Raw genomic sequence first — 72,089 nt, 5'->3', positions numbered from 1 at the left:
TCTCAAGCTACCCCCTCCCCCCCAACATGCACGTCCACTCCCACTGGCCCAATATATTAACCTCACACAAACTGTCGTATAATTTCCTGAAAATAAATAATACCATGACGCTCCAGACTGAAATATATCATCAAAACAAAAACATTACACTCTCATGAATACTTGATGGTTGCTACGTAAATGAATGAATTAATTTCTTCATAAATGTGTCCAACGACAGCGGTATGTAGGCCGAGGATGCACTTATTCATTTGCTTGTTGATAGCAAACGAGTCGCAGATTGGATGTGTTAAACATTCCTTGCCACATTTTACAGTCGTGGCGTTTTGGTAAGTTGATAAGCTGTACTCCTTCATCATGGTTCGGTTTGTGTACTGAAGTGTGAACATTGAAGTCCTAATCGAATACAAAGGTGTACTGGTAAACGGTGTATCATCTGTTGAATTGAATATTACATAAATGTATGAATTACATCTTCAATACTCTCAGATTCTTCAATCTTAACAGTATTTCTAGAATTATACTACTTATAGTTATGTTTAATTGAACGTACATTTTACACTATTTTAGTATGTTAATATTTATACATAATATTTATCAATCTGGTTTTCGTTACGTACGTTATAAACTTTCCTTGTCCCTTTCCTTTTTTTATTATTTCTGATTCAGCACTCACTTGTACCCACGTTCACACAAACAACCTTTAAAGGCAGCATACGCAACGAAATTTCAAGTTGGTAAACAATCACATTAGCCATGTTGGCCACATCAGTTAATACCGTCGTTACTCGTAGGGCCCTGATTTTAACTCGGGAATAAATAAATCCAAGGTATACAACTGTGTTAAATCATGTTGAAACATTTTATTTTTCTTATTACTGTACTACTTTTTAGTATTGTTTTGGTGAGGAAATGTATTTTGATTTCCAGATGAACTGAAGGCATAACCATGGTAATAGCTTGAGTGCCAAACGATACGCTGAAAAATCGATCTACTTTTAGAAATGTTGAGTCCCATTTTGAATACTGTAGTAAAACCGCTGATTAAGTTGAATCAGAATTCACATTCTGATGATACGGGTCATGTAGTCTCCATTGATAAGAATTGGGCAGATGAATTGTTTCAAAATATTCTCCGTTGCAGAAGGGATTGTTTCTGAAACCGTTGGTGGCGTCATTAAAAATGAGAGTGATCCTGCGAATCAAGTGAACACTTTACTCGATTTCTGTTGGTATTCTTCTCTACGCAGTACACATACACCTCTTTAATTTGCATGCCTTCACAAATTTGAAATGAATGTGACATGTATATGTACTGCCCTGATGTAATTAGATATATTTCATGTAGCTTTAAATATCATTATTTTGCAGTAAATGCAGTAAGGTAAATTGGAAATCATTTTGTTCGTTTCGAAAGGTGGATACGGTGTCAGTAGAATCGATGACAGGTATCGAAAGAGAATTCGGGGACGACATTTAAACAATATTTTCTAAGATGTACAACATATCAATATCAGATATAGACGTAAATGTGCCATGCAAACTCATTATCCTAATGAATATATTTAAACACTAACCGTATAGAGCAGAATCTGTATTCAATGTTGGTGGTCTAGTAGGGACTCTCGAGCTCAAATAGGTTACTTCTCCCAGATTTGGTATACCAGTTGTCTTAGATGTCAATGGTGTACTTCCGGTTGCATATTCTGAGTTAACTAATAGGCCTAATAGTGATTCAGAACTTGTGTAAGCGACCTTCGAGGTTGACTCAATCGAAACTTCGGGATTCCCTGCAGATGTCGATTGCAATAAGATGGATGAAGTTACAGTGCTAACGAACTCTTGACTCTCTGGATTAACTGTCTCAGATCGTTCGGTGATGATATTCGAGGATGACCCGGTCCCATCTTCGGAGTCAGCAGTAGTCCCTATGTTTGGTGTCGTTTGAGATGCGATAGATGATGATTCCGTGGAAACGTACTCTTGACTCACTGGATTAACTGTCTCAGACCGTTCGGTGATGATATTCGAGGATGACCCGGTCCCATCTTCGGAGTCAGCAGTAGTCCCTGCGTTTGGTGTCGTTTGAGATGAGATAGATGATAATTCCGTAGAAACGTACTCTTGACTCACTGGATTAACTGTCTCAGACCGTTCGGTGATGATATTCGAGGATGACCCGGTCCCATCTTCGGAGTCAGCAGTAGTGCCTGCGTTTGGTGTCGTTTGAGATGAGATACTAGTAGATGATAATTCCGTGGAAACGTACTCTTGACTCACTGGATTAACTGTCTCAGATCGTTCGGTGATGATATTCGAGGATGACCCGGTCCCATATTCGGAGTCAGCAGTAGTCCCTGCGTTTGGTGTCGTTTGAGATAAGATATATGATAATTCCGTGGAAACGTACTCTTGACTCACCAGCGCAACTGTCTCAGATCGTTCGGTGATGATATTCGAGGTTGACCCGGTCCCATCTTCGGAGTCAGCAGTAGTGCCTGCGTTTGGTGTCGTTTGAGATGAGATAGATGATAATTCCGTGGAAACGTACTCTTGACTCACTTGATTAACTGTCTCAGATCGTTCGGTGATGATATTCGAGGATGACCCGGCCCCATCTTCGGAGTCAGCAGTAGTCCCTGCGTTTGGTGTCGCTTGAGATGAGATACATGATAATTCCGTGGAAACGTACTCTTGACTCACTGGATTAACTGTCTCAGATCGTTCGGTGATGATATTCGAGGATGACCCGGTCCCATATTCGGAGTCAGCAGTAGTGCCTGCGTTTGGTGTCGTTTGAGATGCGATAGATGATAATTCCGTGGAAACGTACTCTTGACTCACCGGCGCAACTGTCTCAGATCGTTCGGTGATGATATTCGAGACCAAAGCTCCATCAGTCTGTAAAACAGATGTCTGAAAATTAATGGGTATCGTTGTCATTATTGAAAAAGATGAATATATAGAGCTGGGTGGTTCAGATGTTAATCCTGCAGCTGCAGCCTCTAACATGTCAGAAGTTGTCGGAGTCAAAGAAGTCAAAATTTCTTCTATTGTTTGTTGAGTATCCGAGGTTTGTTCTGTAAATGTTGACATAGGCCTTGTAGGAGAATGTGATTGAGATGTCAGTGACGTGGTAGCGGTGTTTGGTGTTATCATTCGCGAAACAAGAGGAGTCGTCTGTACATCGACAGCCGGTGACGAGGTGGTTGTAGGTTCCGTCGTACTAAGAAACTCTGAGATTACTGACATGAATGAATGTGATGAACCAAAATGTTTTGTTGTTTCGGTCGACTCTTCGCTCAAAACGTCTTTTTGCTGAGTTGTGCCAGACGTAATTTCCTTTGCCATGTTTGCTGTGAAGGATGTTGAGGTAGTGGCAACAGCTAAATCATCAGATTTAGTGACATCTGGTCTCGACTCAGTAAAATTCTCAGTTAAATTAAAGTCTTCAGGACTGGTCGTTCTTTCCATGTCTGCAGAACTACCAGAGTTAAGCGATTCCATTGTATCGGATGACGTTGTAGAATGTACAGGTGTTGACATAGTCATCACTTTAGAACTTAATGCACCATCAGTAGAGGTAGAAATATATGAGGTATCTTCGACGGGCGATGCGTTTACAATGGATGTGAGAGAAGCTGTCTGTGATGTTGATGTAGCACCAGTTGATAATAACATACCAGTCGTTGATATTGCGGTGACTCCAATCGAAAACCCTGTTTTGGTGATGCTATAGTCTGTGATAAAGTGTATCCTTAAATTATTTGAAGGAGATTCCAAAGACGACGGATAAGAAGTTCCAGTAAGATTTGCTAGTGTGATATGGCTACTAGAACCAGGGAAGGGTTCATACTCGAACACAAGAAAGTCATAGCTGAAAGAACAAAATACAGAGATAAGAGATTGATACTAAAAGTGAGGAACTAATTCACCCTGCTGGAAATACTACAGTGTCACACAGTGTGATCACAGTGTGTTCACAGTGTGGACATGTGAAAATAATTTTCACACTGTTAAAATGCTCAAATTAAACAGTATGAAGATATTTCCACACTGTGGACAACTCGACAGTGTGACTGTTCACAGTGTGTTCACATGGTAGACAATGTGAATATGTGATTCACACTGTTGAAGTGCTCAAATTCTAAAAGAGTGAAGGTAATTTCACACTGTGTTCCACACTGTGAACACACTGTGGAACACTGTGTTATTTCCCTTAAGGCAAGCTATACATGTACTGTGTTCTGACTCTAAATCAACTAATTTTATACTTTATGTCATGTATATATTATCTTACTTTATTAACTATGGTATATCCAACGTATTAATTCGGAATAGCAATAGGCATCGTAGGAATGGTAGAGAGGTTTTGAAAAATCGACATGAAGTTTATGAATGTATTAACAATCTAGTGAATTTCATTCGTTCAAAAACTAAACAGTATCTTAATTATCCAATGTGGCATGAGAGAAATGTCTTAATGATGTCAGACTTATTTAATCCTCCTCTTTTAGGTCACAAACTCTTTGAAGAGCTTGTGTTAGATTTTGGAATCCCCCAAACAGACAGAAGGAAATATATTTTTTTAATTAAGTGCATCCCGGAAGAATGGTTGGTGAGTTTTGACCCTGATATTATTGGTGTTCATGAAACAATTGTACATAAATTGTTGAGTTATAAAAAAGTCCCTAGATATTCATACATTTTATTTAGGGGATCACACACACCTGACAAAAGATACTCTTATTGGGATGAACGTTTACCAATACCAGTATATATCGATTGGGAAAAGGTACACTACACAATTTTTTCTTGTACCATTGATACTAAATTAAGATCATTCTATTTTAAGATTTTTCATAAAGCCGTAGCATTAAATGATTTTATATATAAGATTAAATCTAAGGATTCACCCAATTGTGTTTTCTGTGATAAAAGTGAGGAAACAATAGTCCACCTGTTTTGCGAATGTGAAAGGGTAATTATTATTTGGCAATCCCTTTTAACAAAAATTTCCCAAAATCATAAATGTTCAAATAAATGGTTCTAATTTTGAAAAAAAATGTTCGGATTCCCAGCTGATAAGTTCATTTCATACCTTTTCTTACTTTTGAAGTATTATATTCATACATGTAAATTTAAAAATAATCCTCCAAGTTCTGCTCTTTTTAAAACATTTGTTATAAAACAACAGGACTTGGAATATTTGATAGCTAAGAAAAAAAATAAGTTGCCCGCTCACTTTAAGAAGTGGCGATTCACCTTATAATTTGGTTTCTCAAAAATGGCAACAGGTTACATGATAACTAACAATGTATATTTTGTATAACAGGCTTAGTGCCCCATTTTTTAAAATAATACTGCACTGTATTGGTTATATGGTTGTAGACATCAGATCCCATTTTTTCATGCAACTTGTATCTCAGTTTCCTTGATATACTTGTTCGTTTAAAAACCTCCATAATTATGTCGTCTTGGATAACCAGTTGCGTTTATAAATCCTATCAATAGTTGTTGGGTCACCATTTTATAATCATAGCTTGTATATTTTGTTTTGTCTACTTTATTTACCAAATCACCTATCTTTGTTTAGATAACACTGATATTAAGTCATCACTTTGCCACATTCCTTTTTTGGGGGTGGGGGAGGATAAGTGGGTAGGTTTTTTTTTATTATTATGGTTGTTATTTTGTCTTTTTTGTGTAACTAACTTGTGTTTATGTGATTTGCAATCACCTAATAATCGTTTGTAAATTTTGTGATTTATTTCAATTTGTTATAATAAAAACAGAAATAAAAAAAATAAAATAAATAAAATAAAACAATCTAGTGAATTTCATTTATCTTCATTACGTCCAAGTAAGTCTTTACGCAATTGATATTCAAAAGCTATATTATCTTTTGTCTGTTTGACTATAAGACAAGAATCGTGACACCAACACTGATGGTCTGTTTATAGACGGGTCAATATACGACCAAAAATAGCCTTACCCGGAACAAATTGCAACAAATGATTTTGCAACGGTATTTTGTACTATTTGACCTCAGGAATAACATACTAAAAATCTACCAAAATCCGCATCCGGGAAAGTGGTTATTTTCAAGATGGCGTCCAAAATGGCCGCCATTCACTGAAAATGGATACAACTGACACATTATCCACCCTAGAATACTATTTCGGTTCATATTCCATGGTCTGGGGTACAAACATTGATTTAGGCTAGGATGCATTATGAGCCCTCCAGTGTACCAGGCAAATCCAAGATGGCGCCCAAAATGGCTGCCGTAGGCTGAAAATCCACAATTAATCTAAATTAGTTTTTTATTTAATGGTTTTAAAGGTGAAATAGTACATTGAAACAAGTTACAAGGACAGCCAGTGGTCGAGTGTGTCCAAAAATCCAAGAAGGCTTCCAAAAAATGAGTTTAAAATGGCTGTTGATAATTAAAATGGACATAGTTCATTTTATATCCGCCTGGGACATAATGATTTTGGTGTCTAGACCATGATTTCAATGGTCAAATAAGACATTGGGATAAGTTACAAGGACAGTCAGTGGAGTAGTATGTTAAAAAATCAAAGATGGCTTCCAAAAATGGAGTCGAAAATTGCTGTTGCTACTTAGAAAAACCCGACATAGTTTGCTCAATGTCCAGAAATATGATTTTTGTGTCTATACCATGGTTAAATGGGTCAAATAATACATTGGGGCAAGTTACAAGGAAAGTCAGTGGTCTGGTATGTGCAAAAATCCTAGATGGATTCTAAAAATTGATTCTGAAACGGCTGCTAATACTTAAAGCGGACAAAGCTCATTTCATTTTGGCCTGGATATGTGATTTTGATGTATAAACCACTGGTTTCAAGGGTCAAATAATATATTAGGATAAGTTACAAGGACAGTCAATGCTATGGTATGTCCAAAAATCGAAGATGGCGTCCAAAAAATGGTATTAGAAATATGCTGCTGATACTTAAAGCGGATCAAGCTCCTTTCATATCGGCCTGGAAATGTGATTTTGGTGTCTAAACCACTAGTTTCAAGGATCAATTAATACGTTAGGGCAAGTTACAAGGAAAGTCAGTGGCCTGGTCGGTCAAAAAATCTAAGTTGGCTTCCAAAAATTGATTCTAAATTGACTGCTGCTACTTAAAGCGGACATAGCTTATTTCATATCGGCATGGGAGATGCAATTTTGGTATCTAAACCACTGGTTTAAGGGCCAAAATAATACATTAAGACAGGTTTTAAGGCCAGTCAGTGGTCTGGTATGACCAAAAATCCAATATGGCTTCCAAAACTTGATTCTTAAATGGCTGTTGATACTTTAAAGTGGCATAGCTCATTTTCAATCCGCTGTGAGATATGATTTCGGTGTCTAAACTATGGTTTCAAGGGTCAAATTATATAAATGGACAAGACAATGGCAGTCAGTGGTCTAGTATGTCAAAAATTACAAGATGGCTTCCAAAAATGGAGTAAAAATATGTCTGATGTTACTTATAAAAGGACATAGTTTGTTTAATATCTGTCTGGGGAATATGAGTTTGGTGTTAAAAGCATTGTTTAGAAGGGTCAAGTAATACACTAGGGTAAGTTACAAGACCAGTCAGTTGTCTGTTTAAAAAAAAAATCCAAGATTACTTCAAAAAAATGGGGTGTAAATTGACTGTTGCTACTTAAAAGTATGCATAGTTTATTATAAATACACCTTGGAGGTATGATTTTGCTGTCTATACTAGAGTTTACAGGGTCAAGCAATACCTTGGGTTAAGTTGAAAGGACAGTCAGGTGTCAGGTATGTCCAAAAATCAAAGATGGATTTAAAAATAGGGGTCTTAAATGACTGCTGTTACTTAAAAGTGGATGTAGAACATTATAAATACACCATGGGGATATTATTTTGGTGTCTACACTAGGGTTTCAAGGGCCAAACAATACTTTGGGACTGGTTACCATGATATGCAGCTATCCATTTTGCCTTAAAATCCAAGTTGGCTTAAAAATGGGTTCTAAAGTGACTACTGTTACATAAAATATCTACCTGTTAGAAATAATCTTGGTGCCTACACTTAAATGCATGGGGACAAGTTATCATATTGTTTAATGAGTTGGTAACAGCACCCATTTTGATGAAATTTTAGAATCCATCATGGATTATTTGACAAAATGGAGTACTAACCATCCTGTTTACTTGTCTGAATGTATCATTTGACCCTTCATACCACAATTTGGACACCAACATTATTTCTTGCAGATGAATATTGTAGAACTCTGACCACTATTGAATGATATGAGTCGTTTTAGATTCCTTTAAAAACCCTCTTGTGTTTTAGGCGAACTGGACAACTGCATATCAATGTAACCAGTCCAAACGTATTATTTTAACCATGAAACCATAGTGTGGACACCGAAATCATATCTCCTAGGTGGATTTTAAATGAACTATGTCCATTTTAAAAGTAACAGCAGTCATTTAGACTCCGATTTTTGGAAGCCATCTTGTATTTTCGACATACTGGACCACTGACTGTCCTTGTAACTAATTTTCTGCCTTTTGAAACCATGATATAGGCAACAAAATCATATGCCCTTGACGAATAAAACATGAACTATGTCCATTTTTAAATACCATCGCGGCTAATTGATACTATTTTTTAAGCCACCGTGGACTTTTGGACATACTTGACCACCAATCGTTCTTGTAACTTATCCCAATTTATTATTTGACCCATTAAACCATGGTATAGGCACAAAAAATCATATTCCCGAATATTGAACAAACTTTGTTGGTTTTTTTTTAAGTAGCAACAGCATTTTTTACTCCATTTTTGGAAGCCATCTTGGATTTTTGAACATACTGGACCACTGACTGTCCTTGTAACTTGTCCCAATGTATTATTTGACAATTGAAACCATGGTCTAGACACCAAAATCATATCTCTCAGGTTGATGTGATATGAGCTATGTCCATTTTAAGGATTAACAGCCATTTTAAACTCAATTTTTGGAAGCCATCTTGAATTTTTGGACACACCAGACCACTGGCTGTCCTTGTAACTTGTCCCGACGTACTACTTCATCATTAAAACAATCGGATGGAAACCAAATTAAAGCCACTTAAGTAAGTAATAGATGAATTGTGGAGTTTTTAGACTACGGCATCCATTTTGGGCGCCATCTTGGATTTTCCTGGTACCCTGGAGTGCTAATATTCACTCTAACTAGTATAAATAAATTCTTTTACCCATTGGACCATGGAATATGAACCCAAATATGATTCTAGGGTGGATAATGAGTGAGTTATATCAATTTTTAGTGAATGGCGGCCATCTTGGATGACATCTTAAAAATAACCACTTTCCCGGATGCGGATTTTGGTAGATTTTTAGTATGTTATTCCTGAGGTCAAATAGTACAAAATACCGTTGAAAAATCATTTGTTGCAATTTGTTCCGGGTCAAACCATATATTGACCCGTCTAATATACCTTGTGAGGAACAAAAATCATCTTACTTTGTTTCAAGATTGAAATCTCCAAAGTCTACCCTGATCGTATAGTCCACTGGAGCAGTGATGTACCAGATAGAATCAATGTCATTATCGTAGTTAGATGGGTAATTTCGTGAATGGATCGTCTGGGAATTTTCCGATGTTAGGTGAACGTATGTTTCTGTGAATAAAACAATTTCTCAAAAGGATGTGGATTACTCCAGTTTAATCCTCTACTACTTTACAAGTGATAAAATAGTAGAAAATAAATCGTTTTTTATAGACAATCCTGCTGTTATTGTCAGTAAATAGGCTGATTTAGGTCTTGGGTTAGCCGAAGACTTTGTATTTAAACTACTTGCAGTTCAGCGATAGATATTGTAGCAATAAATGTGGAAGTTGTCTTCTATTCCGAGTACTAATGTATAAGACCAAGTTTACGAAACTACATTGTTCTTGTCTCACTGTTTTCACTATTTATTTGTTTATTTTTCAAATATTTAAAATAAAGATGTATTTTTGCATCCACATAAAATTGCAAGTATGGCAGCAATTTTGGGGTGCAATTCTGCACCCTAAAAGAAAAAGAGGGCAAAGATGCCTAATATTGTAGTTGTTTTTGTACCCGAATATTATCGAGCACACTGCTGAACAGGGTAATTTATTTCCATTACCAGCAAAATAATTTTTATGTTATTTTATGAGATGTGACTGGAGTTAAATGGACAGGCCATGCAGTTGTTCAAATCCAACGAGGTACCTACCTGCAACCGCTGTCGATAATGATGGTTGTAACGATCCAGCTGTTTCAGTGAGTGGTGACGTAGGGGATGATAGTAATGTGGAAGCAGTAGCTGAGGTTGGCACTGCAGTTGTGGCAACAGCAGTAACAACTATTGAAAACCCCATTTTAGTTATGGAGCTATCTGTCGTGAATCGAATCCATACGTTGTTGACAGGGCATATAAGAACAGACGGATGGGATGTTCCAGTGATGTTGGCTATTGATGTACGACTACTATAACCATCTGAGGATTCATACTCGAACCTAAGAAAGTCATACCTGCATGAAGGAAAAAATGTGATGCGAATATGCAAATGAGGACTTTAAGAAATATGGAAAATACTTTGTGAGAGAAACTTTCCTTTTTAATCTTATAACATTCATGTTTTGCTTAACCTTTGTGTAAATTAAACCTATGAGAGTAAATAACACTTTCAAAATGTCAAATTCATATGGCTTTAATATCAAGTCCATCCTTACCTACTAGAAAGTAAGTGCATTTGTACTTAAGGGAGTGAGAGAATTATTTATTACATTTAACCTGGAGTAGCAATCCTACAAGTCCTCATCAAAATAATATTTTTGACAATATGATCGAATGACTCATTTTACTACAGTTAAGTTAATCATCTTACCCTGTTTCTAAATACAACTCCTGGAATTCAATGTTAATTGTATGGTCAAGCGGGGCGGTGATGTACCATGAATAGTCAAGATTATTATCGTAGTTAGATGGATAGTTCGGAGATTGCACCGTATTGGAATCTCCAGATTCCAGGTTAATATCCATATCTGGAGAAACGTGCAAAATAAATCGGGAAAGGGAATATAATTTAAAAAAATATCATACTGTTATAGTAGTGGTGAGTGGTGGGCCTGTGAAACTTCGTCAGGCATGTCAGGAAGGGCAACATGTAACATTTCATGACAAGAACACAAACAGTCATCAAAATTGTATCAGAGGTGTATCATCTGGTTTTTCAATACTCACGTTTTTCGTTTAATTGCGACCAGAAATATTATTTCGTTTGCTGTTATTCATAGAACGTGTAAAATATTCATTTTTTTTCCGAAACATCTTATCATAGTAAATGTATTGAATTATTAGTAACAGAATCATGTTTCCATCTATAGGTCGAATGTGGCTGTGTACTGTTAAAGTATGAACTGGATTAAACATGTTAAAGAAAAGAAATTACCTGCAGGATGGGTTGTGCCGGGTAACTGGGTAGATTCGGACTCTGTGGTGTCAACGTTTGGTTCTATTGTTGAGTATGATGTGCTTCTAATTGTTGCTTCGGAAGCTGGGATTAGTGCTGTATTCGAATCTGAAGATGTTGCGGTAATAGAGACTGACTTCATCATTCCTTGGGTGGTGGAGGCATCGTGAGTTTGCGATTGGATGGATGCACCTATCGCCGATGTTGATGAAGGTGGCGTTTCAGGGTCCTCTGATATCTCTGGTAGGGTTTGTGCAATAAATGTTGTGGGCTCTTCCCATTCTTGCGAGGTTTGTGCATCCGGTGCGTCTGATGGATTGGATGATGTTTCCATGTTTGTCAAATGAAATATGTCTGAAGATAATCTTGAAGTGAGTGAAGTAAAACTATCGTATGGTAGGGTTGTGTCTTCATAGGAGGCCTGTGTTGGGTTACCCGACGTCTGCATGTACATGTGTGTGATCTTGATCGTTCCAGAAGTGACCTCATCTTTCACTTCTGTTGTAACAACATTCGTTTCCTCCGTTGTCAGCTTGGTATCACTTGGGTTCAATGAAACAGTGGACTCTGTGGTGGTTTCTAGAGTTGACTCAGACTGTCTATTTGAGTCTGTCTCTGTCGTCAGTGTTAATGTCTGCAATGGTAGGGAGGTTGTGTCACTTGATGTCAATGGAATAGTGGACCCTGATGAAGGAGTAATAGTCGTTTGTAGGTTTGACTGTGTGGAATATTGAGATGAATCTTCAGGAGTTACTGTGCCAATCATCTCAAAAGTGGTGTCCTTGGATGTCATGTGCGCGGAAATCTTTGAAACAACGGGTGAAGTTGCAGGGATAGTGTCAGTGGTTACCAGTTCACTTGTGTGTGCATCGTCCATCAGCTGCATTGATGTGGGAGCTGTTTCCATCGTTGTTAAGTCTATTGTATCAGTTGAAAACAACATATCTGATGAAGATGAAGCGGAACTTTCTTGAACTGACCCAGTAGAGTGTTCGACCATTTCTTGACTCCCTGACACACCTCGAGTTGATGCTGTTTGCATTGTTGTCAAGAGAGTTTGGTCCTCAGATAAATACGAAACGGTTGGGTCTGTATAATGAGATGTCGACAGGGATGGGGATGTTGTTGACTGGGATACTGTTTCTAAAGTTGTTGCGATGTTTTCGGTTGTAACTGCATCTGAAAGTTAGAGTAATCACACACAAAACCCCTTTAAGAAACTACATTTACTGATAAGGCTATTGCTACTATATTGTGATAAACGCGGATATTTTTTTCACTTTGAAAAGATCGTCGTCATCCTGTACAAGAGACTTTTCCCTGATTCTATAAGAATGCATTTGATATAACCCACTTAAGAGACAACATAAAATGTGTCAATTGACCATTAAGTACAGTTTATTTCATTAAGATCTACGACATGAATAACCTATCATGTCATTTCATATACAGATTCGTAGCTTTCTAAGGAAAGTTAAACTGTGAAATCTTCTTTTAGTGATCTAGTTTCGTTGTTCATACAACTAATCGGTTTTAGGCAACCAATTTTTTTTGACAATAATAATGTAATAGAGCGTAGTCCAACGTGACATTGTTAAAAAAATCAAAGAAGTTTAACATTCTATTTCACATTATCTAGTAATCATCGTGAGTGCTATAAGGTTGAATATCATTTATACATGAAACCTCAATATTTAAACAAAACTTGATTCATTGTATAAAAAAAAGTAAGTGACATCACCTGTCAAGGGAACTGCCTTAACTTTAATAGAAAACCCAGGGGCTGTAATGCTGTAGTCCGATGTGAATCGAACCCATAGATTGTTAACAGGAGAGGTCAGTTTTGTAGGATACGTTGAGCCTGTCAGGTTCGCCAGGAGGATGCCTTGTCCACTCCTTTCTGAATGATTATACTCAACCGAAAGAAAGTCGTAACTATTATAATTGAGAAAAAAGGAGGTTCATGAAAGCATTCATTTTATTAAGCACGCGTTGTCAACAATTCTTTGCATATTTGACACAAATCGCAGCTCTTGAAAAGAGGTTGTAATGACGAATTAACTTTTTTTTTACTTTGCTCTCTGGTACTATACAGTGCGTCCCAGAAAAAACGAAACCGAGATTTAGCGATGATTTATCATAACTTAATCATAAATGAAATAGACAAATGACCTACCAATGTAAAGCTTGGAATCTCCTCTTTCATCTGGTATTACTTAGATTATTCCTCATTCACGCATGATTGAGCAAAAACAATTCGAAGAAAGGATGCCAAAAACTCATTTGGCGGGGGGTATCTGAATTTCAAAAAGAAAATCACATGACTAAAAAGTTCGATATCTTCTCTTTTCTTTGATACCTAAATCACAGAAAATGGTCAAGTAGTAAAAAAGTTATGATCCCTCGAAACAATGCTTGTATTTCCATAATTTCATTAAATAAACGTGTTTTCACCGGTTTCCCACTGAAGCTATCGCACTGTAACAAAATAATTAATGCATGGCTGATCGTCAACAAAACGGAGTGTCGAGTGAGTTTGAACGCTAGCCTGTAAAACCTCTTCATTTTTGAAATTATTGAAATTCAAGCCTTATTTCAAATAACAAGAACTTTGTTATTTCTTGACCATTTTCTGTAATTGAGGTATCAAATTAAAGAGCAGATATTGAACTTTTTAAAATTGTGGTTTTCTTTTTGAAACCCAGATACAGCCCGCCAAATGACTTTTTGGTATCCCCTCTTCAAATTGTTTTGCTCACCCATGCGTGAATGAGAAATAATCTAAGTAATTTTAGATGAAAGAGGAGATTCTAAGCTTTACAATGGTAGGTCATTTGTCTATTGTATTTTTGATTAAGTTATGATAAATCATCGATAAATCTCGGTTTCGTTTTTTTGTGGGACGCACTGTATACTATTCTGCACAATCCAGTTTAGCGAATAATTATGGCAGGAATGATTACAATTTTGTGTATGTACATTATTATTTCTCCGATAGATTTTCACATTTACTTTTTTTTTCTTTGAATAGTAGAACTATGAATGAGATATTGTCTTTTTTCTCGATAACTTCTTCTTAATCCGGTTCAAAGTCTATGAATAATGTTACAAATAAGAGCTTTTTTAATAGTTAAGTCTCTCGGATAACTTACCCTTCTTCCAGTGCAAAGTCTATGAATATGACCTCAACTGACTGGTCATCAGGGGCACTGACTTTCCAAGTATAATCCATATAATTAGTGTAGTTAGATGGGTAATTCAATGACTGTATGAGTTTTGTACTTCCTGATGCTAAGGTTATGTTCACCACTGAAGAGATAAAGACATCAGAAAATGTCTTTAAAAACAACGTTGCAGACCCAGAAGGTCATACGGCGGAGTATTCAGAAGAATTGGTGTTTGCTTGCATTCAATGAAAATAATATACTGCATAGAAGAGATTCTTAAATGGTCGGTACCCTTGTTGCTCACTGATAAGTATTCGTCAGTATTATTCAGTAATGTGACCATCACTAGCAATATATTACCAGGAATAACACGCCGTCTTTCGTGATTTAATAGAGAGTTTTCGCATGTACTACGGGGAAACTTTCTACAACGCATCGATTCCTTTGTCCATGCAGAGTCAAGAGATTCCGATGCTGTCTCGGTCCACCAACTTTCGACAAAAGCCTCTCAGCTCTCCGTTGTGATTTGACTTAAATTTTAAAAGGAATTGGTGCGTTGTAGAGTGTTTCCGTAGTAAATGCGAAAAGTCCGGATAAGCTTGTACTGGATCGGTGCATCCCCTCCCCATACCATCCCTCTTGAAAATGCACATAACATGATAATGATAGAATACCTTTTCTTGCGTTTTATAGGAAATAGCTGTGTTAACATTAAGTAAATAACCATGGCTTCTTTGCCAATAATTATTTTATCCTTTTGAAGATCATTATAACATTCTTAATACTCATTTGTACGTCACCCAACCACTATTGCTATAGTAAAAAACAATCAAATTTAAATCGATGGATTTTTTTTTCAAAAAAAAAAATACTTAAAGATATCATGGGTTCAACACACAGAACTTTTAAAGTCCTTGAACAAAAGGACAAATATAGTTGCACAGATTGAAAACATTTTTAGGTATCATTATCCAATTATTAAAAGCCTTCGTACCTATCAATAAACATGTCATAGTTAAAACACTATAGGGGCCTATACTTACATATAGGTGCCGAATCCACCGAGTATACCAAAACTACTAAGGCGAGTAGACTGATTAAGACTGCCATGTTTTCCATTTCACCAACTTGAAGAGAAACGTTCACTGTTTCAAATGAAATCTATAAAAAAAAGTACGTATGTGTTTTGTATGATATTTCATGGGTTATGGATTCAAGTTTCTTCTCTTTTGTTTATATATTTTTCTATTTGTCATTTTTTTTCTTCAATTTTTGTGATTATGTCAATAGGCCCATTTTTATTTTACATTAAATGTTCTCTTTTCCCTGCTATATAGATAGGGTTTTTTTCCTGTTATGTCTTCATAATAGGTCTAATTTCCATCATTGTTCTCATTTTGTCACTTTGCATTCAGTTTAGTATCAGGTAAAGATAATCGCATACTAATAATTATTATTTGCTTTTAAATAGTGATCCATGTCGTCTATCAATTTTGCATCAAGGTGAAAGAAAATATCACATATTTTCGGTGTTAAGTTTCAGAAGCTCGGAGGGAAATATTCCATTTTGTTTCAAACACCAATCAAAAGTACTTCTAAAGGGATAGTCTACTGTCAGTTCAAATCTATTTAAATCACAGAGTAAAATCTGAAATATAAAACAATTTTAAAAAATTATTACTTTGTTTGTTTTCAATTCATTTTTTTTACAATTAGGTCAATCACTTTTTTTTCTTGTTGGATTTATTATCTAAAATTTAATTCAGGAGGTATAACATCGTTATTTGATGATGGTTTCAATGAAAGCAGGGAAATTATGAAACGTATCGATTAATGTTTTGCCAAATCCATCAGGATTGTGTACACCAATAGCCAGATTATGATTTTTATGTCATTTGTAATATTTTTTTCCTTGTGCATGACAATAAATTTTGAATGTCTAAAGGAATGAGTAATAAATTTGTGAAATTTCAATTTGGCAAGTCACAAGCATGTGCTGCTTCCCCGAATGAATGTCACAAAGTGCCTTTTTGTAGTCATGAATGATATGCCTATATTACTAATGGGATTTAGATTCATGGGTAAGACTCTTGAATTCATTGGTGAAAAAAAAAATCGAATTTCTGTGAAAATAACAATTTAGAATGGCTTGGAAAGCTTCTCATTAATTACGTCGCAATTATATCTTCAGACGTTTGAGACTCTGAGTGAATCATAAAAGACGCGTTTTATATCATTTAAGTTCAAAATGTATCAGTAACGCTTGAAATGGTTCTGAATTCCTCCTGCTTATTATGATTTTCCAAGAAGTAAATAATCTGCATATCAGATACATCCCAAATGTCAACAAAAACACTATTTTACAACATACATGACTTTGTATATATTAAGTGTACTTTTGAAATCTGGCTAAACAAATGAAAATACAGAAAATAATAAATAAATTTACCTGAGATTAAATCCTTATCAGATGATTGCTTGTAAAAGTATCATTTTATAGTAAGTTACAGCAGCCGGAGAGAAGATATGCATTCCTGCAAGATAGAAGCATCGAATGTGTAGAACTGTCTCACACGTGGTGTTTTTTCCATTTATTTGACATACGACCTAACCCATTATCAACTTGCCGTTGCCCTCATTCCCCTACATTCCATGCATCAAACAATGCACACCACTCAACTGTAAGAGCATTAGTGGGGAGACTTAAACTAATATAATGGTAGAACAGCTGTAGAAAAAGTCAACAATTTGCTATCATTTTTTGCATTAACATGAAAATCAATATAATCATCTTACCGAAACCATAGTCACCCTTTTATATCGATACACACAAGACAAAGCTTCCAAACACGAATTCTCGATCGCTCCATCACATGATATTCTTCATCGTATAGAGAGTTGATTAGTTTAATCAGCTTCAACTGATCAGGGCCTCATCCCCACCCCGAGACGATGTTTACCTCTTTGTGAGTGAAGATAACGATGGGACGGAAGAAAGCAATTAAATTGCACCCCCCCCCCCCCCCATGTTTATCGACGAATCAAAATGGGCTTCTTCGATTCTATTTCTCGCAACTTACTATGTTGGTTTAAACTACATGTAGATCATACATGGATACAAAGGCCTAGATAGATATAAATAGATAGGTAGGTAGGTAGATAGGTAGATATATAGATAGATAGATTAATAATAGATAGATAGATAGATAAATAAAAGGACAATCTTTTTTATACAATTTTTTATTTGATAGACCTACTATTGAAAAAAATGTAATATCAAAAATTTAAGAAATTTCACCCTTTTCTCTTTCTTTTAACCCTTTCTTTCTATATAGTCATGGATTTTCGGGGGAATTGGTCCAGTTTCCCCAAGCCCCCTCCCCAATAAATCCATATGCCAGTGGTGCCAAGTCTCATGATCACTGGGTGAAAATAGTGGCTTCCCCTTATCAAGATTTGTTTTCCCTCATTTAGGCCTAATTCCATGGAAACGCAGTTGCCCCGGATCTAGGATTTACCAGCCGAGGGGGTCCAAAAACGATACCACTTTTTTCTTCAAAAAATTTCCGACGTGAAAAATAAAAATTAATGTGTCAAAGATAAACACGTTTTCGACATTCCGGTCAAATTCCGTATCCCACCCACCTACCCCCCTCCCCCCACTTTGTGTTGGTGGGGAATAATGAATATAAATTAATTCAAATGAATATGAATGCCCATTCCATGGTGACACAATTGTTCCTGCGACATTCGCTCCGGTCTTAATATCTCAGAGGGCATAGGGTTAGAGTTAGGATTGTAATAGTTTTTGGTTCAGAATAATGTAAAGATTAGGATTAGGGTTTATTTAGTTTTGGAGGTTAGATTTAATGTTTTGCTTAATGTGCAGATTTTTCATCGGAGCAATTGTCGCCAAAGCAAATGTCATGGAACGCATTCTATCCCCCATTGTCTCACTATCATCCCTTTTTTACCCCGCCTTTCTCCAACTTTCCCTCTTTCTTCCTCCCCTTTGTCTCTCTCACTCTTTATCTCCGGTAAGGTATACCACGAAATGTTAATTAAAGTTACTACTTTGTTTTTCCTTTTAGATCCTACCCCCCCCCCCCCAAAAAAAAAAAAAAAAAAAAAAAAATGATTACGAGAATCTGCCATAATAATTTGCTAACTTTCATGTCATAAACGTTACTAAAGTAAAGGTACACTAATTATCTTATTATTATAAAACGGAATTTGATTACATTTGCTAGAATGATTCAAATATTGGCAATGGTAATACATGCGTATATCAAGGAGCTTCCATTAATATTATTAAACACGAGATGACAACATGACAACTATAGATTCAGAAAACTGTTCTTCAACTGTGCGTCCATAATTTTGCGGAAATGGGAATGAGAAAATGCATATCAATATCATATCTTGTCTTATTTACCTTCAATTAATTCGAAATCTCCGCAGGCGAGGCGCACTGCCACGGTGACCCAACCCATCTCCATTAAATTCTTAACTAAAATAATAAATATGACGACTTCAATAACATAAAATATTGCATTTTTTACTTACACAAATACATTTATTATACTGCATAGATCATGATTTAAAAGTTACAGAGAATTTGAAAAGAAAATTACATGATAGTTTGTGCATCGACAATAAAAATAGTAAAAATAGCTTTCGACTATGAAAAAGGACAAAATGGGATTATCATCATTTTCTTGCAAGCACCAAGAAAGCAATCAGCTTTTTTTTTAACATACATGTACATGATGTACTAAAGCAAATGAAAAAACCCCTCCCCGTGCACACACATACACACACACACAAATGAGATTAATGTGACTTTTTACTGAACATCTATGGATGGACGGACGAATAGATGGATAGCTACAAATAGGAAAAGGGCCTTTATGGAATGCAAATAATTTGAGTTAACTTGTATAAAGTAAAGAAATCAGCCTACATAACGAAAAGACCAAATTGTGATGTCTTGAACAACTCAGCAATAAGTTTGACATCAACTTTGTATTATTCAGAGAATAAAAAGATATAATGCCAAATGCAAATGATGTACAATTTCACAAGGAAAAGAAAGTAACCACATGACAAATAATGCACTAATACAGGTATGGACGAAACAAGTGGCAATTTGACAATTTAAAAAAATACAATTTTACAGCTCCATATACAACATCAATTCATTTTTAATCTCATTTTGATATGGTTAAAATTCATCCACATTACGAAGCAAAATTTTGGTTGTGATTATATTGTACTGTTGCCTAGGGAATAATTAGTGTTAATTGATTAGTGTTTGAGTAATCCATTACCATTTTTATGATAAAAAAACCTACAGCATCTTGATAATCTGTAAATTATTTATGAGGCCTAAGAGTCGCAAGGTAATTGAGAAATTTACATGTTGCCATTGCACTCACCATTCAAATGAACACGTTCTTAATATTTTTTCATTCTTATCTTGTTTGAATAAAGCAACTTTGATGCACATATTTAATGAATATGTTAAATGTTTGGGGTTCTAGCTACATGGCACAAATTGCATGATTTAGACATTGAAAACATAATTCCTCAAGATTATAATTCAATAAGTATAAAATAAATGTTACTGTAAAATTATTGATTGAAAAGTCCACTTGAAAAGTGTTGAATTAAATCTCTTATGAATTGTATACATGTATATATAAACACAATACCTGACTACCAACAGGCCAACCATCATATGATACATAAGAAACGAATCAAAGTTACTCCAAATCATTCCACAATACTAAATGCATGTACCACAAACACTTGACAGATTCACCAGCAGCAGTACCCCCCTACACACACACACACACATACACACACATATACATACACATACAAAATGTTTATATTTTATTAACGACCCCTTTGTCTTGGAAAAAAAAAATACAATGCCAACAATAGACAGTAAAGAGGTGCATTTTACAATACATGTACTGTACATGTGAATGACATCCCACATTACAATAAATTGATAAGTGAATGAAGATGAAACATAATCAAAATAATTTTAATCATCAATATGCAACATTATTGCAAAATAACACAGTCAATAATAATTTTAATAGGACATTCTAAATATTTCATTAGCATAAAATGCAATTTCCAAGACGATTTGCAAACTGGATACAACACAAGTTCAAAATTAAATAACTGTTTAAACTTTATTTATTTGCTTCTCTTGACAAGAGATTTAAATCAAAAGGGTTCTAACCATTTATTGAAAATATCCCAAAAATTATCAAGCACTGGCAACCATAAGAACCTCTCCTTATTCCATAACATTTTCTGAATTTTGTATTCAAAATTGTTTAGAACCCTTACTGTTCATATCATGTAGTAGCAAGGTTCAATTTGGGATATTTTAGTACCGGTAATGACTAAATTTAGTCCAGAAAAGTTAGACTCATTATACATGTAGGTTATGGCACTGCATAATTTCAATGTGGTACATAGATTCTGCAAATGAAATGTTGTAATAATACTATTACACTCGTTTAGTCAATTACATGCACTGATTTACTTTCACTGTTGCAACATATTCTTCCCTATCATTTTCATCACTTGTACCACATCAAAGGTTGTTTGTAAAGTTTTCTCAGTTGTGTTGTTGGAATTCTTGTCTACCACTGCTGAGCACAGTCAATATCCTGAAATAATAAAGAAAAGAAATCATCAATGAAATGCAACTCCTGAAATTCAAGGCAAATGACAAGGGAAAATGAAATATTTTCCATTAATAACAGTGTCTAGCACAAGTCTTAAAATAAATGTTAATGTATGGCAACCTGAACATGGCAAAAGACCAGGCCTGCAAAAGACCCATTTAAAAACAACATAAATGCAAAGAAGCATAACCACCATAGGCCGAAGTAAAGATCCATTCATTGTCTGTCATACCGATATTCCTTCAAAATATAGAAATCTAGAATACTGTAATTTATCCAATAAATCTTTTGCAAATAGCGGATTCACTATTATTGACAATATTTTATTTGACTGTAAACCATACCACATTTCTAAAGAAAAAAAGTTTATTTATAGTAATGATGTGCACCTACATTTGTGAAATATCAGAGGTACAAGTGATCCTTCTTATAAGAAAGTTGAATAATCTACATGTAGTTCTCCATCCGATTGCCAAAAGTGGACTTGTCAATTTATACAAACTATGCCCCTTGCCCTGAATAACGAGCATGATTAAAATTTTCAGCTGTTTTTTTTTTCTGAGCAAGCATGAATAATGTGACTGTCAAAAGAGCATAAAATTCTTTACTTTCCAACAGAGATTAAAAGACTGTCACAATGTCTGGTCTGTGATCTATTATTTTGCTTGTATTGTAACAAGTGCTGCTATTCCTTTTGAACCTGCAGAAACAAATAGCATTATACTAAGGTTTTTTTTTTTTTATACACCCAGCGACTTTCTTTAAATTTATTTCTAGGCTTCCCATAAGAAATTAATTCCAACTTTAACCACATGAAAAAAACAAGTATTCACTATTTGACTTACATTGTAGCGTAATCTTGACCTAAGAAAGTGCTCTTTAACAATCTCTTGATGCTCTAGTCTTCTCTGTTCATCCAATGTAAGGTGATTACACGTCTCTGCAGTCTGCCCTCTAGTGGCCAGCAATTGACGGTGGTATGATTCTGACTGACTGCCTTTTGCAAGTTCCTCCTGCTGCTTGCGATTCTTTTCAGCAAGTTCTTTTTTCTGTTCCTAGAATAGAAATTTCAAAAAGTAAAAAGAACATTTTAAATGATTTAACCTCACAATAAAGTAATACACGTTAGTTATAGTTTAAGAGGTTAAGGAACTGTCATTGTAATCTTTATTCATCTTTAGTCTCTCTACTCTGCAAGTCTGCATTCTCTCACAAAAACGCATTAAGGTAGTCTCTCCTGGATTCATTTGCCTCATGACAATACAAAAGGACTTGTTGAGTACACAATGCAGACAAATTCACACAATAACCCACTGATCAATAATTGAATTCCTTGGTAAGCTCAAATGATTAAAGCACATTTGAAGGAATCTTCATGTCCTCAGTTCTTCCAAAACAAATCACTGATGCATGTTTCTCCTTATAAAGTGAGGACCAAGTTGTCTTACCATTGCTTGGCTTCTTACCTAAAACTATGCAAAACTCTAAAAAAAATAAGCCAACTACTTAAAATTCTAATCGTTGAACTTATGTTGAACTTTATTATGCCTTGGCTTGGGCCTGCCTTTGCCCTCCTTTTTGGGGGGACATGGTTCTGAGTCAGGTATTAAACAAACATGCCCAGCATTTGTTCAGTTTTTATCTAAAGGAAAAGTCCACCCCAACAAAAATTTGATTTGAATTAAAAGAGAAAAATCCAACAAACATAACACTAAAAATTTCATCAAAATCGGATGTAAAATAAGAAAGTGATGACATTTTAAAGTTTCGCTTAATTTCACAGAATAGTTATATGCACATCCTGGTCAGTATGCAAATGAGGAGGCTGATGACGTCACCCACTCACTATTTCTTTTGTACTTTATTATATGAAATATGAAATATTCTAATTTTCCCCTCATTGTCAAGTGAAACAACGATTAATTCCTCCCTGAACATGTGGAATCAGCATTATTTAATAATATATGGTTCTGTCAAGTTGGTCCTTATTTTCAAATCTGTAAAAAATGAAATATTGTATAATTCAAACAATAAAAAACAAAAGAAATAGTGAGTGATGGACATCATCGACCGACTCATCTGCATGTCACCGAGTTGTGCATATCACTGTTTTGTGAAAAAAAGGGAAACTTTAAAATGCCATAACTTTCTTATTCTACATCTGATTTTGATGAAATTTTCTGCATTCTGCTAGTTTGATTTTTCTCTATTCAAATCAACATTTTCCTGGGATGGACTTGAACTTTAAATATATGATGGCTGTTGCAAATGCAGATATAATCTAAAAGCCACCAAACTTTGATATTTCAGAGATCTAAACATGTATCACCACCTTGATAAATGTTCACTTTTGAAATTGGTCAAATTGACTTAAGTGGTCAGTGTCATCACAGTTACATGTATTTACTTCTTGATTTTCTTAGCATTTGTGCAAAGAAATATATGTTGCTGGGCTAGCGCCATGAGCGTCTCTGGATGGTGTGTGCGCTCAACAAGATATCACAATTATTATTTATAGCCATGATTAAGGCACATGGAAATGTCAATTGTGGCTGCTGGTAGAATGAATTTAATATGTGTGTCTTACTTCTTACATGTTCACTTTACTGCAGCTGAAATGCAAAGGTGTCTTCACTAAAGAAATACAAGGTGTCACACATTATCCTTGCCATGTGGTGACACTCGCCCAGTATTCGGTCGTCCAAGTATTTTGTGTGCATGTACTTATGTTAATTATTGACACAGATATTTTGCTCCTTATCTGGGGACATTCTTTTCAATGTAAAATTTCTTTTAAACGCAACTTTTTCCTCTTACCTTTTTTTTTCAGTTTATTTTAGTAGTCTTTGCCTTTTTACACATAATAAATTATTAAATAATTTTACGATATAAAAAGTTTTATTGAACAAAAATAAAGCAAATGTCATGTGACCAAATACTTGGCTGAAAAGTACCCTTCCTCTTTTCGGGGATATTTCCTTCATTCAGCATCATTCCATCAATTTAGATTTTCTGCAACTTAAAAATCTGTTAGAGGAACAATTTTTCTTTCCGTTGAAAAGAAAAGTGGATTAACAAATATTGTTAGGGCCTATGCCCTAACTATGGACACACGCAAAGTTTGGACTCACTCAGTCTCAGTCACTGGAGACTGCATAGTAGACTTTTTCTACAAATTCTTGTCATTGTTACTGTTACTTAGCTTTAGTAACAGTAACAATGACAAGAATTTATGTAGTCGTCACATCACATAGTAGGATGGGGGGTTGGGTGTCCGGACACGTAACAGAAATGAAGCCTTGTTCTTATCTCAGGAATAAACCAAAAATATAGGTTGAATAGTTTTTTTTCACCATCAATATTTGTTCTTTACAATATTTTCTTATATTCTGTGCTAAAAAGAATTAAAGACATTGCTTGTAAACTTTTCAAAATTGAGAGTAAAAGTCATGTGTCCGGACACCCAACCCGTCCGGACACACAACCACTGGGTACATACGGAAATGAAGGACTTCTGACTTGTCATTAGAGATTTAGACATTAGATTTACTAGACTCTCGACTAGAGTTGATTTGTCAGTTGTCTCGAGTCATTTCACTCACCTCTGTTCTTCTTAATGCCTCTTGCTTTTTATCAAAGACACGTTGTCTTCGAACAGCCTCCCAATGAAGTGAAGACATGATGAAGAAAGCGTCGGAAACTCGTTCGTTGTTTACCGGTACGGTAGACTACCCTGTCCGCGTACGATCCGGTACTGAAGATTGCACTGAAGCTCGCACAGGCTCACCGCCAAAGTTAAGGCTTTCTGCTCACGTAGCAACCGCTATCCGCGTCAGACGAGAAGGCCTATCTTACGCCTTGAAAATTGCGTTCACTGCTCAGGTCAGTCAGAAAAAAAATATATGAAGTCCGTTAAATGATTACAAACAAACTCTCTGTGTCAAAATATCAGAAATACAAAGTAGTTTAAAGTTAGAACTTAGTCAGAGTTTAGAAGTTTTGCACCAGCCGCGCTGGGAATGTTGATTCAATGCATATTAGCAATCGATCGCCTGTCGCGAATAGTCTACGTACCGTACCGGTACGCGGTATAATGTTGTTAGTAGGCCCGAAAAGTTTCAATTAGTAGTTAAAACAAAATAATCAGTGGATATAAAACAAGTGGGGGAAGATATGGTATAAATTGGATATTTTTATTGACCAGACTGAGAAACTGCATGCAAGAAATGAGAAACACATACATATTTTTATTTTATTCTTGATGGTTGATTTCTATAATTTGAAAATGTCTATAAAATTAGACTATTAACACGAACATGCAATGCTGAATTATTCGAACATAATGCAACTCTAGAATAGAACGTTACATGGTAAGGTCAAGTGAGCACTCGCAATAAAAATAAAATTGTCGAGACGTATGAAAACAAGGAAAGAATTAATTGGGATATTTTTTCTAAGAATAAATTTCAAAGAGATTTCTTTCATTCAGTTTGGTCGGAGATTAATATGACAATATAATCCATGTTATTGACTTAGAATTGAATGAATTGTAGCTGCAATATTTCGGTCCTTTCAGTGACAAGCCCTTTTTTTTGTAACGTAAATTAGTAGAGGCTCTTGGCGGGTTACCAACATGAACGTAGTTGAATTCAGGTGCCACTCCATCATTACGTCCTAGGCTATAGGTAGGATACAAGCACTACAGATACCGAACAAATGCAATTAATTTTTTAAGTCAACACTATTACTAAGGGGGTCAAGCAATCACCAGGGACTTTGGGATGAAATGATGTATGCCCTCCCTGAAATAATATACTTACTATAGCCAAAAAAAGATGGTTGTTCTGTTTACTTTGGTAGGAGGTAGTATAGCGTATGACTGATATCATGGTTCCCCCAAAGACGCATAATCATTTATGTATGCCTTTGTGGGGCGAATCTAACAGGAGGGGTCCGTTAATTTGACCGAGAAATTTGACAAGCAAAAAATGGCTTTCACTACTAAATGGAGGTCATTTTGGTACCGAGATTTTTTTTTGGCAAGCAAAAAACGGGGTCACTATAATAATAATGAAGGTAATTTTGGGTTGGCTCCAAAATGTAGGTCATTACATTTTTACGTGGCAGGACCACGGGAGGTTCAAACCCCTAACCACCCCCCCCCCCCCCAGTGAGTCCACCACTGTGTGTGGATGTTTATAGCCCCCCAAAAAAATAATAGTAAAAATAATAATGATAACAAATAATAATAATGATAATGATGATGATAATGATAAATAAATAAGTAAAAAAATTAATTAATTAAATAATTAATAAAAATGAATAATTAAATGAATAAAATAGGTAAAAATAAAAATGAAAAATAGATGAATAAATAAATCAATTAATAGATCATTAATCAATAATCAATTAATCAAACTTTGTTACATAAATTAATCAATGAATAACAAATAAATAAATAAGTACGTAAATCATATTAATAAAATGTAAATACAAAATAGAAATCAAATCAACATTTTCGACTTTATTTTATTAATTGCTTTTCATCGTTTTGCTGCACTTTTCATTTACAAAGTCATTGAACTTGACAAGCATGCAGTCGCGTGAATATATAGTGTATATATAGAAGCCCGTCTTTTATCCCATTCTTAAAGGACAAGTCCACCCCGACAAAATGCTGATTTGAATAGAAAGAGAAAATTCAAACAAGCATAACACTGAAAATTTCATCAAAATCGGATGTAAAATAAGAAAGTTATAACATTTTAAAGTTTCGCTTAATTTCACAAAACAGTTATATGCACATCCTGTTCAGTATGCAAATGAGTGTACTGATTACATCACCCACTCACTATTTCTTTTGTATTTTATTATATGAAATATGAAATATTTTGATTTTCTCGTCATTGTCATGTGAAACAAAGTTTCATTCCTTCCTGACCATGTGAAATTCCATTATTTTAACATTTTGTGATTCAAGCAAGGAGATCCTATTTGTCAAATTCGTAAAAATTGAAATATTGTATAATTCAAACAATAAAAAACAAAAGAAATAGTGAGTGAGTGACCTCATCGACTCTCTCATTTGCATATCACTGAGTTGAGCATAGAACTGTTTTGTGGAAAATAAGCGAAACTTTAAATTGTCATAACTTTCTTATTTTACATCCGATTTTGGTGAAGTTTTCAGCGTTATTCATGTTTTATTTTTCTCTATTTTATTAAATCAACTTTATTCTAGGGTGGACTTGACCTTTAACAAGAACGGTGCTGCTGCACTGTTTCCACCCATTTTTCTTTATTTTCAGATATGGCTGTTTCACCATGCACTACGGTGCGCCGTGCAAAAACTTATATCCATCATTTCCAACAAAAACAAAGCAAATATAATAAAGCAATAACCATGGGGCGGGCATGACATATAAACCAGATCAATGAGCTACCCCATTACATCAGATAATTGTTAGCATACTTTACAATGACATGTGGATATGCTATTCCAGATGCAATTAGATAGAGATCATTTCCTATTAAAAGTACTTTCTCACGAAAAGGAATTACTATTGACACTTTCTCTATTTTGATCGTTTAGATCTAGGTTTAACCCAACAAAAAGTTGATTGGAATAAACATGGACCTATAGGTCCATGGAATAAAAAAGAAATTCCAACAAGCATAACACTGAAAATTTCGTCAAAATCGGATGTAAAATAAGAAATTTATATTTTAAAATTTTGCTTAATCCACAAAACAATCCTGGTCGGTATACAAATGAAGAGGCCGATGACGTCATCCACTCACTATTTCTTTTGTATTTTATTGTATAAAATATGAAATATTCTAATACTAGTATTTTCCTCATTATCAAGTGAAACAACGATTAATTCTTCCCTGAACATGTGGAAATAGTATTGTTTAATACCATATGGTTCAGTCAAGTTGGTCTTTATTGTCAAATCTGTATAAAAAAAGAAATATTGCATAATTCAAACAATAAACAACAAAAGAAATAGTGAGTGAGGGCCATCAACAACTGTCTCATTTGCATGTCACTGAGTTGTGCATATCACTGTTTTGTGAAAAATAAGCGAAACTTTATAATGTTATAACTTATAACTCTCTTAATTTATATCCGATTTTGATGAAATTTTTAGCGTTATGCTAATTTGATTTTCTCTATTTATTCAAATCAACCTTTTTTGTGGGATGGACTCGACCATTGATATAATGTTATTGTTCTTCTTTTTGGAATTTTGATGGTTTTTTGGGGGGGAGGAGTGGTCAATGCAATGGTGAAAATAAGATGAGCATCAGCGCAGATGTCCCCATTCCCCCCCCCCCCCTTGAGCTGAATAAAGGATAGTCCCCGGGGATAATTCTTTGTGCTGACGCCTATGCCATGCACAGAGGAACTGATAGGCAGACCTTACAATATGAATTTGTGAACCGATTTGATCACCAAATTGTCTGTTTGACGACACCTTAGTGCCAGTCCTGATATTTTTACAAGTCTATTCAAGTCTCTCACTTCAAATTGTTGACAATCCACGTCAACAGATATCTTTATGTTAAGAGACTAAAGTTAACTATATTAGTTAGATGAGAAGAAATTTTATTTTGATCTGTTGAAAGGAAACGTATTCGAGATGCTGAAGGCTGTGATATTAATTGGAGGGCCGCAAAAAGGTAATCATACTAGACTGTTTCAATGAAGCCAGAAGGTCTACTTTTTGTTCAGTCCCACATGTTTTTCTTGTTGTAGTGTAGGCATACGGTTGTAATTTAGGCCCAACGTTAGACACTCTTCTAAGTTCTAGGCAACACGCCTATTCATAGTCCAAACGGGTGTGGGTTTAAATGAGACCCAAGTCCTCTAAATTACGGCCCAAATTTAGGTCTAACGTCTTTTTTTAATATTAATTATTATTAATGAACACTCCTAGTAGTAGTACCAATTGTCCAATGAGGTCCAAACATTAACATGTATGGACCTCATAGGCGACATTACCCAAATTATGGGTTGGACAATGCTGTTCTGATTTCCAACCAAAGACTTTGGTAAATGTACGCATTAATACAAGTTGCAGTGTTAAGATATAACTTTTATTTGGTCGCATTTAATTGAGAAAGTTCTAAATATACTAGCCTAGGCCCTAGCCTAGTTGAAATTAAAGTGGGGCCGATTGCACGAAAGGGTCTTTCCAAGGACCGTCTTTCGTGTCGCCCATCTTTTATGATGCGCTATAAGCGGGGTGTTTCTGAAATTTATGATAAACAAATAAAATTCGTAAGCTTGCTTTTAAATCAAATTTTATACGATTTCATGAGATATCACATCATTTTATAAACAAATATTTTGTTTATTTTAACGGACAAATAAAATATATTTGCAGATAATTTATTTGAAATGCGTTTCACATGGCGTATCATAAAAGATGGTTGACACGAAAGACGGTCCTTGGAAAGACCCTTTCGTGCAATCGGCCCCTGGATTATTGTTAAACTTACATTTCAGGCCCTTTTTGTTGATTTTCGGTGAGCGTTCCACCTGCGACGAGTGATCAACTCCGAAGTGATACGCGTACTGGTCAGGTGATCGGTTGGTTATCTTTTTGTCAGACGTTCATAATTTATGTTAAGCGTATCAATCTTCAGTATCTTGATTTCAAAGCATTAGTATTGCAGAGAAAAGTCAGTATTGATTGGAATCAGTGGCGGGGGGGGGGGGGAGGGGGGGAGGGGTGAGCATTTCTGCCCGTTCCCCCTTTTGAGATTTATAGTAAACATTTTGGAATTAAATATGTTGTTAATACTAGTTATGTGCCCCCCCCCCTCATGAGAATCACGTACAGCATTATTTGTAATGGGGATATTTCGTTCATATTCTTTTCTCATTTTGGCCTTTTTTTTTTATTGCCAAATTCAAAATTTTACTGGGAACAAATTAACAATATGACTTTCTATACATCACTTATAGGGACAAACTTTTTTATGGGGGTGGGGGTTGGGGGCTTGCCAAATATAATCAATGGTGGAAAAAATTACCTTCTTTTTAGTGACAACTTTATAAAAAAATTGTCAAATTTTACGCGAGACAAAATGACCTTCGATCATTGCTAGGCCTATAGTTAAAACCTTTTTTTTTTTTTTTTTTTTTTTTGGGGGGGGGGGGTTGCCAAATATCACGTGGACAAAATGACTTTCCCTTTTCTTATTTTTGTGGGGGGGGGGCTTGCCGAATATTACGCGGACAAAATGACTTTCACTTTGAGTGACCATTTTTTTTTAACTTGTCAAACTTTACACGAGACAATATAATGACCGTTTTTTTTTTTTTAGTAAGAACCTTTTTTGGGAGTTGTCAAATTTTACTTGAGAAAATTCACCCCGCCCCCCCCCCCTACTTAATTTGGAAAATCTTGGATGCGCCTCTATATAGTTTGAATCATAATGAAGATTAAGATCATGCGTATATATAGCTTACATCCACGGCAGAGGCGTAAACCGCCGGGGGCATGCAGGCTGGCCCTTGATCCCTGGTCCAGTGGATTTCACACAAAAAAAAACGGGATAAGAGAAAAGGAATGAAGGAAGGAAAAGAAAGAAAGAAAGAAAAACAGAAAGAGAAAGGGAAGAGAAATAAAAGGCCATAAAAAAGCAAAAGGAAAGAAAAATGCATGCGAGAATAATTCCGAATGTTATGTCAAAATCTATTGCAAAATTGATATTTGTAATAAAAGTGACAAAGGTTTTGCTCGCTCGCCTCTTCATCTGGTAGGCGCGTAGCTAGGGGCGGTGCCCCCCGAAAAGGTCCCTCCCCCCAAAAAAATATAAGGAGGGAATAGAGAAAATAAAAAGCGAAATGAGAAAAGGGGGATGTATATAACTTAGTTGATAATTGTTTTTCCTTTTTTTGGGGGGAAGGGGTCAAAACATTAACGTTATGTTTTTCTATAAATAGGTCTAATTGCTAAATATCCAGAGTTATCGAGACCCACCTGCTGATATTGCACTGGGGGTACACGATGGAAGGGTTAGGCCTAGGGGCCCCCGAAAGTTCTACAACCAAGATAAAAAAGAAATGAAGGGAATTAATGAAAAGAAAAGGAAAAGTGTAAGTTAAGATATCTATCTCAAATTTAGATTTGCACGAAAAAAAAATTTCTCGCTTGCTTCACTCGCTTGGAACATATAAAGCAACTTTATTCCCACGCGCCATGTATGCCTACATTGGCCCTCTTTCTTTCTTTTATTTTATTTTTTTTTACTCATCACGCTACCGTACTGCCACACACGGGTTTGCCCTAATGATCGTGGACAATCATAAAAAATATCATTTTTATACCATGTGACTGGGAAATTTTTGGCTCCACCCCCCCCCCCCCTCTCGATCCCTGTATCGATATTGACTTGATAGGGGCCTATACCTGATGGAATTTGCTTCATTCAATATAAAATCATAACGGATAGAACGCCTTGAATACAGGCCAAACAGCCTAACGACATTGCCGTGTCACGTGACAACCAGTATTAAACGAGAATGTGCACAACCCTATGGCGACAAAATTTGCCGCAAAAGTTGAGCAAGTTCTGGACAAAGAGGCTTCAATACCCCAAGAAAAGACCAGGCGAGTACTATTTATACATTTTTTTCAATTTAGTAATATCTAGAGTCTAATTTAAGAATAGATTTCGTCATGGAGCTCCATGGTAAGATCTAGTAATTTAAGTCCAACATTTAATTCGCGTGCACTCACTTTTTAAACACAGTAATTAATAGCATTGGTGCTTAGAGTGATTAATGAACAGTGATGAATTAATGTACAAAATACAAATTTTACAATCATGACAATGTCAATGGGCATGAGCCATGACTCACTGGTTCTTTTCTTTCAAAATTTGGTGTTTTCATCCCCTCTTGTGACAGCTGTTGTCACGATAGGATCGTGTACATGCAAATCCAGGGCGAGTCGTCACATGACGTGAGTCTCTAGTCTAGGCTTATTGCCTTTTATTGGCCTTTAATTTATTCAAGGCGTCCTTTTTGTTTTATAAATATAATGATGCTTAGTTACTTATATTATTTATATCGAAATCAATGTAGACGTGTCTGTGCAACCTATGGGTGCATTTAGTGCACAGGAAAACCACTGGCATGGCACATGGAACATTTTCAGGGGAATTTTTTTTAAATTAGTAATAATAGAAGAGAGATTTTAAATCAGATAAGCTTTTGATATGAAACCTCCCAACCTCCCAAACGATTAGACAGGAATAACCATCGTTTCTGGGGTTTTATTTAACAATTTCTGACATTTTACTATCATCCCCATTCACCGACGGTAGTGTGTTAGTGCGAGCCTCCATGTGTATTCATTTCTTCCAATTCGGGCGACCGGGTTTTGTCTAGATTTTTATTTTATTTTTTATTCTAAATGACATATCTTGAACGAATGCCCACTATTTTTGTTAGACTCTAATCTTTCTTTTGCTACTATACATATTGCAAGAAAATATACGTTACCAATGATTTATTCCTTATTTTTGAATTTTTCTGCAGGATAGGAAAAAATGGCAGCCGTGTGTTGCTGCCCTCTACGTTCGACGAGTTGTGCTTTTATCAAGGCTTTTCTATTAGAATTTTCGATATCCTGCCGAATAAATGCGAGCGACAAGTTCTGAACGCACATCTACAAGCGCAAAGCAGCGGCACAAATCGCAAAATATATAGCGACTGGTAAATACATCTGTAATGATGATGACGTCATCCAAGATGACAACTTACGTTGACCAACGATAGGATCGAAGATGACTATGTTTTGATCATCATTTGAAAGGAATTAGCAGTAACTGCGGACTAAGGTATAATATTTCTGAATTTTATATATTTTTTCGTCAATTTGGATGTAATTCCTTTTTTATAATGTGTCATTTTATGTACAAAAAACGATCCGAAAATCGGGTTTCTGCAGAATGTTAGATCTAACGTTACTGCTTATACGTTGTCTGTACGTACGGGCCTCCAAGCTCTTCAGTCTATGTATTGGTGAGTGAGCCAACGCAGTTCAGCGGAACAACCAAAATACAGAGACTGAAGCTTTTGGTCTACCAAACGATATGCACTTGTTCACTGCAACCATCCTGCCTGTGGGGAATCTACAGGTAGGACTATGGTATGCCAATGTTGTACAGAGCACACACTTTAAAAAATCATTAAAATGTCACTTTTGTGACCAAAATTACAAATTTCCATACAGTTACAATTTCTTATTCATTAGTAACTTGGGAATAATTTTTGTATTCACCAGAGCACTCAAAAACTTGATTTTTTGGCATATTTTTGTGGTGGAAAGTAATATGGCAAGAAAATTTTCATTTTTGATCTCTAATTTTAATTAAGAAAAAAATAATTTAAAGAATCAAATTTACTTAAGAGCCAAGTTGTATGACAAATCGGTGTAATGGAAACTGTCAGTATAAAAAAATCAAGCATTTGTCCCAAAGAAAAAGAGAAAATAAGCCAAACATTGCCACCCTTATTTTGCTGCACATGGAGATATAACTGAGAACAAGGTTATATATTCATAACCTTGTTCATTGAATGAGTGACGATATGAAGTCAATTTCATTTCTTCTTTGTCTTTATGGTAATTTATATCGATGATTTTTCTTGAAGTCGAAGAAGGCATGGATTAAATTGCCTGATCCGGAATACGCATAGAGAGGGCGGGCAATATTATTTAATAAACTTGCTTGTTTACGTCGGATCAGCTGTACTGCTGGTTGCGTTCTAGGTGCTCAGCATTTTTTTTCTTTGTCTGTTTTTTTCGCTGTTCAGCGGTATTTTATGATGTAGCGCCATCAGCGCCGACGACTTGAATCGAGAGTGTTCGATAGGAAAATTCGCATTTCAATTGTTGTTTGCGTAATTTCCACCATAGTATTAGGGATCTTCGGACGGCTGAGTTTGGAGGTAAACGTTAAAAAATCATTTTTATAAATAATTTCGACCATATTTTTCAAATTAAGTTAGTTGATAAGATTGAAATTCATGAAGTGAATAGATGTAGAAGATTTTGGCATGTTTTATTCCCTCACATTCGTGTGATGAATGAAAACGTAAAAATTCATTGTCAAATCACATGCGTTGTGCGAGGTTAGTATAGCTAACCTCGAATGCTTGTGTGAGTGAGTCTGTACAGGGCCGTAACTGGGGTTTATAAGAGGGGGCACAGCACATGCCGCGTGTGGAAGATAAAAGTTACGTAATGTAAGTCCCGAGTGAGCAAAGCGAGCGAGAAAAAGACTTCTCATGAAAATCTAACTTTGAGATTTTGACAATGATCTTACATTTTTTCCTTTCCTCCTAGAACATTTCGGCACCATGGGCCAAACCCTTGTTACCCCCGCGCTACATGTATACTGGTAGCCCTGGGACCTCTGGATATTAATTAATCCAATTTAATCCTTACAGATGGCAGATTTTCTAATCAAATCATGGGTGATATAGATTTGAAAAAAATTGTAAAAAGTTGCCAGAGAGCGAAGCGAGCCAGAAAATAATAATTTTTAGATGAAAATTTAATCAAGTAGTAGATTAAATAGTTCTAGATTGAGACCCTCAATACAATGTACCTGGTTTCTTGTCCCATTGCCGCTACCATATACGATGTGAGTTCCAGAGACCCTCATTTTTTTAATGTGTCAGTTCCAGGGCATTTTTAGTTTAAATAGCAATCGTTGATCCAAGAGACCAAGATTTAGTTCCAGACCATCAAGGCCTATTTTCGAATTTGGTGTGGCACATATAGGTAGGGCCAATTATGTTATTATCTGAGTAGCCCCCCTTCCCGGGCCCTTGGTCGTATAAGGACCTTTTGTCCTGGTTGCGACTGTTAATTATTGCATAAAATTTAGCAAGCTTATAATAATAAACACATTTCTATAACGCAATTTATCTTTCTTCTCGTTCTTTATTTTCAATCTTCGGAAACCCGGTTTTGTTATTGAATCCGTCTTTTTCATTGTCTGTTATAAGTTTATTTTCCAATAGCTTTTGGCCCATTCCCTTCTCCCTTCCTTTCTCGCTTCTGTATGCCCCTTCTTTCCATTTCCCGCCATTTTTTGTCATTTCAATATCTTATAATTTCCCTTTCTCATGGTAAAGTATTAGCACTAAGGGTAGTCAGGTGGCGTAACGAGCTAAAAAATTTGAGGGGGCTAGATAGTACGGCGTATTGGGCAAAATTTATCACAAATTTGCTAGTGAGTGAGCAAGCAAGCAAAAATTCGATTTTTTTTTTTTTTTTTTTTTTTTTTTTTTTTTTTTTTTAATATTCACTTATGTAATAGATTTTTACATAAAGCTAATGAGTGAGCTTTATTGACCTTTAATAATGGCCTGAATTATGTAATATCACACTTTGATTTTGTACATGTAGGTTTGTAGTTGTACGTAGAAAAGATTCTTTTCATGAAATCACCTTCAATTTCAGGTACTCGCTTTCGACCTCTGTCCCTAGAGCTTCCAAAACCTTTGTTTCCAGTTGCTGGATTCCCCATCATCTATCATCACATAGAAGCATGCAGCAAGGTAAAATATTTTTTGTGTCTGTTCTAAAGACATTTAGCAATATTTTGTCAATACGTGGTCTAGACCAGTTTTGTGAATAAAGTGATTTCCAACAAATTTTACAATCATGTGCAAGTATGAAATACATGCCTCTGTCAATAAGTGTATATGGAAATCGAAAATGAAAAAAAATAAAGATTGTGTTTATTTGGGTAGTTGCATTTGATCACAAAATGTTGAATACCCAGCCATGCATGTAAGTTAGTAAATAATTGACTTCTTGAGACCCACCAAATAATTTATTTTGAGCATCCATACATTTTCCTTTTTGTTCATAAGCATTATTTCATTCCAAGTTTGAATTGCTCAGGAAATTCCCTTTCTGATATGGATCCTACTGTACCGTAGTTAAAAGGAATCAGTTATTTTCATCATGTCAATTTTGCTCATCCAATCAACATTTTTAATGCCCTACTTTTAATTTATGCAAAGCTACGATTGTTGATAAATCTACAATATGTATAGAGGTGGATACATTTTTTTTTAAGTTGAATAAACAGTTCTGTGATATCTTTCGATTTTTTCCTCTTTTTTGTAGCTTCCAGATATCCAAGATGTTCTGTTGATTGGAACATATCAGCCTAGTGACTCTCTCAACAGATTCATCACATCAACACAGAGAGAGTTCAAGTTTAACATCAGGTAATACTACACTTGTTATTCAGTCCATGTTCAGAAAAGTTGATTGTTATAAAAGAAAGAATGTAATCTTTTCTACTCTGTGATTCACGAAGAATTAGTTCCAACATTAAACCAACATATTATAACAGTAATCTTTTTATCACTGTGGTAACCAGCAAGTATTGAATGCCAAAAATTTGCAAATATCATTCTGTTATCCTCCCTATCATAAAAATCTAATGGGAATACAACCTAACAATTAGGTATGATTAATCGGAGTAGAATACCAGTACCATATTACAGTATGGACATTCTTGATCATCAGATACCTTCAGGAGTATACAGCTCTCGGAACTGCAGGAGGGCTCTACCATTTTAGAGACCAGATACTGAGTGGACAGCCCAAAGGGTTCTTAGTCTTCAATGGTGACGTGTGCTGCAAGTTCCCTCTGGCTGACCTGTGGGACTTCCATGAAAAGGTGTCACAAGATGTTCACTATACAATGCTGTCAACCGAGGTAAGTTTATGAAGACGATAGACGCTCAAATTTGTATGTCAAATGTACACTATTTGAAAGTATTCAACCAGTTGGATAATCTCCCCCTTTCGGATGTAAGCATACTGTACCTGCCAACTGCTATTGGGACATGATTATTCCAAGAGGTGATGGCGTAAAGTTCGAAGGGGGTGCAATGAAAAATGAGTATATTTTTACAAGGGCATTCTCTCATATGCCCTCCCCAAACCTTGCATGTTTTTTCCCAATTTCATATCTTTCATGGTTGACAGGTCTAGATTTGTATTCGATCATTGTCTGTTTGAAAGCCATTTCAGTGTTAGAAGTTCAGTTTCATGGACTTTTTTTTTCTTTTCTTTTTCTCCATAGGCAACAAGGGATCAAAGTCTTTCATATGGATGTTTGGTGGAGAATGAGAATACACATGAGGTTTGTGAAAGTATTTCCATTATCCAACATTTACTTCACAATTGTAGACTAGATCTTAGATTTATAATGGATTTTAGTGCTAATATTCTGTAAGATTCAATAATATTTTTTAGACCCTTTGTCAGATTACATTACAAATCTTATTATTTTAATTAAGACAGCCCTCAAAATTATTTGTTTATTTTCTTTCCTTTATGGTTTGTGTGGCCTTGTGGTATAGATTTTGATTTCAATGTCAGCTGTGAAAAGAGTACATGTATATGATTCGACTTGCATTCCTTAAGTTTCTAATCTGTTCTATGTCCAAGAGACATGCAAGAGGCACCAGTGAATGTGGAATAAACAGTAATCTCTTGTGTGTTTGAACTTTATTTACCGGTATGTGATTATCCCATTACGGGATTGAATCAGAGCGCTTATTGCCCAAGTCTAATAATGAACAATATAAATATCAATTATAGCGGATCTGTACTAAGTTTTATAAAGTGATACATTTATGTAAATGATTCTTATTCTAAGGATCACATATTCCTTTCCATGTTTTTCTAGGTCATGCATTATGTGGAGAAGCCCCAGACGTTTGTTAGCACTGTGATCAATTGTGGACTATACGTCTTTCCTCCAGAGATCTTTCAGCATATTGGAAAAGCTTTCCAGCAAAACCAGGATGAAGTACTCAAGTAGGTTCATCTTAGTTCCAATAATGAGATAGCATACCTACCACATTTTGGGAAAAAGAAAACAGACATCTCAGCGTGGTTGTCTAGACTAGTGTAAAGAAAATTTTAAGAATAAATCGTGTGCATCTTTAAAGTTTGAATCTGTGACATCCAGGTTCTTTGTTCTAAAGTAATACATCAATTTATGCTTGCAAGTTAGGTGAATGAATGCTCAAAAATTTAATTTTAAGTGCAAATTCTATACATACCTTGTTGTGGGCGTAAAGTTTTACCTACAAAACTTGTTTTCTATGCAAAATGTACATCCAATGTAGAGTCTAAAATCAATTTCTTGGCTCTTTGATTCATGACATGATATACAATTTAGAATCTCATTTAAATGGTAATTTCTATATTTCAAATTGATTGATTTCTAAAGTGTATGAGTAAAAACCTGATTTAACCCTAAGTTTTGATGACATATAAGATGAGTCACTTGTTTGATCTTTTGAGTGAACTTCATCTCATATTTGGGTGGAATTCATCTTGAGATTGTTCTTACTCCAGCTCTCATTCTCAAGTTATTTTTTTTTAATGCTTTTCTTTGATGTCCTGAAAATATTTTTTCTGATTGGTGAATGGATTTTGTGAAAAAATTCTTTTCACACAAGAATTATGTATATTTGTACCAAGCATCAATATATTTTACTATCAGCAATATTTGTTTTACAATTGCTCCCAATGCCATAAAGAATATTTCTTCGAAAATATGTTACCCATACCTGCTTTGATTATGGTTCTTTAATTTCTTTGTCTTTCGTTAACAGTGGAGACCCATTATTCCCATCAAAGGACACGATACGCCTTGAACAAGACATCTTAGCACCGCTAGCAAGCACAGGAAAACTCTTCACATTCAAGACAAATAACTTCTGGAGCCAAATTAAATCTGCAGGGTAAGAAACAAATTTAATTGAGATCTCTAAATGATACATGATTTGTTTGTTGTGGCCAGGGAGACTACTGCAATTATATTTTGAAAATGATATGATGCATCGTAGTTTACTGAATCTGAAGTCAAATAGGTAACCAGGCATGGCAAACCAGTCACCAGGAAAAAGGAGATCTCAGGTTTAAAACGATATATAACTTGCCTACAGAATATTGGAAAATCCTAACCCTTATATAAGGTCAGGTTCAACCCAGAAAAATATTAATTTTAATCAATAGAGAAAAGTCAAACAAGCATAACGCTGAAAATTTCATCAAAATCGGACGTAAAATAAGAAAGTTACGACAATTTAAAGTTTCGCTTATTTTTCACAAAACAGTTATATGCACAACTCAGTGACATGGAAATGAGAGAGTCGATGATGTCACTCACTCACTATTTCTTTTGCTTTTTACTGTTTGAATTATACAATATTTCAATTTTTACAGACTTGACAATAAGGACCAACTCAACTGAACCATAAAATGTTAAAACAATGGTAATACCACATGTTCAGGGAGGAATGAAACTTTGTTTCATAGGACAACAGGGAGAAAATTGTAATATTTCATATTTCATATAATAAAATAGAAAAGAAATAGTGAGTGAGTGATATCATCAGTCCCTTCATTTGCATACCAACCGGGATGTGAATGTAACTGTTTTGTGAAATTAAGCGAAACTTACAAATGTCATAACTTTCTTATTTCACATCCGATTTAGATGAAATTTTCAGTGTTATGCTAGTTGGATTTTTCTCTTTTTATTCAAGTCAACTTTGTGTTGGGGGTGGACTTGTCTTTCAAATAGATAGGAATGTTTTCTTTTTCCACCATAGAATCCTACTTTTTAGAAATAAGGGATTAAAGTTTACCAGTCTATTGACATGCCTTTATTTACCCTCCCACTATTGGGTGAAGGTGAAAAGAGAGGATTAAAAGTCTTTAAAGCTATCCTAGAAGGGATAATCGAATTAGCTCCAAAGTTGAACACACTATGTAGGCATATCCTGTTCATGAATATAGAGTATCAAGTATTAACACAAGAGTTTATCCAGTTTTTAATTGATCTGAATTCAAAATAAGGGAATATTTTGGTTTTCAGGAAGAACACATTTCAATGTAATAAAGAAAAAAATAGGTTGAATTTACACTATCAAAACAATCTTTTCTTTTGTTGGTACATCCATTTTTATGTACAGCTATTTTTATAGTGTATTCAAAAGTATTCTCTTTAAAAAACACTTACAAAAAATTGCCATTCTGACTAACTAATTCTGACCAATACCACTTGAATCATTTTTAAAATGAAAAATCACACAATGCAAGTTTTACTAGTATCACTTTAAAAGGCAAGTCAAAATTAAATTAAGTATTATTATTGAACTCATGTTTAAACACATATACAGTACTGAAAATGCTGATAAATTCCATATTCATTGTTACAGATTATTTGACATTGGCTTGCCACAGCTAGATCACTGGTTTTGACGTTGGTCTAACTCACTGCGCCTATGTACCATTGTATTCTTATCTTTTATGCTATAGGTCAGCAATCTATGCTAACAGGTTATATCTTAGTCTGTACCATGAAACACATCCAGATAGATTATCTAATCCTAAATCAGAAAGAGGGCCATCGATTAGAGGAGATGTCTACATACATCCTACTGCTACCGTTGATCCAACAGCTACAGTAAGGTTATTTCTCTTCTTCTGTTAGATTTTCTGCTATTGTGGGGTATATTTTAATCTGATACACCATCTTCTATGTTCTCCTCAATAAAAATTATGATCAACACTTTTGAATGTGCTTTTGATTCAATTAATATTTCTGAGGCACCAGGGGTCAGGGTTATGGTTGTTCCTCCTCTTTTTTTCCGTGTGTCCGTCCTTTTCCTCCTCCTCCTCCTTGTTCATTTTTTTTGTTCTTGGTGCTCTTTCATTTATCTTCTCTTTTTCTTCTCTTTGTTATTTATTTTTTTATTTTGCTTTTTATACATGTATATAAATTTATGAATAATTGGGAAATAGAACTTAACTTACATATACTCTAATATAGTCAATATTATATGGTAATATGATTGGAATTTATGAATTATTATTGCATATTTTTCTGTTACATTTGTATTTTTTTAGCTTGGTCCAAACGTAACAATAGGAGCTAATGCAACGATTGGAGCTGGGGTCAGAGTCAGAGAATCTATTGTTCTAGAAGGTGCTACACTACAAGTGAGTCAAATCAAAGCAGTTAAGATCAAAACCGATATTTGGTATGAATCTACTACACACACTGAATCAGTATGTTTGTTGTTAAAGAAAGGAAGTCACAAATACCGTTTATTTTCATATTCTCTGGCACCACTTTACAAATTTTTATGGTTTTCAAATTTGCTTGAAATCTAATAAGTGGTCAGTATTCAAGAACATCCAACATAGCAGTGCGATGAAATTGATGTTTAGAATAAGAAAGAAAATGAGAAGCAATAGAATTTCATGAAATTTGCATACACTGTATATGCATGAGTGTATAAATTATGAAAGATTTTAAACAATATAGCTATGTCAAGGCATTCTCATAGATTGTAGATACATGGAGGCTGTATGTGTACCAACTTGATTGATTTTAGGTATTGAATTACCAAGGTCTGGGTAGATTAAATCACTGGGTAGACTGAGTCAACACCCCCCCCCCCCCCCGCCTACTTTGTCACTTTTTAGTTGTCAAAATGGCCCTGTCCAATTCTGGAGGCTTTATGAAACCACTAAACCATTATACGTGATGTCTATGCACTACAAGGAAAGTTTGAATTTATTAAGTGGACTTAATTTAAGATATGAGATCATCATGTGTATCTTATTTGTTATATGATTAGGATCACTGCTGCATCCTGCATAGTATCATTGGATGGAACAGCATGGTTGGGGCGTGGTCAAGAGTTGAGGGTACACCCAATGACCCTAACCCCAACTTAGACCATGCCAAGATTGATAGTGGTACACTCTTCAATGGAGAAGGAAGACTCAACCCATCTATTACTATCTTGGGTAAGATTAAGTGTTCATATTTTTATGCCCCTCCAATGTCCATAGTACATCTAATTGCTATAAACACATGGTAAGATTCGAAATCATCTTATACATGTATATTATTTTCATTAGCTTTTTTGTGTTTCATTTATCAAGGTTCCATCAAATTGTGGGTTTAATCACAATTGCAAGCATTTCATTAAAAAAAATCTTTGTATTGTAAATGCATGGAAGTTCAAATTAGTTCAAATAAAGAACTCTATTTAATTATTAAACATTACCCATTTTTCTTACTTCATTTCATTGTAAGTGCATGAAAAGTGATAATCATTTCAAGAGGTCAATCCATTTTGCTAATGCAGCATACTTTCATGAAGAAAATGGCTCATTTTACCCTGCATATACATGTATTACGATCATCATTCGTATCATGTTCCTGGCAAGGAATAAAATGTGCATACATTTTTGGGCTTTATAGGTAATTTCATTATAGGGCCATGCAAGTCATTGCATGATGTATTTATTCAAGATTTTTTTTTTGTTGCTACAATGTAAATGACTGCTAATTCGTCCTATAAGTTTTGATTTGTCTTATTCTAAAAATCATATCAATTTTTCAATAAATCTTAATCCTTAAAAATTGAATACCTATTATGGTAAATAGAATACTTTTCCTGTATGTTTTTATCACATTGTGTGTGATTAATAATTCACTTCATACTCACATTGGTTTCAAAGCTCAACCAATATGTACATTTTGATTGTGTAGGCCTATTAGAATCCTCATATTTTTCAGTGAAAGTTTTAACAAGTTGATATAATACATACTAAAATCTTTTCTCTTTCTCATAATATAATAAATTGTTTCTATCTAATTTTCTTTTGATTAATTCTTTTTTTTCTACAGTACCGCCATTCCTGTATCATAATTGTTGATTTATTCTGTAGTCTGCTTTATAATGCTGTAGCTAAGAATTTGTGAAATAAATTCGAAAGGGACTAAATCATTATACTTTCAAATATTTTTCAAGTTTCAAAATGCTGCTTCTTGTGTCCTCCTCAGTAGAACATATTGCCTCTCCATGACAAAGAAGTATTTTAGATGTATTACCTTCATTGGAAGTAATTTACCAGTGAATTGGTATGCCGTTATATGAGATTTCAATATCTCATTCTTGTATTTCTAACAATTCCAGTCTTGTGCACCAATCCACATTCTCATTTGTTATTTTTACTCATGTGCCGCAAAATAAAATAGTTTTAGAAAGACAGTGCTATGTAAATATACTATGCTTTGAGAAAGTACAGTAAGGAATTATTCATCTGTGGTTGGTTTTGCAAGTACTATTTTATATGTGAATATTGCTACTAATATTATCAAAAGAAACACTGGGTATAATTGTATAATATTGACTGGCCTTGAGGGGAACACCAAATATATTGCTCGCAATAGAATCATATTGGCCTGAGTCTTTAGACAAGGGCAATATGGCTCTTTTTAAGGGCAATATATTTGATGTTTCCCGAAAGAAGAGCCAGTCAATATTTTTATGATTATCCATATCAGACATCTAGAGCAGAATCATGAAAATTTAGATATTTTACCCTGTAAGAATGTGATTCTATTTTTTCATGTTGAGCAGGCTGTGCCTCTAAGCTTTACCATTGTGATGTATTTGAAATGTCGAAGTATCCAGCGTTTGTTAATCTTGATTGTCATTATGACGTGTATTGTGCTGCGCAGATCAATATGACGCGTTACGCGTATCTCTTTCTACCCACCCGGATGTGAGACCAGGGAAAATACAAAGGTATATTTTGCGTCGTCTCTGCATGCAATGTCAATACGCGCACAGAGACCGAGCAAAATACAAATACCCCTGGTAATATACCTAGTCCTTCCCGATATTCAGAAAATCTAGGGCAATACGGTTTTGTAAATGACCAGCTTAGATGTCTGATACGGTTAATAATTTTTTTTATATCCCTTTAAGTTTGAACCATAAACCTTGGTAATTTTGTCCTACGCAAAATCTGATCATTTTCTGCGCAGCTACATTGCAAGGGCTGTCCATGAAACAACCCGCTGTTTGATGTGCCTGAGGCTCGGCGAGAGCACTAAATAGTTTTTTTGGGGGGCAAAGCTGAGCATGCTATAGAATATATTAAACTTATCTTGGATCACAAAAGTACCAAATGTCCAATTATTTATTTAAAATACTCATGGATATTTATAGAAGGGATATAAAAGTCGATATTATTATTACCACTACTCTCAATGTCTTGAATGACTTGATGCATTCAGAAGATATGATAATAAAGCAATATTGACTGGCCTCGGGGCGATACGACATATATCGCCCAAACTCTATTTATATCGCCCGAGTCGTAGACGAGGGTGATATCAATTTAGTGAGGGCGATATATGTCCTTTCGCCCCCAGGCCAGTCAATATTGCTATTATTAACCAAATCAGACATCTAGAGCAAAAATCGTGAAAATTTAGATATTTATTAGAGTTTAAGAATGGGAATCTATTTTGTCACGTTGAGCAGACTGGGCCTCTGAACTTAACCATTGTGACGTAATTGAAATGACGCGTCCCTGGCCTGGGGACGCAGTATCCAGCGTTGTCTCAACTTGATGAACATTGTGACGTGAGCACTGCGCGGTTCAAGGACGCGTAGAATACCCGGATGTTAGCGCTGCCTTTTATTGCCCACTGCATTTCCACGCATTTTCTCATTGACTTTTCTGAGCGGGCAATAAATTGGGCCCGTAGATAAACAATTGGAAATTTATTGACCGGCCATTCGCTCCCAGTCTTTAGCAGGCAACAATGTATCAAAGTTGCCCTGCTCAGATGTCTGATACGGTTAATAATACTTTGTAGCTATTTTTACCTTACTCACTCTACTACCGATATTATCTAGGTGGAAAGGTTGTGATCCCACCAGAGGTTATCATCCTCAACTCCATAGTCCTGCCTCATAAAGAGCTAGGATACAGCATCAAAAACCAGATCCTTCTCTAGCATACATTTACATGTAGGTATGCTGTCAAAGCTCTGCACTATTACAATCTGGATGTATCGGTCATTATAGTCTTTATTATGGTTTTGAGCTCGTATATCACCAGGTTTTCATTGTTTAGTTATTGTTTTATTTTTATGATGAAGTATGAATTTATTTGTTATATGTTATTGAATGTATAATTAGATTTTTAGTTGCGACGAGGAGCTTACCTGAAGCGCCAGAGCGTCGGGAACAAAATTATCATGTCCAGAAACGCTACTAAAAATTTCAAACTCTATTCACAATGCTCAAAAATCATCTTTGAAGAGCAATTTGTGGTTGTTACTTTATCTGACTAGGATAGAGAATCCACATTGTGATGCTGCATGATGGAATGTAAACATTTAGGAAAATCTGATGACACAGTAGCTTTCTTTGTTTTCTTCTGTATTTTTGAATAATTCTCAAAGGAATATAAATTCTATCTAATAATACTCCAAATTCATGTAGCTTAAACTTTAATAGTAATGCTGTATTCATAATCAGAATTCTTCAAGTAAAATGGAAGACTTGCTTTGCTTGCTTTAGTTAGAAAATGCTGTTTTTGCATATTGTTTTATTGCTTTTTTATTGTGTTGTGCTTTTTTTCTTGAATTTTGTATTATGTGGCAAAGCATGCATCATTGAGAGTTTGTATTAATAAAATGAGTGAATTACTTTTTTGTTCTCAGATTTTGTTTTTCAGTTTTAGTTACATGTAACAGCAGAAGAGCTTTAATATTGTCCAATCTTTAAAATCTTTATCTTAAATCACTCTCAAAGGAATAAGATACCTAATTAAGGTGCTTAACATTATTAAACTAAACACTAAATTACAAGGGCAAAGTGTATTTTTTAAAAATAAATCTTAACTAAAACTACTTTAACTTTACTGATTCTGTTTACATGTCAGGAAAAAAATTGTGCTTACATTTCAGCACTTCATAATTTAGTCCAGGGTAACTTTGTGAACATTGTTATGAAATCAGCCTTTGTAGTATCAGATTGATATATTGGTATTACTGTAGTTTACTATTCTGTGTACAACACCAGTGTCCAATATTATCATCCACCCCTGGTCATTTCAGGGGCTGTGAAACAGTTTTCAAAGTGGAGGGGGGCTGACCATGCAAAAAATCACAATCATAATTTGTGTTCACGGTTTTGGAAAAACCGCAATCACCACGACGACACTTTCTTTAACGCAGAAAATCTTTTGTCAAAAGCCATCCCAACACCCCCACCCCCCGCTTTCGCGGCCCCAGCATTTTATGTTTGATGTCACTAATTGAATGAATTGTTCATTGTGTTGAAAGTTATTTTTTGTAAAATTGTTAAATTCTTCTGTGTATGTACCTTTTCATATTGTAAGGTCTTTAATAATTGTCAAATGTTGTGCATCTCTTCTGCACCTCCCGAAGGTGCATTATAATAATAATAATAATACAGGTATATTTACCCAGGGAAGCCGCTTCAGTTCCGAAAACTGTTCTCCCAGCGGGCCCTGCTATTATTATTACCCCGGCTTTAGCTGGGCTGCCTAGGCGCTCAAAGCATTCAAGGAATTTCTTCCTACCGGGTACCCATTCATCTCACCTGCATTGATCCCAGCTTATCTTTGTAGTAAATCCCATTCCTCTTTGCTTGCCTTAACATTTTTCTTTTAATATAATAAACTATGTACATTATTGTACACTTTATTTTTTGTTCTGAGCCACTCTACTTACACAACTGACATGTTCAAATTCTTTTCCTGTGTTCATTTATGGTAACACTATTTTTTAAATATTTGATGTTAACCTCATTGGACATTATCCCATTATCACATGCATGCATAAACCAGCTTTCACTTTTTGCATGATTCATTACAATCAGCTGTATCCTGATGTATGTATACTAGTTCTCCAAAAAGAAACAGTTTAACCCAATGCAAATTTGCATACATGTATGTACAGTTCATTCTGCTTTAGAAGTAAATTTTCTCTTTTAGTTACAAGAATTCCAGGACTTATTGTGCAAAAACATGTGTTATTTACTGCCTCTGAGTCAAACTTTGGTTTGGTGAGACTGATTTCTCTTGCCTAAGAGATTTGACATGACCAAGTTCATTAGTACATGTATTATAACATGGCCTACATTCCCATACACTACATTCAAACACCTCCAAATTCTTTACTAGACACTTGCAAAGCTTTATAACCAATCAAAATTATTGTTGGATAAACTTAGGATGTCAGGTACATGAACTCATCAGAATCTTCTAATAGCTTGCATAGATATGTTCTGGTGATTTTTTTATGTGGAGATGTAAATATCAGTATGTCAGTTTCAATAAAATCATTTGAATGATCTTGAATGTGTATGAACATTAGATGATACATGATGATGATGCTATGTTTTCTTTGATGTCATGAAATTTGGCATGCAATCTGAATTCATCTTTTTGCCAACTTAGCAAAAGTTACCTTATTTCATTTATTGTTGTTTCTTTTCAGAGTCAATTAAGAAAATGTACAAATAATCTTGTAGAATATTTGTTTTCTCCAGAAAAGAAAGAAGAATAAGCTCCTTTGCTGTTTTATGATTTGCCATGTAAAAATGCAGAATGATATCATTAATTCTCTGTTTATACAGCATACCAGAGCTAATATACTTTATAAACTTTTTTTGTCTATGTCTAGGTACCAATGTGAGCATTCCTCCAGAAGTAGTGGTGCTGAATGCAATTTTGCTACCAGATAAACAACTCTCGTCCAGCTTCAAGAACCAGATATTGCTCTAAAGTACAGATTTAGCACTCCCAAAGTGGAAAATCATGGGAGGTGGTGATCAAATATGGTAATAAGGTAAAATATTTAAGTACCAGATAAGTGCATTAATTGTAATGAGGATAATATGAATGAATTTGTAGTGTCAAGATACACAAAGTAAATGTTTTCAGAACTTACAAACGTTGAAAAATAGGAATGTTATTGACATGGATAAATGCAACCATTCTCCTGTGTATTCATATTGAGAATGATATGTTTGAGTTTTAAGAGGTATGATACAGTGCTTGTCTGTATTTGATTACTTACAATCACCTCTTGGGATAATAAGGTATATCCAATATATTTAGATACATTGTTCTAATGTATTAAGTGCCATATAAACATGTACCTGTAGTTATCAAATAAATGTTTGCATTTATTTACCCTCAAAATCAATTCTATGTTCAAAGCATTAACTGTCATTAGAACTCGAGTTTATCCTCCTTTTTTAACTTGTTGATAGATGGACAGAATAGATTAAAATGAATAAGAAGTTTGAAGAAGAGAATGCAACATAAGTATGATATTTGTCATTTATTTGTATAAATTAACGGCTTTAAAAATAAAACAGTCATAATCAGTCTAATCATGTTGTATTCAGAACTTGCATGTATACCATAGTTTGAGATTATATTTGTTAAAATGAAAAATAAAAGATCAAATGCCCTATGTATTTCCTACTACCGACCTAAGTATAATTAAATCTCTTAATATGTTCTCCCAGCGGGCCCTGCATAACATAACATTATTATTACTTCTCCATTCTATACATATCGTGCACCTGATAAGAAGGCAGAAGGTCCTTTGTGTCTGGTATCACTCGGCCTTGCATCAAACCCGCCACCTGTTCAAGCGGCGGGTGCTCTACTACTGCATCCGGTTTAACATTTTGTATTAGATCTCAGTCCATTCAAGAAATCTCGATGTTGAAATCAAAGAAAAGCGCACAGATACATTACATGGTGTAAATTGCACCGTTTTTATTGATTTCTTGTATTGATAATTTGTAGGGCTAATGATATTTTCAAAAATGAAGAAGTATATGTTCAATCATATAAAAGTCAATCATACTTAGAAGTACTTGTAGGGAGCATAAGATGTAGATTGATATCGTCAATATTAATTTATTATAAAGTCAAAAAGGGGCCTAAGCTTTCGATCCTAGCAGAATCTTCGTCGGAGGCAAAAATATTAATTTATGTGCAGGAATTAAAATATTAATTTATGTGCAGGAGATATTTGTTTTATTTCATATTAGGTTTGAATAGTTTGGATAAGTCTTGTGTAATAGATCTGTATATTATGAATTAAGGCATGAATATTGGTCTGATATAGGACTGATCTATTTTGTATTTATTGTATGGAATGTATAAAGATTATTCATGTGGTAATATTGTGCATAATAAAAATTATTACTTTATACAATTATCATTTTTCAAAGTGCAATGTTTCTTTTTACTTAAGAAATCCCACTAAATTTGAACAGTATCTTTTTCAGCAATGACCTCATGTCCAGGCCTGTTGCAGAAATAGATGCAATCAAACACAACTCCCAAACATCAATCACATCTTGATTTTCAACCAATCAGAAGCACATCTTTAGGACTTGCGATCCAATGTTTAGTTGAATTCAACTCTGCAACAGGCCCCAGAATGGAGCAAGGTACATTTCATAGCATTGGTGCAAGAACGCCCTTTATGACACCGCACTTTTGCGCATCGCATGCACGCAAAAACGCCCTAGTTATAGCGGCAGGATTGAAGGCATTGCGTAAGGGCATTTCTGCACCGATGGGGTGCGTGAAAATGTTCTGCTAAGCACGTTCTTGCACCGACACAGACTTCATGTTCATTGAGGAAGAGAATAAAGAAGGTGAGAGAATAATATAGGGAATCAGAGAAAGAGTTTATAGTTCAAACTTTGGGGAGTTTAATTGTGTAAGTAGGGAGGTTGAAAATTACATTCGAGGAGAGAAAGTTTAAGTTGAACAGGAGGAGAACTGAAGAAGACTGGTCTGAGGGTTGGGTTTGACAAAGAGTCCAGTCAGACTGAAAGTCAAAAACAAGATTTTAATAGTGTCCCTCTATCCAACGATTTTCCTGATTTTGTATGCATAATTTTCATCTCCCATCCTATCACACAACAAAATATAAAAAACTTGAAAATTTGTATTTATTTCATTACAAAATTTATTTGAAAATTTCAGTGTATTATACAATATGATATACATGTACATCACATGTTATATGAACTTTTTTTCTTTGTACAATGTGCAATCACTTCATACACTCATTCTAACCCTATTTCAAAACAATTAGTAAACCAGTACAAAAGATTATAATGGCTTGTTCAGAGCTAGTTTACATATATGTATAATACATGACTGTATATATAACTCTGAAACAAAGCTCAACAACACAATTGGTATTTAGAATGAGATTGACCGTAATATAATGAACACAGATTATAGAAGAAAGACAAGAGATTTGTCTGAAGATGCCATGCAAAATTTATGAGAGTTATATATATAACACTGAGTTTCATTGATCAATGGCTTTCTCTGCCTCGGTCTACTTCATACCATTCAAAAGGAAACCAAAACCCAAGAGAATCAATTTTATTGGAAAGAGTAAAATGAGAAGAACAATTTAAAACAAGTTTCATCAAAATTGGACATGTGAAAAGTTTTCTTGTATTTTCTATGGGGATCCTCAAATTGGCAAACATGCTTCAAAATGGCTAATTTTGTGGATAACTCTCCATTTGTTTTGTAAACAAATTTTCAGATTTTCCCCATCATCTTAGAAATTGCATCTTGCCTCCTGATGAGCATAAACTAATGTCATGGGAAGATATAATTCACACCACATATGTCAAGGTTAGGAGATAATGTGAAATATGTAAAATAAAGGGGAAATCTGAAAATTTGTGTTAAAAAAATTGTGAGTTGTCCACAAAATCAGCCACTATGAAGCATGTTTGTCAATTTGAGGATCCTAAAAGAAAGTACAAAAAGACCTTTCAAACTTCCATAACTCTCTCATTCTATAACTGATTTTGATGAAACAAGTTTTAGATTGCTCCTCTCATTTTATTCTTTCTGATAAGATTCTCTCCTTGTATTTTGGTTTCCTTTGAGAGTATAAACTGACATGAAATAAAATGTTGTTGAGCTTTGATACAGCAGTCTGTAGAGCCATGTCTGAACAAGCCTTCAAACAGAGATACAACCATGATTGTCAAATGTAGCTTACAAATGTGTTTTGTAATGCCGATTAATCCATGAAAATGAATAGAACATGGAAAATAAGATAAGATTATGTCATTGCAATAAAAGTTAGGATATACATGTACCAATGTTTATGTTCAGGCAGTAAAAAAAATCAATATGATTTTCTCATACAACAGAATACTGAATACTAAATATTGTGCAGTGACAAGAATACAACCACATGTATGGTCAGAGTATGGTCTTGACTTTTAAATGTTTTAAATAAAATTCTAGATCATCCTCAGGAACCAATGCATAAACATGACAATGTTTAAGTACCATTGGATATCATTTCATTTGATGTACAACTTTTTCAACTACATGTACATTTAAAAATTTCTGTAGCCTATACTTAATACTTGAAGATGATCTAAATAAGGGTGCAAAAATCACCACTCAGAATGTTATGAGAAGGTTGGAGGTTATGATTGTCAATAATATTCAGATTATTCATTAAAAAATAAATTGCAATGCATAAAAAGCTCTATGTTACAATTAAAAAATCAACAACAAGAATTCTTCCAAATTATACAAAGACCTTAATATAGGACTTATATACATGTACAGGAAATTAATTTGCAAATAATATTGACAAGAGTGTAGTGAAATGAAGTGTCAGAGTAATATTCCAGATTGTGCAGATTGATTTAGCAAAGAATGATTTACCAAAGTATAATTTAGCAGGTGTCAAAAATGTATTGTGCATAAGAATTAAGAGTGAAGGATAAACAATTATGGCATGTTTTGGCAAGAATACTTTTAACAAGTATAATTTATCTTCAAATGATTATACAATTGTCTGATTATAATTTCAAAATTGTCACATGACAAAATATTTCAAAACATTTTTTAATGATCTGATAATTTCAGGGCCAGAACACATGGGCAATAAAAATAAATAGAGAAGCATGCAGATTTCAATTAACAGAGGGCAATGTTTAAGAATGAAAATAAATCGGAGTATACCAGACATATTAAAGGACGAAAAAAAATAAGTCACTCAATAAAATTTAAATAAAAAGCTATACATGTTCCAATATGTAATTTATCAAAGAGATCTTTGTGTGAATAATACCCATCCTTCATATGAAACTCACAAATGAGTCTTCACGTAACCATGTTAACCTAAATAATTATAATTGAGGTAAATATGGATACCTGTAGAGACTAATTTTTAAGTTTCATATGGAGGACAGGTATATACTAATGTTGCACAGAACATTTGACTTGTAGTTTCGTTAACGCTTTGAACTCTGGGATACACTACTAGTGGCATCAAAATGTTCTAATTATCACACCAAAGATTGCAAGGACAAGCAATTAACAATGGGTCATCACTTAGATCATAATGTTACGGCACCACCGCTGAGGTACACAAACATTTATGTTCATTAAACTTCACCTTATAGTCCAATTAACTGGTAAACGAATTGCATGTCAGAAGATTTGAGAGATTATTTTCATATTACAGACTGCAACATGCAATACATTCATGCTCCTCTATAAAAAAAAATGAACATAACAAGTACTGTTTGAAAGTATTTTCAAAGGACTCTAAAATACTGTATGATAATAATAAATATTATGAGTGTCCTGGGAAAGTTAATATCATTTAAACTAAATTATAGGGTCACATATTCATCATTAAATCTCAACCTTTATTTTCAAGACATACTACACATATTTCATGAGGTAAATATTGTTTATAAAAATACTTCTTGGAATATATAAAAATAGTGAATACCCTGCTTACTCTAGGCAATAGTGGGCATTTTTACTTTATATTTCATGCACATTCATGAAAGGTTTATTTTCTTATGGCAACAATTCAATGTACACATATCTAGGTCTCATTAAACCAATAACCACATTTCTATTACATAAAAAGGCAAAAACCAGCTATAAAATAGATCTCAAATGATCTAGATATGAAAGACACAATAATATACTTTCAACCACCCTTAAATCAGAATTTAGGTTTAAAAGTACTAAAAACATTCCACAGAATACATGTTTATTTGATCTATTTGTGTGTTCTTATTACATTATGGCATCGTCTTTTAGCAAGTCAATCAACAATTTGATATTCCCAACCTAGTTATTAGAAGAGGTACCCAGCAGTCATTGGCCCAAATTCACAAAGGTGGTTTTGAAAACCATCGGTTGACCCTACTTTTTATGCAGATTTCCTGTATAATTTATGCTTAATTTGCAGCGTATCTTGAAAATGACCAATACTGATGAGCGCTTTGTCACAGTGCACCAAATTGACATTTGTTGATGTGGTTATTTATGCTATTTTTATCCACTGTTCAAAACAGTGGACTCATGAATAAAATTGTGTACATACCATGGCAACAAGCATCAATTTGGCACACAGTGACAGAAGCGCGCATTTGCATTGGACATTTTTTCATTCTATTCGAGAAATCTACATAAAGCAAGGGTTCAACCGATGGTTTTCGAAACCACCTTTGTGAATTCGGGGCTTTCTGCTCACACTATGCCTGGGTATGGAATACTCCCTAAGGAGTGGAGATTGTACTCTTGCAAGATAAATTGAATCTGATAAACGGGTAATCATTGTAATAATACATGTATGTCAGTGTATTGACACTGTGTGAAGCACCTCATTGACAGGATTATTGGCTAAAGTACTTCTGTGAACAAACTTCTGTGTATCAAATTAGAGTATTTTCTACCTTCTGTGGGGGTTTTCCCAGCATACAAAGCTTATGGAATTGTTCAATCAGCCTAAACTCTGCTAAAGCAATACCACTTCCAACAGCTTGAGTTCTGTAAATATAGTTTAAGCTATTTGTATTTTGCCTGCCTCGAAACACAATAAACCAATCACGTACTGTAGATCAAACATGTAGAAACAACCTTGCATATCAGCAAGCTTTTCCTCAAATAAGTCTGGGGTGGCTTAGTTTCAAGAAATATAACATGTATTTCAGAAATTAGATCACTATCACTATTCAGACTAATTCCCTAATGCATGAAGGTTATTATCAAACATAAGTGACTGTGAATGGCAACAAGAGAGAAATTCTTGGAATACATCCCAATCATATAAATCACATTGAAAAGAATGAAATTCGCTGATTGATAACAAGATTGCATTGTAGTGTTGGTGCGACTGTCTGTGTTTCTGATTGTCACGTCAGAGTGGTCTTGCTGCGTCTTAACTTCATATGGAGCCAGGATTTGGGTGCAGAACAGTGTATGACAAACTTACGGGAGTAAGGCCCAGAGTTTGATGTCACAGCCTGTTAATGGAGATACCAGAACAATCATTGAGAGGCATGTTCAATTAAATAATTCTTATAACAAGAACTAAAAAAAAAACAAGTGGAACGCCTCTGGCAGTCTCGCCTGCATTACGCGATTTAATATAGCAGCAGTGCTAACTTTGAAAACTACTATAAAATAATCATTCACAAAAACACCATTCATATAATGACATAATACCACGTTCATTGACCATAGATGACATTTGAACGGTGACTTAAGACTTGTCAACTACACCCATGTCCACATTTCATTCACTCTATCCATAAACTTTCAAAGTTATGATTGCAATTCAACAATTACCCCAACATGGCCTAATTTCATTGACCTTAACTGACCTTTGACCTTGGTTTTGTGACCTGAAACTCACAGGGGATGTTCAGTGATACTTGATTACTCTTATATCCCAAGTTTTATGAAATAGATCCATAAACTTCAGAGTTAGGATGGTAATTCAACAAATACCCCCAACACGGCCAAAGTTCATTGACCTTAACTGACCTTTGACCTTGGTTTTGTGACCTGAAACTCACAGGGGATGTTCAGTGATACTTGATTACTCTTATATCCCAAGTTTTATGAAATAGATCCATAAACCTTCAGAGTTAGGATGGTAATTTAACAAAGACCCCCAACACGACCAAAGTTCATTGACCTTAAATGACCATTGACCATGATCATGTGACCTGAAACTTGCACAGGATATTCAGTGGTACTTGATTAACCTAATGTCCAAGTTTCATGAACTAGATCCATAAACCTTCAGAGTTAGGATGGTAATTTAACAAAGACCCCCAACATGGCCAAAGTTCATTAACCTTAAATGACCATTGACCATGGTCATGTGACCTGAAACTCGCACAGGATATTTAGTGGTACTTGATTAACCTAATGTCAAAGTTTCATGAACTAGATCCATAAATTTTCAAAGTTATGAAGGTAATTCAACAAATACCCCCAACTTGGCCAAAGTTCATTGACACTAAATGACCTTTGACCTTGGTCATGTGACCTGAAACTCAGGAAGGATGTTCACTAATACTTGATTAACCCTATGTCCAAGTTTCATGAACTAGATCCATAACTTTTCAAAGTTATAATAGTAATTCAACAAATACCCCCAACTTGACCAAAGTTCATTGACCCTAAATGACCTTTGACCTTGGTCATGTGACCTGAAACTCAAGCAGGATGTTCACTAATACTTGATTAATCTTATGCCCAAGTTTCATGAACTAGGTCCATATACTTTCTAAGTTATGATGTCATTTCAAAAACTTAACCTTCGGTTAAGATTTTGAAAATAATTCTCCCAACATGGTCTGAGTTCATTGACCCTAAATGACCTTTGACCTTAGTCATGTGACCTGAAACTCAGGCAGGATGTTTAGTAATACTTGATTAACCTTATGTCCAAGTTTCATGAACTAGGTCCATATACTTTCTAAGTTATGATGTCATTTCAAAAACTTAACCTTAGGTTAAGATTTGATGTTGACGCCGCCGCCGCCGCCGTCGGAAAAGCGGCGCCTATAGTCTCGCTCTGTTAGCAGGCGAGACAAAAAATTGTTCATTGAAAACTCATCACAAGTATAACAAAAAGTGATAATAAATTGACAAAAAATATAAATAATTAAATAGTTAAATGGAAAAATATGCATAATAATAATAAATACATTCTAAAAAAATTCATATGATGATTTATGAGTTAGAAAATGCAATTTCCATTTCTATTAATTTTAGATTGAAGATTATAACCATGAAAAAAAAATGTATAATGTGATACTTTGTGGCATTCCCATCCTTTTGTTATCTTTGCTTGTCATATTCACTGTTTAAATTAATCAAATTCTCAAAGATACCTACCTTCACAATAAAATAAAAAATCAATAAATCTGAGTAACGGAAAAATATTCTGTCAGATTACAGTGTTTAAGGCTAATGGGTATAACTCTCAAAGAATATCAGTTTTGATTATTAAAACTTAAACGTACCTGATTGTCATAGTTTTTATGTCTATGAGGCGACAGTCTCCATTCAGCCTTTTGGTCGGGAGGTGGATGGGAGTAATCAGTACCACTGGCCATGGGAATGGTCATAGAAACAGCAGCACTACGAGGTCCATATGTAGTTCTACTTGCACTGTTGATTAGGAGAGACAGTCATTCAAATTATGATTTATAATATACATATTACATCAAGTCTGAATTAAATGTTCTGTCAAAACAAGGTGGTCAAAATAATTTCTCCACTTTGCACCCCCCCCCTAACTTTGACTGCATACATGTACATCATGTGTATGGCAATTCTTCATATTTAATTCATATACAGTATCTTTCAATGTGCATGTACTTTACTTCTTCACTTATACTTCAACTTTCAACTAGAGTGATAAGAGAAAGATTATGACTATGAAATTGTATTGATCCCAATATAAAACAAGTAGAATTGTTACTGATATCATTACTGCTATATCTGCATGAATATTATCAATGTTAATTATGGACAAATTCATTGACAAAATGTAGATTCTTTTCAGAGGATCTGAACATTAGCATACTGTACATTTACATACATGTATGTACATGTAGCAATACAAAGGACACATAAAAGCACAACAAAACGATAAGACCAACAGACCAACATTAAAGGACAAGTCCACCCCAAAATGTAAATGTAAAATAAGAAAGTTATGACATTTTAAATTTTTGCTTAATTTCACAAAACAGTTATATGCACATCCTGGCTGGTATGCAAATGAGGAGGCTGACGTCATCCACTCACTATTTCTTTTGTATTTTATTATATGAAATATGAAATATTCTAATTTCCTCCTCCCTAAACATGCGGAATTAGCATTGTTTAATATGGTTCAGTCAAGTTGGCCCTTATTGTCAAATCTATAAAAAATTAAATATTGTATAATTCAAACAATAAAAACCAAAAGAAATAGTAAGTGATGGACATCGACTGACTCACCTAGTTGTGCATATCATTGTTTTGTGAAAAATAAGCGAAAATTTAAAATGTCAATACTTTCTTATTTTACATCCGATTTTGATGAAATTTTCAGCACTATGCTAGTTTGATTTTTCTCTATTTATTCAAGTCAGCATTTTCCTGGGGTGGACTTGACCTTTAAATACCAGAAATTAAACAAGCCTATTTGAAAGAGGACCTTGCAGGTGTTTCCAAATCAATACAGGGAAGTGCCTCAACACTACAATCAAAATCGTAAACAAGATATGCTTTTTACAGACATACAACACTACGCATCTAAAGGAAGACTCAACAATGAGTTTATTTGTGGGCAAACATTGCAGTTTAGCCTCTTTTCATCAATTAAATAAACTTTGCACTGGGGAAGAGGGATTTTGATTTCCAATCTGAACCTTTAAAGACAGCAATTTCACAAATCCAAGCACAAACAGAATGTGGGTTGATTTAACACCACACATACAAAAAGAGTTGTGCCATATGTGATGTACAGTGTATCAAACAAGTACATGTATACTTATAAATGCATCCTTCAGATTCACTTTTTTCAGTATTTGTTTCATCCATAATCGTTCTTCAATTTCAACTGTATATTTTGTTTTACATTCTCAACAAATACTACCAATGACTTCAAAAACTCCATTATAAATGTAAGTCTAGCTATTGATCCCCACACATGTACGTGTGTACAAGTAAAAAAAAAAAAGACTCTGTCACTAGGCTACAATAGACTCCATTAAGGAAATCATCTCTGATCACTTTCTTACACAACAAGATTTCTTTTGTGCATATAGCCTGAGGACACATTGACCAAGGAGTATAAATCAATACTATTTCACTATATATTGATTTTCTGATAATGAAGTAGAAAAGCTTTTGTGCTATAAAAAGACTATGCAACTCACTCTTACTCTTATAATTGTAGAAATGCCTTATAAAACATTTGAAAGGCGGTTAGATCTCTCCACGCCTCTGGCAGTTGACATAAAGGAAACAAATAAGTATATCTGTCAAGGACTTTGCAAGAATAACACTTGGCAACTGCTAACATGAGGTTCTTGTACACCAACAAAAACAATTAAATACTATAAAACAGGGAAAGAGAGAAGGGTGGGGGACACCAATAAAACATGGAACCCATATTTTCAGCAGAACTTTGCATGTATGTAGTCTGTTATGTAAGATGACTTGCTACAAGTAAAAAAAATCACTTTGTCAAAATGTTCACATCAGGGTAGCATTTCATAAAGAATATCATCATAGATTTTGATGTACAACAGCTGCTGAAAACCCTTCCATCTGATTGGCTGGTGAAAAAGTTACTGATAAAACTCTCATGAGGGCCGTCTGCACCATCCCGAGTTTTCAAATTAGCGCGCTATTTCTGATCCGGCAAATTATCCCGATCTGAAAAATCTCGAGATAGTTTGCAGTGCAGACGCAATTATCGCGCTAGTTCGTAGGATTAATCTCGAGATTGCAATCCCAAGTCAACTCGGGTTTATTTGCAAAATAGCGCGCTATTTTACGAATTATCCCGCTAATTCGTAGGTGCAGACGCACTCGAGATTGGACTCGGGGTAATTTATTCATGACGTCAGTCCATAATGCAATTCGCGTTCCACTTCCGCCTTGGTCAAAACATAAACACGTGCGAAAGTCAACTTTATGCATGCGAATATCGCGAATAGCGTTCATCAATTGCCTAATCAGCAACGATGGTGTCCGACCAGTGAATGGATTTTGGAAGAGACCAGACCGAAGGGGGAGGCGCTCATCGACGATGGTCATATTCAATAACAACACTGACAGCAGTGTCGTCTTATTCCTTCGCAAAATGTGAGCAAATAGCATTTCTTTCCTCCTTCTCTCCCTCTCTCTCTCTCTCTGTCGTTGCCTCCTACTCCGCCATCATATTTAACGAAGAATACATCACTTCTTCACTCGCTGAGAGGATTGTTGCATAACACCGGTCGAATTCGGCGAAAGTGCTAGTGAAAGGAGTACATTGCTTGCATATCGCGGGAAGTTATTCAAAAGCGCGGGCCGTTGAAACTCCAAGATCCGAAAGTGCGCATGCTCGGAATATCGGGCTTGTTGCCTCGCTCGAGCAGGAATCGCTCTTCTTGCGATGGTGGAGACGGGGTTTCTTGAATCTCGAGATTAATCGCGAAGTAGGCCGATCGGGCTAAAATCTCGAGATTGAGCAAACTCGGGATGGTGCAGCACCGCCTAAATAAGGAAGAATTGCTTTTATTCCAACATCTAATCCAAATTATTTACATGAAAATCTCTCAAATATCTGAATCTATCAATACCTTCCAATTCCATCAACTTTGTAATTCACTTGCTGCACTTTGAAAGAGGCTGTAATATTTCCATGAAATGTACTTTTTATCTACATCTTTTATGTATTTCTTCTAAAAATATGCTACTTTGATTTCCTATCTTCACTCCCATTTCATGTATCATTTTCTTTCTATCTGACTTACTGTGAATATCTAGTAGTTGCTCTTGTTGTTTCTGGCTCTGCCCGGACATGTATCTCCTGTTCAACTCTGGTCCTATCATGCACTTCAGTCCTATCTGTCTTACTGTCTTCTTCTATGACTGCTTTCCGAGCAGGACTAGAGACAAGAGGGGCAAACTGTGCCTTCTTAAAGGATGGCACATGGATGTTTTGCGCCCGTCGGAGTTGTGCTATGGTGTAGGGAGGGATGGGAAGGCGATTGCTAGATCGAGTACTCCTACTGGACACCTTGGACAGGCTATGAATAATAACAATACAAAATAGTGTGTCAGGATATACATGTAATCCATCCTCCGCAAAAGAAGTAACACAGAAAAAAATATCCAGCATATGAAATGACAATCGTTACTCGTATCTTCATTGTACCACAATTCAAACAATTATAGTCCACATGCTTAAAATGTTTTTTCTAGTACAAGAAAATCTGTCAATAAACGATACATGTAGACTTGCCCATCAAACAGACGGTGGTATTAACAGCCTGATATAGATTCTCAATGAAAATTATTATCTGAAGCATGAACAAAGTTATTAATGTATAATGCAGTATCTAAAGTCTACATGCATGTTTCGTGAAAGATTTTTGCAATGTGTACTTATCTTAAATCTAATCCATAGGATGCTCTACTAGTTTAAACAAGCATACATTACAATATGCAGGCAATTGAAGCAAACAAATGATTGCCAGTTTTAAATGCTGAAAAATACATGTTATTTGTTGTTCTATGTAGGTGTAATATACAATTTTTTTGCACTACAATAATTCTTATTTCTGTACGTTATCAGTGTTTGAAAAACTGAATTATAACACAGTGCATATATGTAGTATGATACTGCAACTTATAACTAGACTTATTACTTATACAGCCTTTCAGGGGTAAACTTACTTGGATTTGATGCTCTGTTGACTGCGTGGGCTGAGACCATCCGTCGATGACTGTCCATTGCGTAGGGTACCCTCTAAGGGATCACTACCTGATGTACATGTTGAAGAGACCGACCCTGTAGAACTGAGCTTAGGAAGACGGTATGGAGCACTAGAGCTAGGAGAAGCTGGGGTCAGGGATTCCAACAGGGATTTGTTCAACAGTTCATCTTCAGGAGAGGCAAGCTTGATGTGTGGGAATGAACGTTCAAGTGGATCGTCGCTTCTATGGATGATACAAAGAGAAACAGCAAATTGGGATACAATTTAATTGAAAAGAAAATTGACAATCTCAAGTCCCTGGATACCAATAAATATTGTACACATGCACTTACTGTAGGAAAAAAATGAAGGGACTATGACAGGGTGGAATTCAAATGGACTTCTTGCTTATAAGAAAATGTTTAAAATGTTTAAATCAATTGTTCACATTCACTTCTAAAAACAAGCAACAGCAAATGATCTACAAAAATTCATTTTCTACTCAAAAACTTCAACTGTACTACAAAACAGATATATACTTAAATCTACTTTTAAAGCAGAAGTGATGGGATGAAATTGATATTTAAATACAGGTACTATAGTTTCCTGTAATTTCCTACAGGATGACAGCTTGGCAGTGCTGACAAGTGATAACTTTCATGAAATGGTCCCCCCCCCAAAAAAAAAAAATAATAATAATAATAAATAATAATAATAATAATAATTAAAAAAAATAAAAACTCAAAAACTCTATCCTTTTTATGCCAATTGATTAAACAATAAACAGTATTGAGTACCGTATTAAACTTCTCTCCCATCACAAAAAGAGTGAGTCTTTCCTTTTTGGCTATTAATTAACAGAAAAGTTGGCTGCCAAACATACATGCATAGTACACTCCTTTTCAGAACATCATATTCTCAGTTTGCAATGTTTCATGTGATAACGCAAATGCCAACTTGATTTTTTTTACTAGACACAGAGAATACTATTTTGGGAACAGACCCAATTCTATCCTAGAAAAGAGATGATAAATGCACATACTACATATAGGCCTTCATGTACTATACACACATTTACTGAGCCAATACCCATGGCAATGTGAGAGTGTAGGCCTACATGTACTACACGTACAATCAAGCAAATCCAGGAATTCATTACTCATTACAGAGGGGAGGGGACATCAGTCAGTGACAACTCATATTTTTATTGGGCTTTTTTTGACAAAACAGTGAAACAACAGATAGTTAAAAGTCAAAATAAGAATCTTTGGTGAAAATTTCATTTTCTCACTCTTGTCTCCGAAGAAGAGATGCATGTATACATGTAGAGCCCCATGAACTCTTCTTTGTCTTCTTCTCCTCCTCTTCTAGTCTCCTTCTTCTTTTCCTTCTTGCTTGCCACTCTTTTCCTTCCTCCTTTATCTTTTCTTCAAGTTCAATCTTTCTATCTCCTCTCTACAGGTGTATGCTCATAATGCTCTCTCCATTTCAGTTGTAAAGATGTGCTTAATCTACTATTTCAATTTTCTTTTCTGCAATCACCATAAAAATTGCTTTATGTAACTTGTATTGTCATATTGCTTGTTTTATATTTAAATTTCTTGTCATATTGTTCATTTTTTAACATTAGTTCTGTACATGTACTTTGTTGTAAAAAGAAGAGTAACCTGGGGTTCGTAACACAAAGCTTAGCAATGATCAGAGAACATTGATTGCAGTGGCTACAATGTACATGTACAATCAATCGTGAAAATCAAGCATACAATTAATCGCTAACCTTTGTGTTACAGAGCCCTGGGGGCCGTTTCATAAAGCTGTTCGTAAGTTAAGAGTGACTTTAAGAGCGACTGGTGAACCCTTCTTACGCGCTAAACCATCGCCAATTCAATATACCATTTACCACAAGAAAGGTTCACCAGTCGTTCTTAAAGTCGCTCTTAACTTATGAACAGCTTTATGAAACACCCACCTGGACTTATTTACATTGATTTGCATGTAGATCTACTTCCCTTTGTTTTCATATTGAATAAACAGGGTTTTGCATCTCTAACCTGCCAGATCATATCAGAATTGCATACCGGTATCAGAAATGTAGGACAAAAGTGGACAATTGTTTGGACTGTATACAGCATGCATTTGGCAAATATGTAAATTCAAGTGACAGGGTGACCATAATTTGTGCACACTTTATAAATTACCATAAAGTTGATATTCAATCATAATAAGATGTTAGGAAATATATGTTCTATATCTTTACTTTTACTTAATATCTAGACAAGAGCAGGGAGACTGAATTGAATCAATTTTTAAACTCATTAAGAATTTTTAAAGTCATAAAAAAAAGAAGTTCATTAAAAATAATTTAAAAATATTATTGGTGAAATTGAGGGAATCCATCGGATTGGCATCGGATCGAAGTTATGCATGTAGACTCTAGATCTATTTGAATTTCTTTTTTGTTAATTTGTGACGTTATATGCGATCAGCTTCCCATGTGATGTATCGTGAATTTAAAGATCAATGAAATTTCATTGTCTAAAATAATTGGCAATGGTTTTTATTGTACCTTCAGGCTTCAGTATATCAACAAAAAAGTTTCACTGCCACTTCTAAAAGAAGAATTTGTTTAGTCATCATGTCTTCATGAAGTAGAAATTCTAATGATTTTCTTAATCTTCATTGCATTTTCCTCAAACCTTCAATATTTTTAATGTTACTTATGTTAGTAGGCCTATAGGCCTAACAAAGACTATCTAACTTAATAGGCCTATTAATTATTTTTCTGGATTTTTTTTTATAAATTCATATAGCCTATACTATAGCTTTAGGCTGGTAGACCCTAGACTCTAGATCTACAGTGCGTCCCAAAAAAACTACACACTTTTGAAATGGCTGCCAAATAAGAAAATATATCACTTTGGGGGAAAACACTTACATATATATGGAAGCCAATAAAGTCAACTTTTAAATGACAGTTTGACACCAAAAAGTTGGAAAACTATTCATGCTTGAGTGTGCAATGCCCACTGAAAAAAAGAGTATGAAAATAAGGGTGGGCAGGAATTAGCCTTCCAATTTCTTTCAGTTTTTGAGATGCGAGTCCCTTGGAACTTGCAAAGTTGAGGGTGTTTTGATAAATAAATGATCAAGCATTATCAATTTAGGTTTTTAGAGCAAATTTCAAGAATTCTTAAATTGAAATTTAATGCATGAGTGAACATGAAATACAATTTTTCACTTTTTCAAGTGGATCTCAGCAATGTGTTCATGGAAGTCAGAATAGGGATAGGACTTACATGTAGGTGGGGGAAGTAGGTTGGCAGGATATGGGTCAACAGAACACTTAAGTTAACACCACCCCCCCCCCCTCTCTCTCTCTCTCTCTCTCTCTACCCCTTTCACCCCTCCTGAGAGACTAGCCTTTGCTAGGGTGAGCAGGAATTAGCCTCCCAGTTTTTTTTAGAGGCGAGTCCTTTGGAACTTGCAAAGTTAAGGGTGTTATGCTAAATTACTGATGAATTGAGATCAGTTTGGGTTTCTAAAGCAAATTTCATGAGTTACTAAATTGAAATGTAAATATATGTAATGCATGAGTAAACAGGAATTGTAATCTGAGTATAGCATTTTTAGTGTATTATGTGGATCTTAGCAAGTGTGCTTATGAGAGTCAGAGTAATGTGATGGTACCTGTTACATTCAAGGGGGTGAGATAGGGTAAGACTGGGTTAAAGGGGCATTCTTCTTTGAGTTCTCTTACAAATTACATGTCATGTACTCACCCCCGCACTCCACCCCCTTTCTTTCTCCTGGATGGTATATAAAACTTAAATGCCAAGTAACTAATATGGTTGACGGGTCTTTCTTTTCCATTTAATGATTATTAGGAACTTGACTAATTATGATGATTTATGAAATAATTTTTTGGAAAAGCTGAATGTTTGATTGATGATTTATTGAAAAAGGTGAATATTTGATTGATCACATTGATTGAGTTGATTTACTAGCAGATTGTTGATTGAATGATTGATAGGTAAAAGTTGATGACCTAATTTTAGAATTTATTATCAAATTGACAGTCCGCTCTGCACTTAATGCGTACATGTAATAGCAATCAGTCTCGATCTCAACAGGAGGGGGGGAGAGACAGATCGACCTGTAGGAGGGAGGCTAAACGTTCTGTTGACCCTTTTCCCATCAGCTTACTTCACCCACTGAAGTCGTTTCTTACCCCTATTCTCCCGACTCAAATGAACACACTGCTGAGACCCACATTTTAAAGTTAAAATGCTGCACTAAAGATTGCAATTCACGCTCACTCATGCATGGAATTTCAAATTGATAATTCATGAATTTGCTCTAACAATTTAAATTGATAATGAATGACCATCAATTCATCACAACACCCTCAAGTTTGCAAGTTCCAAGGGACTTGCCTCTCAAAAACTGAAAGAAACCGAAAGGCATATTCCTGCCCACCCTAATTTTCATACCGGCTTTGTTTAAGTGGGTAGTGCTCACTCAAGCATAAATAGTTTTCCAACATTTTGGTGTCATTTGAAAGATGACTTTATTGGCTTTCAATATGTATAAGTCTTCCCCCCAAAGTGATATACCTTTTATTTGGCAGCCATTTCAAAAGTGTATAGTTTTTTTTGGGATGCACTGTATATGAATTTAGTTTTTTGTTGTTGCATTTTTGCCTTTTTTGGGTTTTCTCAGGCCAGAACTTGCCTAGAATTTAATAGAATATATGTATGGCAGTGAGTCCAAACTTCGCGTGTGTCCATACTTCGCGGACGGTCATTATCTCAAAAACTAGCCAATATCCTTAAAATCTGACATCATCAACGTGAAAAGCGACCTAAAATTAGCCTTTGGTGTAAGTTTCTTCAGGATGAGTTCAGTATTCATGAAAATATTGACAAAAGATCGGCAAATTTGTCACCGTTAGTGCCCGTTCCGAAGAAATCTGATATCCTTAACAAGCATCACGATATCATCATTTTGCAAGCAGATATAAAAAATGTGAGTTCAATGTGGTATTGACTAATTCTATAGCATTTTGTCGTCAATCTGATATAAATATCTCACCTTTTGAGCTTGAGTTTTTGTTTAAATCTCCTCAAAATCTTTGGTCCGCGAAGTTAGGTCACACTTTTTCAGAACGGTTTTCCTGCACAGCGCGCATTCGTCGATCAGGATAGAATTTTGAGATCGCGATACCGGCGAAATCCCTTGACCAACTTCACATTTTTGTCAATGATTTTATAGTTTACGATCTTGCCGTCAATGTGGTAACTATTTCTTAAAGGAAAATGAAACCTTTGGAACAAGTTGGCTTGTTTCGAAACAGAAAAATCAAAGAATAAGAACAAAGAAAGTTTGAGAAAAATCAGACAAATATTAATAATGAGAAAGTTATGAGCATTTGAAATGCAATCATTAATGCTATGGAGATCCTCCTATTGGCAATGCGACAAGGATGTGTGATGTCACTTGTGAACAACTTTCTCTTTGATTGACTATAAAATACCCCAAAAATTTATCTTTTTCCTTTTTCTTCATCCATGATGTTTTCTTTAAAAATCTGTATTACATGCTCTCCTATAAAAAGAATGCATGATCTACTGATAGATGTGATAAAAGAGGCAGTTTAAGTGAAATATATACTAAAATGGGGAGAGTTGTTCACAAGTGACATCACACATCTTTGTCACATTGCCAAAGGGAGGATCTCCATTAGACTCCATAGCATTAGTGTCTAGTGATCGCAATATCCAAATGCTCATAACTTTCTCATTAATCGTCTGATTTTTCTCAAACTATCGTTGATCTGTTTCTTTGATTTTTTTATTTTCACACAAGCTATTTTGTTCCAAAGGTTTCATTCTCCTTTAAATTGGTTTTGCATAAATTGTGAACAAATTTTAGCCTGAAGAATATTTTTGAAAAGTCCGCAAACGGCAAAGTTTGGACACCCCATCATAAATTTAAACTATCAGTAACTAACATTTGACCACTTTGCTGAGAGATCGCTCCCGTGAAATTAACGAAACGCCTATAAAATAAAGGTCAAGTATAATCTAACTAAAGTAAACTTTATTAAAAAATTGAAGTTCGGGCTCGCGTACTGAATGTCAAGACGGAGTCCCAACAGAACTTAGGCGGTCCCGCCAGCGAGCCTGATCAACGCGAAACCGGAGAGGAAGAAGGGGTAACTAACAAAACACAACGGGTAAAAAAGTCGGAAAAGATCAAAGCTTTTGACAAAAATAAAATATTTAACTCAGTCTTTATCATACGTTGAACTCACCTTCCTCCTGATAAATTCGGCTGCATACCTCCAGATCAAAAGTCACATGTCTTAGCACGAAGAAAAGGACCAGTAAACGGGAAAAGCGTTTTCTTCGCTGTCAGATTCGATTCCCAGTCTCGTCGCCATACTTTGTTGTCAATGGTAACCACGTGACCCAATCAATTATGCAAATAAGATAACGGTCCCGAGGAAGGCCCCATCGATATCCCCCGCTCCCGTATAGATCGCGCAGATTGAGACTTTTTATTGATTATTATTGATCATTAAGTCATTGAACGCGCAAGAGCGTGCACTCTTACTGAAGACAACCTTGGCGCTCAGCTTGGAATCATAATTATTTTGAATTCTCATCAACCAAGCGAGGACGTAGATATCTAAAGTTATTGATTTCGGTGTAATCGCAAAAACCTCATTTCCTTTTGTTGTAGATTAATTATTGTGCCCGGAGGTCTTCTTTCATATTTGTTTTTTTTTTTCTTTCTTTCTCATTATCGCCTTACTTCTTTTTCTTTCATATTATTCAAGTCCCACCCCCCTAAGTTCTGTTCCAAGCATTTTCTTCTGTTCCTTTTTTTTTTCAGTTTCTTCATCTTCTCGTTTAAACCTCGATCGTCATTCTCCTCCGCGCGATCCTTCTCCCCTTCTTCTTCTTCTTCTTCGTCTTCTTTTTCGTCTTCTTCTTAATAATAATAATAATACATAAGATTTATATAGCGCCATTATCCACTTTGTTGAAATGCTCAAGGCGCTTGAAAAAGAGGAGCTAGAATTCTTGTTCTTCTTCTTTCTTCTTCTTCACCTTTATTTTCTTTCATTATCATTCATAATTGCATTCTACGTGCGTATCAAATAAAGTTTACACTTAGAAGAAATCCTGTAAAGTTATACATTATTTTGTAATATCCTGAAGATTTTCCACATTTTGACATTGGTACAGATCAATTTAAGCAAATTACGATTTAACTGTCGAAAAATATTTCCGCTTGGGTGAACACCACTTACTTTTGAAAAGTTAGTGAAAAATGATTTGCGCAGAACTATGAAATAATTATGCGAATAAAAGTAGACCTTAATTAATCATGAAGAACACATGGATTTGATTTGAAGATATCTTTTACCTTTTTTTAAATTGTTTTCTTGTCCAAAACCCGTTCGAAGAGTGCCATTGCGCCCCACCCCACTCCCCCATGCACACACCGAGGCCATCGTGACGATATTTGCTTTACACTGAGCTGTGATTTACATGAAATAGCTTAGACTTGATTTTCATTTTGTTAATCATTGTCGATCTTGGGAAAAGTGTGGAGAGACAAGTATTAAATATAAAATGAAATGTAAACCCACTCTTAAAAAAAACTTAGTGAAAAAATTGCTGGAGATGTTTGATCTATACACTTTTGTTTAGATTCAGTTATGTCCTCAGATCCAGCTGGCACAAAAAAGGGTAAAAGTTGTGGTTAATTTGGGTGGCAAAATTGTTAGAAAATGCTTGAATGTATCCGTTTTATTTCAATTGACTAAAATTGCAAGGAAATGTATAAGAAATGTTTCCCTGTTTCGCAAGGGAAGTTTTATTTCGCCTTTTCCCGTTGACACAGCGTGAAAACGAGCATTTCAGCGCAAAGAGATTTCTGCGAGCTTTACAAAAATGGACAGTGCTCACTCAAGTGTAACATTCTGTCAGAACTTTTACTTTCATTGGATAGATGAGACCCAAACCCAAGAATATATGTGAAAAATAATACCCACATGTTGTATATTTTCTAATTCCCAGGGTTTTTTTTTCAAAGTGTAAACCTTTTTTATACACACTGTATATTATTTGGTAACACAATTTTATTCTATTTAGAGCGTGATGCTCGATTAAAATATGGTTTTAATACAAAGTCATATTAAGAATACAAAGAGAATTCCATTCTCTTCACAAATATGTATAATCGAATGCATCCTTCAAAACCGTGTACAAAAACGTAAAAATGACCCGATTGTGATTTTTTGCAGGTTCAGCCCCCCCCCCCCTTGAAAACCGTTCCGCGGCCCCTGGTCTCTGATATAGATCTATTTTTTTTTTTTTTTTTTTTTTTCTCGTTTTTGCAGCGTCAAATTAACTACCGAAGCAAAGTGAATTACTATATCTTTCAATAGACATAGATGGCGGTAGACCATAATCATCCCATGTCCCTATATTGATTTTCATTTTTATCCCACTGCATTTTGTTCGCACAGCTCATTTTGCACATTTTGCCAGACCGGCAGGCCCCTTCCTGTTTTTCGTAAAATCATGGTCCATGGTAAAATTAAGCAGCCTAACTGCATGCATGCGCTTCATTTCAAATATCTAAAACATAAATTCGAAATGGGGATAAAATTTTGCACATTGGGGTGCACGTACCATGCTACCGTGCACACCAGTTTTGACTTTTAGTATTAGTTGTAGTTGTGTCATTCCCCCCCACCCCCCCTAAGTATAAACCATAAACAGAATACATGTGCGCTTAGTATAACGCCTGTATAGTATAAGCGCCTTATAAACCTAGGCGGATCCAGGGGGCGAAGGCCCCCTCCCCCTAATGTCAGAGCAAGATACATATCTTGCTCAATAGGCTGATATGAAGCTTAAACTTTCAAGTTTTGAAGTCAATATACAAAACATATTTCATTATTTTGTTTGATTTATGAATTCATTTTAAAAATTGCTCTGTAAAACGTCCACTTTTTTGGTTAACATTTTCTGCTTGCGCTGCGCGCTCGAAATTTTTTTTTTTGTGTATTACATAGGCCTAAAGTTCTCAAAATATCCCTTTTCAGTTCTGATTGTCAAACATTATTAGCTAGCACTGCATGCACGCTCGCATTTTGTTCGGTGATTTATGTATACTTTAATATTAAAGGGATGCTCCAGGCTGAAGATATGCATATTTCAATAAATGAAGTAAAATTCACAAAGCAAAATTATGAAAATTTGATCAAAATCGGAAAACAAATAACGAAGTTATTGAATTTTAAAGTTTAGCAATATTTGTTGTGAAAACAATTATAAGCACATCGTCATGAATATTCATAAGGTGGGCTGATGATGTCATATCCCCACTTGTTCTTTTGCATTTTATTATATGAAATTAGGTTTATTCGAAATTTGACTACCAAGAAATAAAATAATTGGATCGACAACTGAATAAGTGCTTTAGTTATTTATTGCATCATAATGGAGACACATCATTTACACATGCATATATGAGAAATGAAATAAATATGATTTCATGTGATGACATAAGAAAAGGGAATGTGGGGATGTGACATTATCAATCCACCTAATGAATATTTGACGATGTGCATATATTATAACTGTTTTCATGAAATATTGCTAAATTTAAAATTCAATAACTTCGTTATTTATTATCCGATTTTGATGACATTTTTAGCATTTTGCTTTGTTAATTTTACTCTATTAATTTACATATAAATATTTTCAGCTAATGGGGGGGGGGGCAAAATTTTTTTCACCCATATTTTCCCTGATCTGCCGCTCGAACTTTTTTTTGAAGGGGTATTTCTAATAGTCACTCCTTAGCTTTATTCTGATAAAACAGCATAATATACATGTATAATAATCTCATATGCCTCAAAGGTCAAGTCCACCCCAGAAAATTGTTGAATTGAATCGACATAGAGAAAAATCAAACAAACACAACGCTGCAAATTTCATCGAAATAATAATAAGAAGGTTATGACATTTTTAAATTTCGCTTATTTTTCACAAAACAGTTAATGCTCAACTCAGCGATATGCAAATGAGAGAGTCGATGATGTCCTTCATTCACTATTTCTTTTGTTTTTTATTGTTTGAATTATACAATATTTCCTTTTTTACAGATTTAACAATAAGGTTCAACAGGCTTAACCATAAACTGTTACAATAATGGTTATTCCACATGTTCTGGGAGGAATACAATTTTGTTTCACATGACAATGAGGAGAATATTAGAATTTTTCATTTCATATTAGAAAATACAAAAGAAGTATAGTGACTTGTGAGTGGGTGAGGTCAGTGTGCGAATTTGCATACCGACCAGGATGTGCATGTATAACTGCTTTGTGAAATCATGGACCTAGGTCCATGGTGAAATTAAGCGAAACTTTAAAATGTCATAACTTTATTTTACATTCGATTTTGATGAAATTTTCAGTGTTTTGCTTGTTGGATTTTTCTCCTTTTATTCAAATAAACTTTTTGCTGGGGTGGACTTGTCCTTTAAATAGTGCCTGCATGCGCGAATCGCGAGCTAAAATTTGGGGAAACTTTATGCATTTAGTCCTGAAATTTGAACATTCTGGGCAATGTTTGTGATCCTGAACAATTTGTGTATGCAACTATATAAATGATTAACGGGAATTTTTAAAGGGGGGGGTTCACACTGAATGAAATGTTGACAACCACAAATTTTACGTCGTTTCGTACGTCAAAAAAGTTGACAAGCAAAAAAAAAAAGGTCTTAAATTTTTTTAGGGGGGTGAATTCTTAGGGGGTGTGGGTATCAAAATCATTTAAGACGGGTTGAACCCCTGTAAACCAACCCCCACTGCCTACGCCACTGGCGAGCGCAAAGCGCGAGCAGAAATATAGTTTTGGTCTGATCGAAAAGGGATTT

General features: G+C 35.0%; 4 protein-coding genes across 5 annotated transcripts in view; 1 reads left to right on the top strand and 3 right to left on the bottom strand.

Moving 5' to 3' along the window:
* Positions 1-17,227, bottom strand: part of LOC129255013 (mucin-2-like) — an 18,603-nt gene extending 1,376 nt beyond the window's left edge. The window contains exons 1-10 of the mRNA XM_054893564.2: positions 17,119-17,227; positions 15,713-15,830; positions 14,655-14,811; positions 13,244-13,437; positions 11,482-12,681; positions 10,918-11,074; positions 10,263-10,561; positions 9,523-9,679; positions 1,578-3,877; positions 1-436 (exon numbers count right to left, since the gene is read on the bottom strand). The exon at positions 1-436 is cut by the window's left edge and continues 1,376 nt beyond it. Of these exons, the coding sequence (XP_054749539.2) occupies positions 153-436; positions 1,578-3,877; positions 9,523-9,679; positions 10,263-10,561; positions 10,918-11,074; positions 11,482-12,681; positions 13,244-13,437; positions 14,655-14,811; positions 15,713-15,788 (4,824 nt within the window). The 5' untranslated portion in view covers positions 15,789-15,830; positions 17,119-17,227 and the 3' untranslated portion in view covers positions 1-152. The remainder of the gene's footprint in view (positions 437-1,577; positions 3,878-9,522; positions 9,680-10,262; positions 10,562-10,917; positions 11,075-11,481; positions 12,682-13,243; positions 13,438-14,654; positions 14,812-15,712; positions 15,831-17,118) is intronic.
* Positions 17,228-19,218: 1,991 nt separating this feature from the next.
* Positions 19,219-25,477, bottom strand: LOC129257265 (uncharacterized). Its single transcript, XM_054895553.2, has 3 exons — positions 24,985-25,477; positions 22,228-22,437; positions 19,219-21,364 (listed from the first exon to the last, which is right to left on the bottom strand). Exons 1-3 carry the CDS (start codon positions 25,060-25,062, stop codon positions 21,338-21,340), a joined length of 315 nt encoding a protein of 104 aa, XP_054751528.1. The 5' UTR covers positions 25,063-25,477; the 3' UTR covers positions 19,219-21,337.
* A 3,289-nt stretch (positions 25,478-28,766) lies between these two features.
* Positions 28,767-49,552, top strand: LOC129257241 (mannose-1-phosphate guanyltransferase alpha-A-like). Of its 2 annotated transcripts, XM_064095892.1 has the most exons (12): positions 28,908-29,068; positions 35,878-35,975; positions 36,553-36,656; positions 36,961-37,153; positions 37,523-37,582; positions 38,132-38,262; positions 39,069-39,197; positions 40,780-40,927; positions 41,371-41,463; positions 42,108-42,279; positions 45,195-45,308; positions 47,996-49,552. In XM_064095892.1, exons 1-11 carry the CDS (start codon positions 29,029-29,031, stop codon positions 45,293-45,295), a joined length of 1,269 nt encoding a protein of 422 aa, XP_063951962.1. In that variant the 5' UTR covers positions 28,908-29,028; the 3' UTR covers positions 45,296-45,308; positions 47,996-49,552. The 2 variants fall into 2 exon arrangements, with proteins under 2 accessions (XP_063951956.1, XP_063951962.1); XM_064095886.1 differs by lacking the exon at positions 45,195-45,308 and having other exon boundaries at positions 28,767-29,068.
* Positions 49,553-54,219: 4,667 nt separating this feature from the next.
* LOC129257230 (uncharacterized) lies at positions 54,220-67,594 on the bottom strand. The gene is made up of 5 exons (XM_054895516.2): positions 67,438-67,594; positions 61,105-61,368; positions 60,180-60,455; positions 56,685-56,832; positions 54,220-54,668 (listed from the first exon to the last, which is right to left on the bottom strand). Exons 1-5 carry the CDS (start codon positions 67,461-67,463, stop codon positions 54,558-54,560), a joined length of 825 nt encoding a protein of 274 aa, XP_054751491.2. The 5' UTR covers positions 67,464-67,594; the 3' UTR covers positions 54,220-54,557.
* Positions 67,595-72,089: the final 4,495 nt, after the last annotated feature.

Source organism: Lytechinus pictus, chromosome 1, assembly GCF_037042905.1.
Source record: "Lytechinus pictus isolate F3 Inbred chromosome 1, Lp3.0, whole genome shotgun sequence".
NCBI lineage: Eukaryota > Metazoa > Echinodermata > Echinoidea > Temnopleuroida > Toxopneustidae > Lytechinus > Lytechinus pictus.
The sequence above is the reverse complement of the archived record's forward strand: the minus strand, read 5'-3'. Positions and strand labels throughout refer to the sequence as shown.

Bases quoted from the DNA above. Each gene is read 5' to 3' on its own strand.
- LOC129257265 (XM_054895553.2), bottom strand. From the start codon at position 25,062: ATGTCTTCACTTCATTGGGAGGCTGTTCGAAGACAACGTGTCTTTGAT. The intron at 22,438-24,984 runs GTGAGTGAAATG...TTTCTATTCTAG, and splicing joins AGGCATTAAGAAGAACAGAG to GAACAGAAAAAAGAACTTGC. The intron at 21,365-22,227 runs GTAAGTCAAATA...TTATTATTTCAG, and splicing joins GGTCAAGATTACGCTACAAT to GATATTGACTGTGCTCAGCA.
- LOC129257241 (XM_064095886.1), top strand. From the start codon at position 29,029: ATGCTGAAGGCTGTGATATTAATTGGAGGGCCGCAAAAAG. The intron at 29,069-35,877 runs GTAATCATACTA...CTTCAATTTCAG, and splicing joins AATTGGAGGGCCGCAAAAAG to GTACTCGCTTTCGACCTCTG. The intron at 39,198-40,779 runs GTAAGAAACAAA...TTTATGCTATAG, and splicing joins AGCCAAATTAAATCTGCAGG to GTCAGCAATCTATGCTAACA.
- LOC129257230 (XM_054895516.2), bottom strand. From the start codon at position 67,463: ATGCAGCCGAATTTATCAGGAGGAAG. The intron at 61,369-67,437 runs GTGAGTTCAACG...TATCATCCATAG, and splicing joins CCGAATTTATCAGGAGGAAG to AAGCGACGATCCACTTGAAC. The intron at 60,456-61,104 runs GTAAGTTTACCC...TATTATTCATAG, and splicing joins CAACAGAGCATCAAATCCAA to CCTGTCCAAGGTGTCCAGTA.